This window comes from Chiroxiphia lanceolata, chromosome 2, assembly GCF_009829145.1.
Source record: "Chiroxiphia lanceolata isolate bChiLan1 chromosome 2, bChiLan1.pri, whole genome shotgun sequence".
NCBI classification, from domain to species: domain Eukaryota; kingdom Metazoa; phylum Chordata; class Aves; order Passeriformes; family Pipridae; genus Chiroxiphia; species Chiroxiphia lanceolata.
The window spans coordinates 77,206,653-77,278,741 of record NC_045638.1 but is presented as its reverse complement, the minus strand read 5'-3'; the positions used below and the strand labels follow the sequence as shown (position 1 = coordinate 77,278,741).

At 38.6% G+C, this 72,089-nt stretch overlaps 1 protein-coding gene and 2 long non-coding RNA genes across 5 annotated transcripts in view; 1 reads left to right on the top strand and 2 right to left on the bottom strand.

Annotated features, from left to right (window-relative positions):
• Nucleotides 1-15,126: 15,126 nt before the first annotated feature.
• On the bottom strand, nucleotides 15,127-34,232 carry LOC116782247. Its single transcript, XR_004355175.1, has 3 exons — nucleotides 34,072-34,232; nucleotides 32,629-32,746; nucleotides 15,127-15,222 (listed from the first exon to the last, which is right to left on the bottom strand). It is a non-coding gene; the product is annotated as an uncharacterized LOC116782247 (long non-coding RNA).
• A 10,812-nt stretch (nucleotides 34,233-45,044) lies between these two features.
• LOC116782623 lies at nucleotides 45,045-55,637 on the top strand. Of its 3 annotated transcripts, none has more exons than XR_004355276.1 (4): nucleotides 45,045-45,732; nucleotides 46,267-46,297; nucleotides 50,152-50,244; nucleotides 54,071-55,637. XR_004355276.1 is itself a non-coding variant. In XM_032679436.1 (3 exons), the coding sequence occupies exons 1-3, from the start codon at nucleotides 45,536-45,538 to the stop codon at nucleotides 54,394-54,396; spliced, it is 729 nt and encodes a 242-aa protein (XP_032535327.1). In that variant the 5' UTR covers nucleotides 45,045-45,535; the 3' UTR covers nucleotides 54,397-55,637. The 3 variants fall into 3 exon arrangements, 1 of the variants encoding a protein (XP_032535327.1); XR_004355275.1 differs by having other exon boundaries at nucleotides 50,039-50,240; XM_032679436.1 differs by lacking the exon at nucleotides 46,267-46,297 and having other exon boundaries at nucleotides 50,039-50,244.
• Nucleotides 55,638-70,748: 15,111 nt separating this feature from the next.
• Nucleotides 70,749-72,089, bottom strand: part of LOC116783381 — a 3,829-nt gene continuing 2,488 nt past the window's right edge. Inside the window, exons 2-3 of the long non-coding RNA XR_004355658.1 lie at nucleotides 71,906-72,022; nucleotides 70,749-70,940 (exon numbers count right to left, since the gene is read on the bottom strand). This is a non-coding gene — a long non-coding RNA (uncharacterized LOC116783381). The remainder of the gene's footprint in view (nucleotides 70,941-71,905; nucleotides 72,023-72,089) is intronic.

Sequence of the window (72,089 nt, the reverse complement as noted above, 5' to 3'; positions counted from 1 at the left end):
TAAGATAAGACTCCAGTCTGTCTGCTTTTCCTTAACATAAAGCAAAGCATGCACTTTTCATTACCAGCAGTACAGGACAATGGCACATTGGGGAAGTAAAAATTAAGAAGTCTTCCAATTCTGGTGGTAAAATATTTTTCTCCATTCCTCTAGCTTCCAAAATGCAACATTTCTGTATCTCTAAATAGATTTTCTTGTCATTATTATATAGGACTTTCTGTTTATTTTGTAGATCTAAAATAGCCTTCCTTCTATTTTAATCAAGGAAGTGCATGTGGTTATGTTTTAACTGGATGCCAGCTAATATTAAAGTGTCATTTAGAATTAGTCTCTGCCTGCTGGCTGTATTTCTGTGCAATCATAATAAAATCACATCTTGATGCCCCTGTTTCCCCTCTGTCTGCATATCATCAGCTGAAACTGCAAACCCGTTTTGAGAAAGAAACTGTCTCCCAATACTTAGTAAAATAGAGGCTCAGTCCCAGCTGGAGCCTCTTTGCATTACTCTTACATAAATAATGCAGGAATAATTGAATCCCAATGATGACAAACCTAATAAACCAACAGCAGCTCAAATGATGTTGTTGTTGTTGTATGTGGGAGATCACCCAGAGTCACTGTGCTGATACAAGAAAGACTTGGATGTTTGTCTGCTGATGCACTAAAGAGATGAGCAGAGACCTTGGGTGGCTCCTGTGAGTGGAGATGTCATTGCCACCTTGGCGTGTTGTGTCTCTCTGTCTGAACCAGAGGTAGGTTTCAGTTGAAAATTCCAGCTGGTTTCATGCCTTCCTGCTCCTTCATTTGAATTAATAACTCTGTAATAGAATTACAGAATATCTGTGCCAGTAATGTTTATACAACAGGCAGCGTGCCAAAGGCTTGACAATATCATAACTTAATTAAATGTGAGCATATGTATGAACAAAAAGATAATTCAGTTGTGCTTAGGGTATATGGCCTCTGTTTGCCAGGCTTTCCTGTTTAACCAACAAGTTCTTGGCCAGGATATTTTTATCTTCTGCAGGCCAAGGTCTCATGTGATGCTGGTTACATCCCAAGCCAGTTCACAAGTCCTTTATAGGCACAGCACACTCTTCCAGCACTGTCCTCCTCCTGTTCATATTCTTTTACCCCTTCCAGTTTAATTTCCTTCTATGAATGCACACCTTCTATGGGTTATGAATGAATAATGATTTATTCCCTCTATGGAGGACCGTGTCTGAGTCCGTCTTGCACTGGAGATTGTCCTTCTCTTGTCTACAAAGCCATTCTGAGCAATGGACTTCCATTGTGAATCCAGTGTGAATCTGGATATTCCACCCCCCCTTTTATAATATCCCTTTTCTCTTTCTCTATTCCTTTTTCCAACTGATACACTTTCCTCTTCTTCAATCTAAAGCGTCTTCTGTTTTTCCTGATAAATCCACATTTTACTTACCAGGTTGCTTCCTCTTTCTCTTTTCTGCTACACAGTCCTTGGATCTCACACTGCTGTGTGCTACCTATGGAGCTGGGGAAGGTGCATCCAGTTAGACCACCTCAAGCTACCCTGTGACACTGTTTTCAGGCAGAAGTACAGTCACTCAGGTTCTTGCAGACATGATGCCCACTCTTTTTGAACAGCAGAGTTACAGTGGGGTTATGTTGCTACTTTAGTTCAATAAACATATGTAATTTATCTTTCTGAGAGAGGACCTGAGATTATAATGAGATGAGGAAAGTGTATGGATTTATGCCACATGAGTCTGACTGGAATTGTTTTCCTCTTTACATGGGAACTGCATCAAGTCATCAGTGCATTTGCTTCCTCTCATGTAAAATGGTGTGATACATTTCTATTATCCAGTGGTTTGATTTGTTTAGTGCCTCAGAGCCCTTGGATTCAAGCTTTTAAAGAGATGAAAAAATTCCGAAAAATTGTTATTCCAGTTGTGTCTATGGGTTTTGGAAAGACATCAATGGATTTTGGAGGCTTTAGTAGCTTAATGTTCAAGCAGAAATCAGCATAATCCACTGTGAAGGTTCCTGAGTGCATCCACGCATACTTACCACCAGCAGAATAGAGTTTAACTATAGACTATGCCTGCATGGATACTGCTTTCTTTACCTCTGGCAGTGCGGGTAGAGCCAAAGAGCCAACTACACAGCCACTGGAAGCCCTCTGTGGTGCACTGTGGTTCTGCTGCTTCTTTGGACCTTCCAGCCTGGCATCGAGTCAATTCAGACAAAAATGTTCAAATTTGATGGAAATGGTGAAATCACACACAAGGTATTTATACCTCCTCATTGAGATGGTAGATCCTAGCCAAAAGACTGCAAAAAAACAGATACCCCACCAAAAGAGTTCAAAAAATAGGTAGCCCAACTGTGCAGCAAGTCAAGAAAGAGTACTGGTTTCCCAAGGTATATGAGAACACTCTGATTGCAACAGCAACTTTTGATGAGATCATTTCATATAAGGGGTGCATAAAGTGTAATTTTTAGTCTTAAGGTATTTAGAAGTTTTTCAGGATAGAATAATTTCTCATAGGTATCAAAATGTAGTAGATAGCTGGAGACCACACTGCTAAGCTGTAGGAATTGGATAAATGTTCATTTAATGTGACAAGTGAATAGTTTTATGTTAGTTTAATGCTTTCAAAAGATTGTTTTATATTGTAGTTGGTTATCAGTGATTTATGTTTTACAGCACAGGAACAGAAACAGTGACTAGCTTAATTATGCATAAAAAGTAAAATAATAATTTTATTATTTTCTGCATTGCATAATAAGTTGTCTATCATTTCCTCATGAGAGAATTATAAATACTTCTATATATTTGAACACATTTTCCAATAAATATAAGCTGAGACTTTGCTTCTCTTCAATCTTTGTCCATTCAACAGAATTATGAGGTCCAAGGTACTTATTATGTCATCTGTGATAGAGAATTGTGTATCTGGATATTGACCTTCTGGCAACTGACTTGTATTGGACAATGAACAAAGATGTAATCAAAGCAGCACTTAAACTTGACATAAAACTGGTTTGCTGCTTCTCTTCCACTAAATATGTAAGATCTGCATGGAAGCATAAGAAAGGAAAAAGATTGTGATTGTGGGAATAACATGAAGCAATCTAGGAAACTATTTTTGAAGTTTTAAATTACCAGCCAGTTTTGATAGATTTTAAATATTGTGGGGCAGCTTCAAAAAGATCTCAGGAACTGCCATGTCTAAAAGGCAGATGTATGAACCTGTGGAGGAAATCTACAACCCAGAAACCTTTAAATAGCATTCTCAATAGCAGAAATTTTGAGCCCACATGGAGATAAGCTGTGAAAGAAGAAGCAGTATCTTCTCATGCCTGCAGGATGGACAACAGGGCAATGTATGAGCTGAAGTTCCAGCATTATGGGTGACAAAGCCCAGCAGGCAGAGACCCTAGACTTTTTATGCCTGCAACCACTTGAGAAATAAGGGCAACAGACACAGAACATCCCAAGGTACATTGGGCACCCACTAAATCTCATTAACTGTTTTAGTTAATGGGATGATGGTTTTGAAATTCTGAATTATGTTAATTTGGTATGTTTTTAAATTATGTTTTTAAATTCTTAATGTTATGTCTGACCAAGGAAGGAAAATGTAATAAACTCTGTCTTTACTGAACTCTGGTAAGAGCTGAGCAGTGTATTATGCAGAGACCATGCTGCATGGTGGCATCTAGAGAGAAACAGACCTCAGACTCCTTGCAATGTCTCAAGGCCTCTACAGCAATGGAGGCAAAATTCAATTTTTGATGAAAGCAAAATAATGAGAATGCACTGGCTCTGCTAGAAAATACATCATTGCCACCCTTTGCTTCCCTCCCTTTATTCTGCTATATGTCTGATGTAAAGACACTACCTTCAGATCTTCTCCCCCTATTTCAGGGGTGGGGCACGGGCAGTCGCTGGGTGAGGACTGAGCTGGATATGCAGCAGCATGGCCCAGCTCTCACTGGAACTGGGGAGGTCATTAGATGGAATCACACAAAAATGGTGTCTACCCCTGCCTCTCTGGTAGCAATGACGGCTGACTTACCTACCTATGCCTGAAGGCAGCTGGAATTTGTGTGATCACTGAGCAGTGCTACAGCCAGGCAGGCAGAAACATCTGGAAAACTTGATATGCATTTGGGATCAAGAGCTTGTGTTGGCAATGATGGTGGACCATTTTTGCAAATGCCTTACTGTCCTACATTTACAGGATCAGCATCCAGGTTAGCCTGTGGTTAGTCCTACCTGAATGCAACAAAGAGAATTAGAGCAGGCAGAGAGATGTGAAACAAGCAAGAGAGTTTGCAATTGATGCATCCATGTAATTGTTCTGTAGTCACTGATTGAAAGATGGGCCAGGAAAGAGTCAGACCCATGTGTGTGAGCTGCAGTACTATAAGGGAGCAAATGAGATTTTCTCCTCTTTGGTTCCAGGCACAGTAAGTCTCCAGAAAAGATTCAGACAGCAGAGTTCACTCATCAGCTTCCTTTTTTACCCTCTCTGTGAGTTGTCTCAGCAGTTGCAAAAAGGAGAAACAATTTTAAAACTGAACCAAGGCTTATGCTTTAGTTTTGGTTTTGGACTCACACAGGCTTATCCTCTCCCTATGTCAGATATAATCATAAAAATGTTAGAGAAGCTCAAGTAGTGTTTCAGAATGCTTTCTGGAGAAAAGCCTTTCCCAGTTTCTTTTCTCTGTTCTGTATATTATATTCCATATATATGATTACTTTTTGATTTCTGGGTTTTTTCCATGATTTTATTTTGTTTAAAAAATTGCGTCGTTTCAGTTTGAGCAGAACAGTTGTCTTCCCCAGCTTTCATTAGTTCAATGTCATATATTTTATTCTTAAATTTGAAACAACTTACAGCATATGATAAAGGAATAAGAAGAACTATTTGAATAAATCAGCCTGGGCTGAACAGCCTTTAAAATGATCCTAAATGCCAATATAAGTTAACCCTTAAATTGTCTCTATAATGTAGTTATTATTTTAAATCTTGCAGGAGAACACATTTGTGGTGCTATTGCCATACAGCTTGCAAATTTTGAAGGATGTAAATGAGACTGATTTGCCCTGGATCAACAAAGGCAGGTGTACGGACAGACCTCTCTGCCACTAGAGTATGTCCAGCTCAGAGGCTCCCAGTGGAGCCTGAGTACTGAGTTCCCAGGAGTACTGAGTTCTGATTTCCCAAGGATCTGGAGCTATGCCTAGGAAGAGCAGAAGCTCTATCCACTCACTGAAGCTCTGGGTAGGTCTTTTGTGCGCTGTATTTAACTTTGTGTTTCAAATTTACTATCAAGTCAGATCTTCTGTACAAGTACAATTGTGTCGAAATCCACCAGCCTATTTCCATCAGCTCATAGAAGACCACTCACGAGCTGAGCTGTTACCTTGAGTTTGCTAAACTGTTGAGTTAGCAGTTGTAGGTGTCTGTGCCATGGCTATAAAATAATTTCCAACACTACTCATTTCACTTCCTAAAAAAATCTTTATATCTTTAGTTAAATAGTAACAGCTAAATAATGGTCAAAGCACCAGTTTAAATGCTTTATATTCTCATTGTCTCCATGCCATCATGCACCATTTAATATTCACCATTTTGTGGTGCAGTGAGACATTCTGCTTTGTTCTTGAGGGCTGTTCCCCTTGTCTCAGTGCTTGCTGTAAACCTGACAGGTTTTATTTTCTTTCTTAAATAAATAAATGCTGTGAGCCACACTGTTAGCAGGCCCAAATCAGTTTAATTCCACAGAACTTTGCAGATTAAAAGCAGTTTATAGTTTGGCCCAGTATTCTTGAAATAATGATCCCATTCAAAATCCGCACCCTGCCTGATGTTTTCAAGGCTGGCCTTGATTTGAGGGTAGAAATACAAGATGTCTATTGCAAATCTTATGATGCATAGAAAATAACTATTTAAACTAAGTGGAGCACAGCTTTTACAACTAGAAGCCATATATGAATTGTGAGAATCGCTACTATTTAAGATGTGTTTATAATGTTTATTTAAATGCAAATGAGAACATTGCTGCTCATATATATGTTTATCATTTTGTTTCACTTAGGGAAAGAGCTTTGATAAACTTTCTGAAAAGAATGCTTAAAACTTTTTAAAATAAAACTTCTATCAGTGGAAGAAACAGATGTGGGGGTGTTTTTAAGTGAAAACTGTTTGTTCAAAAAACCTGCTGAAATTTTCAGCAAACGTTTTCTGTATTAGGTATTTAGAGCAAGCCCTGTACCTTGGTATATTTCAAAATAATAAATAAAGCTAAATCAATAAATGTTCATCCAGTTTGCCCCTTTGTGCTATAAAAGAAAGGCCTCCTTCATCATATTTGTGATTCATATGCTTGCCCTACTCTCCCCTTTTGACTAACGCAATTCATCAAGCAAAGGTTGTATTTGTCATAATTCAGAAGAATATAAGTGCAATGAGATGCTGCCCCTAAAAGATACAGAGCACACGATTAAATCAAACAGAAAGCGTATGTTGCCTAGGCCTCCTCTAGAGAAGTCTGTGGGCTTTTGAGGACTCAGTTTTCATCTGGCTCAGTTCCCTTCACTGACCTACCCATCGTGGCTCCAATGCTGGTACCCAGGAGGGGGACATTGAGTAGCAGAGGACAGGGCATGTGAAGTAAGGGCAGGCTGAGATGATCTCACTCTGCAAAAGAATCAGGTCTCAGAGGTTGCTCTCACTTCTCTAGGGCACAGCAGTCTCCTCCTCACCTCCCTAGGAACACGAAAGTCTTTTCAGCTGACAATCTTCCTCGTGAGACCTTCAATTCCTCTATGCGGAACATTCTCAATCACAGCCACTCACCGTTACTTCATTTATCTTGTGCAGGTCCCCTTATGGCAAAAAGGCCCATTTTTAAAGCCCAGCTTTTATTTCATCACAAAGCAATGGTGAGATATCCCTGCCTCTTACCTCATCACTTACATCTTCTCATGTCACAAAAGGAATACTAGTGGAGAAGAGGGTTCATGTTAAAGCCACACAGTTAATGTGGGATGAGTTGGTGTCTTGCGTTCCACATGGGCAACACAAATGGCACCTGAATTCAAGAGCTGGAGATGCTCCTTACCATCTGTGTACCTGCTGAGCCCAGGAGTAGGCGGTGACCACTGTGCCCCCAGCCTGCTCTGTGGCTTATGGGAAACAACCAGCTACAAGCGAAGCTGAGGGATTAAACCCATGCTTTAACTGTTAGTCATTGTATGCCAGAACTACAAGGTACTTTTCTGGCAGTGGATTTCGGGGGTTTTTTCTTGGTGCTGAGGCACAAACTTCAGAGAGGAGGAAGGTTTTAACCATGTGCTTGAGATGTAAGTGACATGCCCTTATGTTCAGCACTGCTGAACGTGAGTGTCTTTCGCGAAGGACACATATGATTAAATAGGGTCTATTGGTTCTCAGCACTGGGGGGCCTCAGTTGGGCTTTAAATGCTATAATCTGTGGTGTCCAACATGAGAACAGTGGCTGTGACTTGCTGTCTGCTTTCCTCACAGATACAGTGGAAGGTTAATTACTTGGCCTGAGTTATTGGTATTTGGGGCTGAATGAGAACAAAAGGACTTCTTTCATACAACTTGATCAATTTTCCAAATTGATACTCCAAGTTGTGTTTTCACAGGGTTCAAGCAACATCTGGGAGTTTCTCCTGAGTATTTCCCGTTCCCCATCTATCACTCCTTACCCTAAAATCGCACACTCTCACTTGGCACTCAGCTGTCAATCAGCCTCCCAAGTTACTCTGCCATTTTCATGCAGCTCAGTTTCTAACCATCTTAACATGCAATGTGTGTTTTGAGCAAAGGCCCCTCTCATTTCTTGGAAGCACTTGTCTGCTTTTTGGTGAACGCTGATATTTTTGGTTTCAGGAGTCTCCATCCAGCCTCCTGGGTAAAAAAATTTAACAGTGACTTACCTAAATAGGGCAATGCCTTCTTTTCTGTGCAATTAACAATTAAGAGCATGTTAAATGTGTAAAAACCTTAACAACAGTAACCAGTTGGGAAAACAGTCATTTCAAAATTAATTCTAAATGAAAGTGTGTAAGTGGTTTGCAGTACATTAAAATTTATCATGTCATACTATCCATTATGAAAAAAACCCTCAAAACCAGTTTGAGAAATGGATACCATTGGTATTTTAAGATGCAATGTTATGGCTTTTGCTTTGCACAATGCTGCATTGGTGACAGCTCAGAGAATTACTTCAAGAATGCAATTTTATTTATGTCAATGACAATTGCTTTGGAAAGAGTACATTCAGTGAGAATGCCAACTTTTATCCAGCTAAACATGGATGCAGCACTAGTGCTGGTATAGGGAGTGGGTATTTATTTTGCAGTCTGTCCACAGCACAGATATTGTGCAGGCTGCAGGAATACCTCCTGCAGTGCTCCTCTGAGGTGTCTGCAACTGAGGAGTCTTCCACAGAGAAATTATAGTATTTTTTTTTGTCTTTATTTCTGTAACCTATTTTTGAAGTCTACCTAAAAATGGCAGGAAAGCAGAATAGTAAATAGAAGGCTAATAACAGAAATAGGAGACTAATAATTTCTAATATTTCCTGAAAAACTGCTTGTCTAAGTAACTAAAACCATTGTAAGTCATTATGAAACCCAATGGCCAAGTGTTGCTGTGGAGATAACATTTCCTAAAAATTTTATGTAGCGGTTTTCCATTAATTTTTAAACTATCATTATGTAACTACTTCAATTTTCAAGACTCAATGAACAGAGAGATCTCTGAAACTCGTTGCTTTTCTCTATTCAATCCTCATACAGCTAAATCTGTTGGAATAAAAACCATCTAAGAATGTATAAACTAGATAGGGGGTGATGTTTTCTTTCCAATTAAATTCCGAGGAATTTTTTAGTAAGTCACTTCAGCATTTTTAGGTGAAATTGCAGAGGTTAGTATGTGCTGTTAAGATAGAGCTTGTGAAAAAATTGTTTCTTGATAATTATTTAGAATCTGTTAGCTACAACCTGCACCATCAAAAAGGTAACAGTTTCTGTTTACAGTATGAATTTTGATTTCTATAACATTATTGACAACTTCTTACAAGCACTAAAAAAAAATAATAATTTGAGAGTGTCAGCAACTGAAGCCAAAAAGCAGGATCAAGACAATCCAGAGATTTACATGTTTCTCAGAAATAATTGCTCTTCCTTGAGCAAGCAAAGGTCACTTCAAAAAGTATGAGATGTTGCAATAAGAGAATTTTAAAAAGAAATTAAAACCAGGTGTGAAATCTTATGGAAAATAGCATAAGATGGAAACCAACTGAATTTGCTGAGTTATAAACAACTTCTCCAACTGGCAGTATGACAGATGAATGGTTGTGCCACTTGAATCAGCATGGAAATTCTGCAGCACTTTCTGCCAGATCTGAAACGGGGCAGGCTGCTAGTTAGCTCTGTGTAGCATTTCAAAATTGTAGAAAAGAAATGAAATCCCCAAAATAAATCCCCAATATGAAAAGTTGTGCACTTGGATGTGGATTTTGCCATCTGGAGAAGAACGGCTCTCAACAGCGAGATGATGCCTACAAAACAAGCCAGAGGATGTAGTCTGGCTGCTGCTTGAGTTCAGAGGCAATCTAAAAGTGAACAAGAGACCCAAGGGCAGCATCCAGGTTACAAAGTTTCTGCAACTTTTCATGAAAAAAGCTGCTTAAATTAATGAATATTGAATAAGTACCATACACATACGGAAGAAAAAGACCACCTCTCTCCAGAAACACTTACGGTCCAAGCATCGAGCCAAAAATAGAAAATGGAAAAGAGCAGAGAGGTGGAAATGATGGGGGTTTTTCTGATACATTAGCAGTTTCTGATAGGAACACCAGCACAGGAAATACATGGGCTCACTATGAAGTTTCCAAGGGGAAAAATAAGGAAAGATGAACCCTTTGTATGTTGATGGCTCTACATGCAGGGCTAGTGCCCAGTCTCCTGCTCCACAGTGCTGGCCAGCTCATCCCTTGGCTACTGAGAGGAGCCCCAGTCACTGCCTGGGAAAAGCGCTGAGGAAGTGAAATTATAAGAGATTGAAAAGTTGTGATTCATTGTGTGGGAAAGCAGGGAGAAAGGCTTGGATTTTCCCTATGGAGCTCCCTACTTAGGCAGGATAGTGTTGCAGCCACTGACATGCTTCTCTGTTTAAACCAGCACCACAAGCAGATTATTTTGATCCCAACACCATGCTCAGAGACCCAGACTATAAATTCTTTTTCATTTGTTAAGCTCTCCTTCACTTTGTCTGTCAGTTAACCTTGAGACAAATCTTACTTTCATCCCTTCCCTTCTCCAGAGTACTCCAGTGCAGTTAAAAAGAACTGAAAATGGGGAGAGGGTTTCTTTCTAACATTCACTGTCTTTAACAGTGATTTATCTCTCCTTTTCATAGTTTTTTGACTGCTCCTTTGCCAACATCATTCTCTTAGCAGCTTTTGATTCCAACTAGCATCATGACACAGAATGAGATGCTATTTGTCATTAAGGTAAAAATATCAAAATATCTGTTTGTTTGAGGGAAATAGTGCCTTTTTTTTTTTTTTTTTTTTTTTTTTTTACTATTAGATAATCACCTATAGGATGATATAACAGTTAAATACTCTTTTTTTTCACAGTTTGAAAAAACACTCCAGTCCATAGACCCTACTACCTGGTCATGAATGTGTGTGAAACACAAGGGGGTTTTGTATCTAAATCAGAGGACTTTGTGCTGCTGACTACAAATCTCTCAGACAGTTTTCACAGTCCACCTCACAGTCCATTTGTCTAGTATGACATCTGTGTGTCTATGAGGGTGTTATGTGAGACAGTGTTGAAAGTCTTGGTGAAACTGAGACAGACGACATCAACTGCTCTCTCCCCAGCTACAGAGCCTGTCTTTTCATTGCAGAAGGCTATCAGATTGGTCAACTCCATATTTGTAAATCCATGCTGAATACTCCCTATCACCACCTTGTCCTTCATGTGCCTGGAAGTGGTTTTCAGGAGGATTTGCTCCATTACCTTCCCAGAGATTAAGGTGAGTTTAATCAGACATAACAAACTGTACTGAGTTTAATCAGTCTGTAGTTCCCCAAAACCTCCTTCATGCTCTTCTTGAAGGCAAAAGTGTAATTTGCTTTCCTCCAGTCCTCAGAAACCTGTCCCAAACAGCACAGTTTCTCTGATATAGTCAAGAGTGTTCTTGAATTACACTGACCAACTCTCTCAACCCTGTGGGTGCTTCCTATAAGATTGATCCCATGAACTTATGTATGTTTAGTTTGTTAAGTGTTTCCTAACTGGATTCCTCTCTGCTAAAGGCTGGTGGTTCTTGGTCCCATGATTCCCATGATTCTCAGGATTTCCTGATGACATATTGTACCAGTAAGGTCTGAGGTGAAGTTATTGAGTACCTCAGCTTTTTCCTTGTTCTCTGGAGGTGGGCCACATTTCCTCTCACCTTTCTTTTACTCATGATGCAGCCTTAGAAGCCCTTCTTGTTTCCTTTCCCACCTCTCATCCTCATCATATTCCACTGTGTCCAGGTTACCATTGGCCACCTTTGCAGTCAGGACTCACTGCTGGCCCATGTCCTGCTCGCTGCCCAACAGGATCCCCAGAGCCTTTGCTACAGAGCAATCCTCAGCCTGTATTGTTGCAGGTATTTTTCCTTCCTACAGGCAGGACTCAGCATTCCTACTTGTTGAATCTCATGACTCATTCATCCAGCCTGACTCAGTCCCTCTGGACGGCAGCCCCTTCTTTGAGACTCCCTCCAGTTTGGCAACATCTGCAAGCACAATGAGAGTGCATTCAGTCACCTCCTCCAGCCTCTGACAAAGATGTTGAGCAGATAGGTCCCAGTGGAAACTGCTGTGGGGCTCCCCTTGGACCACTCTGTACTGCTCTGCTCTTGGAAAATCTAGTCAGTTTATTACCAAAGGCAATCAAGTTGGTCAGGCAGAGTTTATCCTCAGCAAATCTATGCCACCTGTTTCCAACCAGCTGCTTCTTGTGCTCAGAAATGCTCTATAACAAGCTTCACTCGGGGAGGAAGTTTTCAAATGAGGCTGAGTGACCTGCAATTCCCCACATTGTCCTTTTAACCTCCTTTGAAGTTGGGTGCATCCTTTGCCATTTTTTTTTTTACTAATTTACACTTTTGACTGAAGGGACAGGTTACAAGGGAAGCATATCTGCAGCATATCTGCTGTCTGCAGCAGACTTTTTTTGCATCATCTCTTTTATCTGGAGTAACACATGCTCTTCTAGGACACAAGTCTTATCAGCTTATTAAAGGTGTTTGACATACTAAGATGAACTGCTGGCTAAAGTGCCACTTGTCTCCACTAACAGTGGGATTCAGGGGAACAAGCTCCACTGTGAAGATGTGAAAGGAAATCTCAGCACTTCAGACAGTGTTTGCTCCCTTTACAACTAACTGCCTTGACACAGTCTGGCACTGAGGTGGTGAGTGTCAGCAGCATGACCTGACCTCATGAGCACTAGGCAAGTGTCACAGTGAGACCATTGGCTCCAAGCAAGTCCTATTTCTCCCATCAGCTGCAAGTGGACAGTGACTGGGATGGCAGATAGTGCTAATGCACAGGCAAGCATCATCATCAGAGGTGAGATTTCTTAACTCTTACTTTTCAAAGGATTCTATCACTTCAGAGTATCCCTCTTGATATCCATCAATGAGAAAAAAAAAAGATTGATTGTTGAAAATTTAGAGAACAAATCCAGGAGGGTTTGGTCACATAGGGAGCAAACTAAAACCTTTATTTTGATTCTCCTTTTTACCAGCAGAATATGTGATTTCTAATTGGTAGCATCTGCAGCAAATCCCAAAGACTATAAGCCTACACCAAGGATTAGCATTTGTTGCTTTTTCCCCACATGCTACTGAAAAATATGGCCCTTTATCAAAGGCACTGTACCTAAGACATTCAGCTAGAGGTTGTTTTCTGGTACTGATACCATTAGGAAATAATGTAAACCTTGTTTTTCTCCTAAAACTCTGAAGAAATAATTTAATACTTTAGAATAACAGTAAATAGCCATAGATGATGTGGAGGTCACAGACCTCTGTGTATTATTGTGGGTATTTTGTGAATTACCTATATTTCAGCTGTCTATAAATCCCCATATGGATTCTTCTCACAGCTAATATTTTCAAGAAAATCCATTTGGTTAAAGTAAGAATTAAGCCTTCCAGAAACTATATACAAATAAACAATTCCTTCTAGCAACAGTTTGCAGATGAAAGTTGCAGATGTAGGGACTGTGCAGGGAGTTTCTCCTTTTTGGAATGTCTCAGGTGTGTACTAAGGCCACACTGGTGACTGTCACTCAGCTGTATGGTTAGCCTTCCATCCATATGTCCTTTGTGAAAGGCAATATTTAATTGTCTGCTTGAGCCAGATCTGTTTCTGCAGAACTGGCTTTTCAGTCCACTTTCTTGGATAGTATGTGATGTGCTGTCTTGTCACCTTACCTTATTTTTTGAAGATTAGGATCTGAGCAAATAGTGACTTTCTGTATTAAAGGTTTTTAAATCTATTGTTTTATTGTATCTTCCATTTACTTTCAAGGCTGCTGTGAGCATTAATTAAACAATATTTGAAATGTCACTACAAAATATGATTATAGAAGCAGCTGATTTTCCTGCAAAATTAGCAGAAGGGATAAAACCCTGAACTTGAAGAAATCTGCTTTAGCAACTCTAATTTATACATTTTGAAATTTACCTTATGAAATCATAATGAACTATAGTTAATGTACTGTGTGTATCCTAACATTTTCTTAATATCTTCCACAGTTCTTAATTTTCAGGTTTCAGAACAGAAGAACTTTGGCATATTTTGCTGTGGATTTTCGAGACAGCCAGGAAATAGATCTTTCTGAACATTGAAAGCAGTCGTCGCTTCCCTGTTGGAACAGGTTCTCTCCATGTACAGAATTGTAAATACCGCTGACACAAACACAGACATTTTCAGTCTGCAACATTTGCTCAGAGAATTAGAGCAAAATCAGCTGTTCAAACTCTGGATCTGAAATTCTCTAAGTCAACTGGGCACTGACTAAAAACCATTTATAATGTGATCTGACCCTGACTAGAATATACAATGTTTAAATGGAGGGAGAATAAAAAATATACTTCCAACTGAGTTGAACTTTGCAGAAATGTGAATATTTATGCAAATATGCTGAGTCAGTGATTTTCTAACTTACAGTCCCATCTGTGATAAAGCAATGCAAAGTGTTTGTACCAGCCTCAGGGGCAAAACCTCTCAAACACCTGGTACAGTCTGGATGGTGGCATTTCAGTTGAATGGTGCCATGCAAAGTATTTTAATTTTGTCCCACAAAGAAAGGCTGCTCGTCCAGTTCCTTCTCCCACCAACATTTTCTCTGAAACTCAGTCTTTTCTTTTAACTGGAATTAAGGCCATTATTGTCTACAGCAGGGGGGGAAAAGCGTCATGTGTTTGGACTGAACTGTCATTCATTCCACCCTAAAAGATGTTCACCCTTCGATCCATCTCCTGTGGCACAGCCCATAAGGGAGCCCCTATGGCAGCACTGCAAAAATTTTGCACTTTCTTGTTTCATAACAGTGGAATTCATGTGCCAGTTGTGAGGTGCTTAGAGGAATTCTCCTTGCCTTCCTCTCCCAACTTCTCTGCTATTAGGGCCCAGCAGGCAGTAGGTAATGTAGCACACCTTCCTTCTTTGCCCTTAACAGTCTGGTGCTGTTCTTAGATGGAAGACTGAGTAGAAAGAAAATCCCAGTCCCAAGTCTTCTCTCGCTCCCTATGAACACAGATGCTTTTAAACCTCTGTAGGTGCCTTTCCTAATGCAAATACATTCACAGGTCCTTTTGAGTGTAATAGATTAAAAATGAAAAGAGAAGTTTGGAATGGAACTGCCAACCTGAATTTGTTGTTGTCAGTATGTTGCATAGCAGCCTGGATGACAGATTGCTTTTATGATCATGTTTCAGTTGAAGTTTTGTTTTACAATACAAAACATGCAGGCTTGATTTCTTAGTAAATTTTTTTCTTGCTTACCAGTTTCTGTAGCAGTATATCATCACATGCTTCCTTGGAAGGAACATTGCAACATGAAGTATTTGTTTGCAGTAGATTATCAGAAATGTGGTTCAGCCAGAGCTTAAAAAAAGAAAAAGGAGAATAAATTACAAGTCTCATGTGATACAATAACTTAACTCACTTTAGCACTTTGGTTTTATATAAGGATGGCAGGGGGATAAATTAAAACTGTGCAGGTAGTCCTGCTCTTCCTAAGGCTTGACTTCAAGTGCTTTATTCTCCTGAGATAGTTCCTTCAACCCATCTTTTTTTGTGCATAGCATATGTAAGTATTTGTATAATAGCCTGCCTCTTCATGTACAAACAGTAGCTACGGTTTTGAAAATTTCAGGTAATAGGAGGAGAAGAGGCTTTTTAAAAGCCTGACATAAAAGTAATGCAGTGCAGGAGAATGGTAAATGGAAAGAGAAGCAGCAGTATAAGAATATTGGCAGTCAAAGCCTGTAATGCATAACCTTTGGGCCAGCAGCTTGGCATGCACAGCCAGTCTGGCATTAGCATTGCCTCAAGGGAGGCCTTGGTTTGTTTGACCTTGAAAGTCTCACTCTTTGAACAAGCAGAAAATGGGATAATACTGAGGTAATACCTTCTCTCCTGAGGGACGTGCCATTTATTAGCAGTTTTTACATGTTGCTATTTTGTTTATCATGGAAAATAGCCTTAGAAAGAGCTGGTACCTCAGCTCCCTGAACACATTATGTTAAGGGACTGTGGGACCATCAAGTCAGGAGAAGCTGATCACAAAAACTAAGGAAGAGAGTATTGCATTAAAGGCACAGCTGATACTAAACTGAGCAGATCTTCTGCAAACATGCTGTAGTGAGGAGTGAGGGTAGATTGCCTCCCTGACATACCCCAGCTGCAAGAATCCTGGTGTCCTGCCCAGGCAGGTCAGCATCACTGGACTGGTCACTCCAGCTCTGCCCCAAGGCCAGAGACTCTGAAGGGTTTTCTGGTTTAATGGTTCTCTGTCAGAAAGTGCCACTTCAATGAGACTGAAGTGTATAGTCAGTTTTGACATAATTCAGCTTTGAAACAAGTTTTGGTTTGACTTTGAAAAAAACCCACTGTTTGTTTTGAAGGTGGCAAATAAAACATTTCATCTGTGATGCTTTGTTTTACCACTTTTGAATTATTTTTAATTCTATAGTGCTTTCTGGCTTCCAATTTTTTGTCTCAGTGTTGTATATATAACTAAATGAGACATGAAACAAAATCAGTGATAGCTTAAAAATAATATTTAACAGGAATTTTCACAAATTTGTCTTTAATTTTAAGGAGGAATCATAATCATCTAGAACCTGATTCATGAATGCTGTGCTTCAGATTTTCTTTTGTACATTTCAGCTTTAACTCTGATGCTTGAAATAGGAACCTCTCTTAGTACAACACCTTCACACATCTGTACAGTCAGTGCTCAGTACTCTAGGAAGCAGTGCATGGATATGCAGAAGTATATTTTTCATTGAAAATGCCAGCTGCTCGTGGGAGCAATGCAAGGCCATTCTGCTCAGCTAATATAAACTGCACTCTTAGAATATTAACTACAAATTCTTCAGAATACTGTGAACTCCAGGGAAACATATATGAAAATTAAAGGAGCAGCATATGTAATATTGTAAGTAGACATAAGGTGGGCAGGTACTCTGAAACTACAACAGCCCAGTCACCCAATAAATTTATGCAGAAATGAAAATTTTGATAATGCAGTGCAGCTGACTGGGTTAATACCACCATTAAGTGATGTTCTGAGTACATTGGTACAGTAATTTGCCATTAAGAAGCAAGCAATCTGTTTTCCTTACAGGAAAAAATTGAGTATGACAACACCAGTAAGGCACATTTAGAAAAGGCTTTTTCAAAGGAATCTGACAGCCATCCATTTTCCAATTAAAAGCTGAACCGACTGTCTGGTTTTCTTCTATTTGTTTCAAAATCCCAGAAAAAAATGTACTTGTTTTCATCACATACCCAAGTACTAGCATGTTTGGAGCATTTAAATTAACTCCGTGGATTATGAAGATTATACGAAATGGCAATCTGAAGCAATTATCCTTCCAGAACATGTGGTTAAATTTGTAATCTTCCTCTGATGATAAAGCATGTCCAAGTTCCTGCCCTACTCCAGGGTACACAGAGTCTGTCACCAGGTTCAGCGTTGCCTCAAATGGAAATCCTCCTGGCAGGGTGCTTTGCATCATGTGAGTTTTGCCATATGGGTCACTAGAGAAGAGATAAGCCAGGAAAAGTGATGTTTTAAACTGAGCCTGAAATAAAGCTTGACATGGACATAGGAAAATTCTTGTATGCTTCCAAACTGGAAAGCCACTGGCGAAAGAATTACTGAGCAGAAGTTATTGCCCTGGGACAGAAGTGTCCGAACCACAGTGGTATAGCACTTACAAGTTTATATGACAATACACAATACATCTTCCTAGACTCTTGATTATGATATAGGCAAATGACCAGGTTGTAAAATACAATTTATTCACAGTTTATTCAAATAAGAATAGGTGAACTGATGTGTTCATCTCTTCAAATGTCCAAACCATGCTAAGTTATCTTTGGCCCTTCAATCATATGAAAAATACATTTCACATATTTGAAAATTGCTACACTCCTACTCCAGACCTGCACTTTCAAGGTAAAAGAAGGCAATAAAAAGAGCTCAAAAATGCATTTTTAAAAGGATAAATCTTTTCTTCATTTAAGTAGTGCATGGAGGGCAAATGTGAAGGCAATATCTGTCACCCATTCCAGCACTGATCCATTGATCTTTGCACAATTCAAATTGTAGCCCTCCAAATTAATCAGTGAAAGTCTTTTGATGTGGAAAAGTGCAAGGCAATTTTCAAGGCAGACTTGAGGTGGATGAACCGTTCTCCAGACCTATGTTACAGTATAGAATAAAACAAAAAAATATATTTTAATATAGGATAAACTGTCAGAGAAAAGTAGTGATTTCAGCGTAAGAGCTTGTTATCTCATTACTGCTCAGTAAAAGAATAAGCATGAGAGTATATACACAGCAAAGTTTGTAAGTACTTTGTCATTGAAGTCATTCTTTAGATTTACCTACCAGTGAGCATTGCGGTGCACACAAAACTGTTCCCCTGGTTGCCTAGATTGGGAACCTGTGAAGCATGTTGCCTCTACCAGTGCTCAGCTCCCAAAGGTTTCTTTTCTCTGAAAAAAAGGACTTGGGGGTAGGGGGGGGCAATAGGAGATTATGAATCACACAGTTGGGTAGCCCCATGGTGGAATCATGGTGTGCACTCATATTCAAGAATTCAGAAGGCCATTTCCTCTCCTCTGTCTAGATTTTGCTATTAATGTATGAAGGACTAAATTAGCCAAATAACACTTGAAAATCTAGCTTAGAAGGTGCCAGGATCAATGTTTAAAACTACTTGTATCAGAAAAAAAATAATTGGAAGTATCACTAGTGAATTAAATTCATGGTTTTCAACTAGTTCTGACAGTTTTTGACAAAGTGCAGAAGAGATTTAACTTCCTATAAATCTCAAGGAGTTTCCTTTAATTTTATACACTTGCCTTCATCTTGAGCAAGCTAACTTAGTTGAAATTTTCAGTGGAGGACACCAAATGATGGAAAAGCTACCATTTTCCCAGGTGCCTTAATCACCATCTCATCTTTTCATGGTGTGTATGATTTTATTGCCCACATCAAGCTTCACTGTTCCTCTTTTGCATGTTTTCTCCACTAGACATTTGATACCTACTTTGAGATTATGGATTAAAATCATTCAGTAATGATGGGCTTTTTTCTGATCCCTGTGAGCATCTAATAGGCATGTTTATACACCACAAGCAGTTTAGGTGACCTTGTTTATCATATTCTTTCAGTCAAACATAATTTTTTTTTCTGCTTTCAAATTTCATTGTGATGTTGGTTTGGAAAAGCAATATACATTCTTTTTGCTCTAGCAGTTCAAGGTGTTTTCAAACCTTTGTATAAAGACATACTGTTTGACATAGATGTTTATTATTCATTTCTACTCTTAAAATATTTAAACTGAAATGACACTACTCAGAAATATTACATCTAGGATAATAGCTATTTCCCAGCACTGAACCAAAAAAGTTTGTAATTGGTGTTTGCATTAGAGTTACCCTCCAATTAAGTGCATGTAAAACTAGTAATAACAGAAAAAAAAGATTGGGCTTGTTTATAATTTTTTAATCAAGAGGTCTATTAACCTGTTCTATCCAAGACTTCCCAAATAAGGCTTAAACACATTCACAAAGTGTGAGTAGACATTTATACCAGCTCCAATTCAGAAGAGTACCATAACAATGTCATAAAATGTCTAACATTACTAAGAGTAGGTTTTGAAAATGCTAAAAAAATTCGATCTCCTGATGTTGAATTGTGTTCTTCAAGAGCTGGATTTCAATGCTTGGTTCCTTTTGTCAAAACTGCTCAGATTTGCCATTCCTCTGAGGAGCATACTCCCACACACTAGCAGCCTTGGGTGTCATGGTCATTTGGGTGCCAGCCAATCTTTGGATGGTGTGACTTGGATATGTCTTAAATATATTGACGAAATAACAAGCCTAAATTTCAACAGAAGAGTTTTTGGATTGAAAAGGATTTCGTGTGCAGTCAAGAGGTAAAAATGCTGGGAAATAAGCTACTAGCCATATTGTCACAGCTGCACAATAATGCAATATTGATTTTAAACTTAAGTAGTTTTGACATATAGGACAGTCATGAGGAAAACATGTCTCTGCCTAGTAGACCTAATTCAGATAAAATTGGATTCAATGCAAATCTTTGCATCAAACTGATAAAGAGTTTTGGAAGTCAAATATGCTACCCACAGCACGTGCACTAATGCTCATTTTTCAGTATTAGAACAGAAAATGCAAGAATAATAGAAATACTAATTTCTGAATGCTTTATGTACTTGAAATCATAAATCCTCTGCAGACTTTGAACAATTGTCTTGAGCATCTCTTTGTCAGAGAGCAGAAGTGGGCTGCTTCATGGGAGAAGTTGATTTGGGAGCTGAGGGTGACAGCCACATTAGCAGGGCAGTCATGTCACCACCAAGGTACAATCCCCCATGGCACTCAAATAAGAAGAGCAGAGCAAGTGCTGTGTCCATAACCAGAGTCTACCACAGCCCAGAAATTGCAAACTTTCAGAAACCTGGAAACTTTAAGAGGTCCTTACCGGCCCATGCTCACTATGCTATTAAGCAAATGCAATAAGTCAAATTATTTTCTGATATCCCTCTGTTGAACATTGAATTATTCCATTGGAGGAAGTCATCCTCGAACAGATATTACAAAAGTGAAGATCATTTTGATAACCTGTCCAGCTAGGTTTCAGTGAAGAAAAAACAACTATAAACAAATTATGTTGATGTGCTGTTTAGCAAAAGCTATACATCTCAACTTTGCAGCATGCACAGACCTGATTTTTCTCATTGGTGTTCTGATTAAAGGATTTTACAAAAACATTGCTTTGGAGCTGTCTATTCTTAGCAAGATGTTTTGGCAATACACAACAAATATCTGCAAAAAGATGGAAAGGCAACAGCATCTTAGGGCACTCTGTTCTGCCACTCACATTAGCCTCCTGCACCTTGATTAGCCACTGCCTTTTTACTCATCAATCACCCTTATAGTCAACAGATGCCTTAGTCTTCCAGCATATTTTACTTTGAATTCTGACATGAGAGGTACGGTTGAATACTGCTGAAAACTGTGCTAATGAATCCAGCAAAATGACTGTCAATAACTTTTTGGTTTTGGTCAGCGCTAACATTTAAATACCATTTAAATGTGAGTTACATCTGGTCTTTGGTGTGAAGCTAGCTCAAGTGTCAGACTTTTAGGAACATATGTAAAAAATAAATCTTGTAATGCACTTTTGTATAACAATCTGTCTCAGCCTGGGTTGCACATTCTCATATACTTCTGCAACTCAGCTTCAGAACTCTATTCATCTCATGTTATTTGTCATAGAGAGCTGATTGATATGTGGTTATGTTTCATTCTGTTTAACATATGAAAATATTTCTGTCTTAACAGTTGCTGGTGTTAAGCACATGTGTTCATCCCAGGGATGCAACTCATTAATTACTAAGAAAGATCCAGGCTATCCTTTGTCTGCCATTTGCAGTTTTTGAAATAATTCCTGTGATGTAAGAGATGGAGCACAGATAGTCTGGAGTCAGGTTGGTGACTCCAACCTCCTCATCAGGATTAAGAAAAAGATTCAGCAGTCCTACAATCTAGAGTGAAGACCCTTCAGCAGGACCAGCTGAACAAGTTACAAGCTGACCAGTTTGCAATCAGCTTGCAACCAATCTTTACAGGACTGGCCACTGTGTCTTTCAGAGGTGGAAAAAGAGATGTGAATAAAGTCAGAAAGCCCACTGTTAGGAGTGATGGCAGTTCCTCAGCATGACTAAACACACAGGGAGATGCTGATGGACTTGACAAGAGGAATGTGTTTGTTGAATGGCTGGGCTCCCTAGAAGACAGAATTCTGCAACTCTTTTTCTATAACTGTTCGTTCTTGCAAAACTTCTGAAGAAGCCACAATGATGGGCAATTCTGCTTCCATCATTACCTGTGTGACCATCATTCATGGGTTACTAATATGCTTTCTGCCTCTGATGGATCCTAATGAGACCAGGACTTATTGTATGCCCACCTCTAAGGATTCCTTTTTGGTGAATACTTCTAGTGAAAAAAGTTCCAAACTTCTTAAGTCTGAACATTTTTTGAAGTTAATACACTTGAGCTAACTTTGGGGTTTTTCTAGTTTGGAGAGAGGGAGTCTGAGGGGCAACCTCATCTTGCTTCGTAGCTTCCTGAGGAGGGGAAGTGGAGAGGGAGGTGCTGAGCTCTTCTCCTTATTATCCAGTCATAGGATGTGTGGGAATGATTCAAAGCTGCAGCAGGGGAGGTTCAGACTGGACATTAGGAAACATTTCTTTACCAAGAGGGTGATCAAACACTGGAACAGCCTTCCTGAAGAGGTTGTCAATGCCCAAGCCTGCCAATGTTTAAGAGGTTTTAAGAGACAAGTCCCTTAATGCCCTAATGCTTTAACTTTTGGTCAACCCTGAAGTGTTCAGGCAGTCTTTTATAGGTCCATTCCAACTGAAATATCCTTCCTGTCCTGTCCTGTCCTGTCCTGTCCTGTCCTGTCCTGTCCTGTCCTCTTCTCTCCTCTCCTCTTCTTGTTGGACTCTATTCAGTTGCCTGTTGGTGTTCCCTGGTGTTCCCTGGTCCACCAGCTGTGGACCTGGGTGGAGGAACCCTGTTTCCTGTTCACCGAGGTGGGGACAGCATGAACAGACACTCTGTCCTTTTCTACCTCCAAGACACACTAGGGAAAGGAAAAGGGTAGATGTGGTAAACTCTTCTGGCAATGGCAACTCCATTTTAGGGGCAATTCAGTAGCAGGGGCATGTTTACAAAGATGTGTTGTGCAGGACATGAGCAATAAAGTCATTGCTGCATCATGGTGATGGACCTACTGTTTCTTACGTGGCCACTGATTCAATGCATCTAAAATGTTTTCCAGGAATGTGATATATTCTGGGCAGGAAAGGCTGACAGGGAATTTACATTTTAAAAATTAAATTGGATAATTTTTTCTCTATAATCTAATAATTTTATATAGTTTATTAATGATAATCTGATCAAAAGGTATGACATTCACTATTGAAACTGTTCACTGTATTCCAGTCTGAATTTGATTTACTTCAAATTCAAGCCATTTTACATTGTTATGCTTTTAACTGCCAGATTAAAGAGTCCACTAATGTATTTGTGTACTCTGCTAGAAAAGCAACTAGAGAACCAATTTGAAGATCAAAGAGGATTAGACAGATACAGTTGCTTAATTCAACCATTTGAGTTTGTTTATCATTAAAACATATATTGCTTTGATTTAGACACTGCAGTTTTAATCACTGTTGATTTTCAGCTCTTAGAATTAAACTTGATCAGTATTTTCCATTATAGGAAATTATTTCTTATTTAGAATAAACTCAAGATCAGCAGTGCTATGACTAAATTTTGCAGGAAGCATCACTATGTTTCCTTTCAGAGAACAAAACAACCTCTAGGCTGTAAGAATTTTTCTTACACAGAAAAGATAATTGCTTACAAATAATGCTTCAGGGAGCCTGTGAAGACTTGTAGCACGAAGCTGCAATCTTTATACTAAAAAAATCACTTCTTATTCCTGCAGTAGCTTAATAGCAGCATGTCAGATAACATTGTCAGAGCTTATAACTGGCACTGTTACCTTTAGACCCCAATGAGCATGCCAATGAGGTAATGCATGCTCACAAAAATGAAATGATGGGGAAAAAATCCAAAACTATCAAATCAGTCTGGGTAGTTTCAGAAGTTTGGTTAGGTAATTGGATGAATTGTTATTTGTGCCCCATTCCCTACTCTTGAGTGTGTTAAAGTGCACTGCCTTTTATTGCATGGAAATGAATACTTCCCTAATTTCTGGTGGCCATAACAAGGATAGCTGACACAATCACAGAAAATATCAAAGGTCTGTGACTCGCTCCACTCCAACCCAGATGGTAAGAGGCTGAAATACAGTCTCTTGGCACTGATGGGCAAAGGGAACTCCACGGCATTTGTACCCACCCAACTATGGTTACAGAACAAGCCAGACTAAGGCACATGAAACAATCATGGTCCTACATTGGTGCAGTCTTAAAAACATCAAACATTGCAAGAGCAGTGTAAAACATAATGTAGCACAGCCCCAAATTACTTTTTTGAAAGCCTGAATGTTAAAACCACAGTTTTAACAAGTAGTTATGTCCAAGCGTAATCAAAGCCAGATTTCCCATTATGGAAGATCTCAGCACAGAGTGCTGGTTGTAAATATGGCCTCCTAAGGTAAAATTGGATAATGCCTTTTCTAATCTGCTATCACAGCTTCAGAGGCTGCTCTGACCTGCAAAAGTCAGCTGCAATGCATGTGCTTGTCCAACATGGCCATGGGGTGGTCACTGTATTGTGCTTAGATGGTCCTATGAGCAGCATGGTGCAAGCTGTTCTGCCAACTGCATGATGTCAGGTGTACCACTTAACACCTTGTTGCAGAGGCTTGTAGGCCCCTGCAAGTCTGAGGAGGGCTGACTTGAGAGGATCTGACAATACTGTCCACAGCTGCCATTTGGACTTGTAATTCAATGTTTATCATTTTCCCTGGAGCATCCTTTCCAGGACCCACATAATGATACGGGATTCTGCACTGTAGAGGCTGAGTATAGTGAGATTTAAGGGTATTTTCTCAAACTCCTCTGTGCTATATCTTCTGGTAGCATCATGTGGCAGACCTCCAAGGACTTTTGTATGGCTCTGCTGACTTTGAACCACCCAAGGATTAAATATCTTAGCCAAGGGAGTCCCTGCTGGGTCCCACAGGCTGCAGTTGCGGTAAGCTCCCTTCTGAAGTAGCTGATTTACAGCCCAGCTCCCTGGACATCTTTGCATAGAGGAGCTTCCTTCTTCTTCCTCCTCCCTGTGTCTCTGAAACTTCCTGGAGTCCTTATGAAAACAGGCTGGCAATGATCCTTGTTTTGAGAAACATGCAAAGGCTTTCACAGCAGCTTCCTTTGCAAAGGTAAAAATGAAAGAGTAATTATCAGGAAAACAAAGGCACGACTAGTGCTATATTTGGCAAGAGAAGTGATGAATAGTAAGGGCTTCTTAAGGTAATCGGTCAGAAAAAGAAGAAAAAAAGGGGATTTGATAACAAATGTCATGGAGAAGGCTGATGTTCTCAACAACTTTTTGGCCTCAGTTTTCACTGATAATTGCTCTGCCCACATCTTTCATATCCCTGAATCTCCAAAAAGAAAAAAACTAAGTGCATATTCAACTGAAGTGTAGCTCACGCAATAGAAAAGTCTTCTTGATCAGGTGGACCAGAGATGATTAAAGTTGGAAAGCAGAAGAACATAAGATTAAAATTATTTTAGTAGTAGTTTCAGCAACTTCCTACAAGAGGTTTTTCCTCCAGGCATCTAAATAGCAACAGGTATTCCCAGAAGAACCTTGCTTCTCAGCATGCATAAATCATCAAAACACGCGATGAGAAGGAAAGAAAGAAAGCAAAAAAGAAGAGGGAGCAGGTAAGGAACAAACCTCAAAACCAACTTCCTCTGCTTGAACCCCCAACCCAAAAGAATAGAAAAGACCTCAGGCAAAAGAAGCCAAGTGAGTCCTAGGAAGTTGAATAGCTATATGGGAAATCTTGTAGCAAAAGCAGTTCTACTGGTTTCAGGAGAAGTCATTTCTTCCTGCAGTGCTTCAAGAACAGAAGAAAAAGCTTTTGGTAAATGACAGTTCATCATCTGTCTCTTCAGTTTCCAGATGTGGAAAGAGTTGTCATTTTCATCTTCCCCATGAGCTCAAGGCTACTAGGAGGACGAGGAGGAGAAGGGGGAAAGTTAGGTAACACAAATAAAGGTTTCAAAACTTAAATCATCATGATGTCCCTTTGTTCCTGAAAACTTCAGACAAAGGAAGTAAGAGAAGTCTTCTAGCAACACCCTCTGTTCATAACTATATAGGTGCAAACACGCAACACAGCAGAATGGGCAAGGGAATAGCTCATCAGCAGAGTTTGCATATGGAGAGCCCTTCCTGTTGCATGGTACTGGATTTCAGCTTCACCTCAGGTTTGGTGCTATCTGCAAACTTGCTGAGGGGGACATTCGATCCTCTCCTTTTGATCATTGATAGAGATGTTAAACAGGGCAGATCTCTGTGTTATTCCCCTTGTTCTTGGCCTCCAGGTGGAGTACAACCCATTAAACACTGCTCTCTAACTATTAAAACCATCTGCTTACCCCCCTTCCAGACCCTCATGTCCCCACATACATATAAGGATATTGTGGGACACACTGCTCTCCTTTCATGCAGAAACCCAGTTACTTTATTACAGAGGCTACTAGTTCAGGTGGGTTCCATCTCTCCCTGCTTATTCTATATCCTCAAAGAAGGTCCTGTGGTTTTAAAAGCCCTGTCAACAAAACAGTCCCTGTTGACAATGGAACTGGCTGTGGAGCTGCAGAATCTGTCACCTTGTCACTATGCCCTTTCTCTTCTCTGGAAGGACCAAGGAGAAATCACCTGGAATCCCATGGTCTTGACCATCTTCCCCAGAACCATGTAGTCACTCCAAACACACTCCAGCTCTTCCTGGCCATGTTGGTGCCCATTTGGAGGAGCAGTGGGGGTTATAGTCAAAGGATTTCATGAACCTCAGCAGTCCTTCTCTCGGCCTGTACACCTTAGGGAAGCCCTTTTCCACACCTCTGGCTGGCATAGTTGTGACATTGCCTCTTTCCCATAGGAAAAATTACTGTAAAGAAGTCATCTGTATAATGATACTTCTCCCCTGGTGCAGACTAGACTAGCATTTAGTCTGCACCATTTTTCGTATTGACTGCCAGTTCTCCAAAGATACTGGAAGTATAATTTTTGGGTTGGGTTGGATTGGGTTGTTGGTTTGGTTTTTTTTTTGGGGGGGGGGGCATTTTTCCCTTTTTTTCTGAATTTTCTGAATTTTCGTTGCCTAAGTTACTGGTTTTTTCAGGTGAAATAACAAGTCCACATGATCTGGATGGCTGATCACATGGCACATATTTCAAACTTGCAACAGTACTTTACAGCTCCCATAAATTCAGTACACACCTTGAATAAATAAAAATTACAAAACCTGAAAAGAATATTCTCAGAACCGTTCAGCAAAGAGAAAAACCATCTGAATTCAAACAAAAGAATCACAACAGAAGTTCATACAGCTCTACCAGGGAGAGCACTGCATCATTTTCCCTGCTCTCTGATCTAACTCGTGTGTTGGTCTGCCAGTCTGTCTTCTAGAGTGAGCTGTGCTGCCTCGTTACCATGTCTCCAGGAATTTGCCACAGCAGGATTTCAATAAGATTACTAGGAGAAGATCCATCTTTATCCTTGAGAAAATATCTTCTGTTGTTCACCAGCTGCAAAATTTTCATCACTGAATTAGATCAACAGCAGAAGGAGATTATTTCTTGCCTATGTAAGAAATGTACTCCTGTACCCTGATTATGCTTTTAACTCATGGCAAGAAAGGTATTTTTTTCTCTTAAATGACCTTAATACTGAAACTTGCCTAGATTCTCTTTTTAGGATAGCAGTGTAGCCATCCTTAAGGGTTGAAGACCATATACCAGCTCTTTGTTCGCTCTCAAGTCAGTTGAAAAACAGTCAGACACTTCTGTAGTGCAAACTTTTCAGCAGAGGATCCTGTTTGTCAAGGTGTGAGACTGGTGTTAGTCAGGGAAAATGAACTCTCCTTCCTTTATCTGGGACTGTGAGGGCAGTTTTGTTTCTGGAACAACGTGGATCAATTGTAAGGGTTAATATCTCTCAGTTGTGCTCAGACTCCTCCTGAGACTCTGCAGGAGTGCGGACCCATTAGGGCAGAATAATCCTAAATGATTGCCACCCCTTCTTCTCAAAACTGAATAGCTCCAAAAGCATTAATTCATCTTTAAAGACTGCAAAAATCTGCCTGACCTTGGAGCAAATGCCTCTGTACTGGATGGATGGGAAAGGTAAATTTAGTCCCCAAGTCTCTTTGCAGTTCTGACTCTTTTACCTTATTGCATGTTTCTGCCTTCATTAAAGCTAATAAGCTCAAGACAGCATAAGGGCATATGAAATTTAGTATGTAATTTGTAAATAGTTGCAATCATTATTAAATATGCTGAACAAAAAGTATTTAAATGGAACTCTTACAGGTAGATCAGAGACCAACAGAGAACTGCAAACTTACACAGCCAGCTGGCCATGTTTGCCAGGAAGGAAAAACAGTAGCTGAGAAGTATTCTTCAGACAGCATCCTCATTACAAAATTCTATGTGAAGACCTCAGAGATAGATCTTTTTTGGCTGTTTTTTACCTATGTTCATTTTGGCTATGTGAGCAGGAGGAAAATCTCAAGGAACAAGGAGCCACCTCAGCACCCACTGTACAGGGGCACAGTCTTGTTTCAGGATCTTAGTCTAGTTTTACACCATTTATAGTATCACTCTGTTTATAATTCCACTGGGAATATTACAGGATGAAATAAAGAATTAACTGGGATTATTCCTGATTTATACCAGACGATGTCAGAGCAAACTCTCTAACTGCTTATTATAATGCACGCTAATTGTAATTTTTTAATACTACTTAATGCTCTGAAATCTTTGTTTGCAGGGACTGACACAGACCAAAGGTATAGGGTGCTAAGTACTTTCCATAGACAAAGTCCTTAACAAACTTCTGAAACCTCTCCAGCTTTGCCAGGGTGTCCAGCTTGTTTGGAGAAGAGTCCTTTTTTTATATTGTTTTTATTTTTGGCTGTTTGCTTTGGTAATTTCAAGTCTTCTTTAATATTAATTTATTAGTAATATTAACATTATTAATCATATCACTATTATTATATTAGCAATTTTCTTTTCAGTCTTCATGTCTGGGTTTCCTCTGCTGATCAGAAGGCATCTGTGATATGAAGTGAGGTTCTGCCCAGCATCAATACTTCCAGGTAAAAATAAAAGCTGGTGACATCTGTTCATCACTATCTGGTGTGTGCTAAACGCCTTTCTGACCTTGCTGGGCAAACACTCATTTTTATTGCGCTCCTCCTGGAGTCATTGACTGACCAATTTTGTGAGAGCAAGGCAGCATCCTGCTGTCTGTACTGTCTTCAGTTGGGTTCTCAGTGCTGTACAGCTCAGGCTGTACCCCCTTTGAAGAATAAGGATTAAGACAACTTCTAGTAGTTTGCTCTGAACATATTAGCATTTTTATTGCACAAATGAAGTGGTTATTTTGGTTTGTTTTGGTTTGGGGGTTTTTTTGCTACAGAAGGGTTTCACTAACACTGAGTCAATATAATGTACACTCATTTTTAGAATTGGATGACATAAAATGGAAGGTCTGGGTCACAGAAAGTCCTAAGAAGGGCTTGATAACAGCACTTCAAAGGGAGAAAAGTTTTCTCTTCGGAAGGGGAAAGTTTTAAAATATATACCTGACCTTTAAGTATCTTCGAACAATATTATTATGCATAATCTGTCATTCTTTACCCTTTATGCTTCCGACGGGATATTTTTTGACAGAATGTATCCCTTTTTCAGTGCAATCTACATTTTCAAAGTTCAGTGGCACATTAACATTTGCAGAAAGTTTAATCAAAGTTTGAATGCCAGAATCACTGTGGGATTAATTAATTAATATTTTGAAAGCACTTTGTAGAAGAAAAGTGCAAAAGAAAAATATGCTTTCCTATTTCTGATGAAAATTAAATTTCCATCGTGCAGATTTTCAATTTAACTTAGTGCCAAAAAGTCCCAATACAGGACTCAGTTCAGTCATGTTTTTGCATTCAGACTTGTTCAGTAGAGTGCTCAAACACATCTGTAGGCTGTCCTGAGTTAGGACTATACTAGACAAAGAGAACAGCATACAGAAATTCTCCTCCTGGACCAGTAAAGCCAACAGCAACAGAACAAGAGATATTGAACTTTCATTATGAAACTTTCATAAATGCATGGTCTTGTCACTTAGTACCCCGCTACTGATTGAAGAATGGAACCAAGTCAGCTCTGAGACTCTTTCCACACAGTCCTCCAGGACAGGACAGGCCAAGCAAGAAAACATAGGTTGGGTTTATTGGACAGCAGCAGATTCTCACTGGCGGGACCCCATAATGGAGCATGACTCCAGAAGACATTAGACTGAGTTTAGCCCCGGTACTCGGATCAGTTAAGAAATACAATCTTATTTGGTTTGGTTTGGTTTGGTTTGGTTTGATTTAGTTTTCACCCCAAAAGATTCAGCCATTAGTTAGTTTATGAATAAACTTTTCATTTGATAGTATGTTTTTCAATTCTGTTGCACAATGAGTCAGATCTGGACTAAATCAAAAGCATGGAATTAAGAATTGCAGTATCTAAATGTGAGAACCTAAAGAAAGACTGTGTCCCACATAATCACTGCAGACAGCTCTGAAAGCCTTCAGAGGGCAATTTAGACCTATTAACTAAGTAGCTACCTGTCTTTGCTGACTGTGTGGTAAATTCAACTTCCCACTGCTGCTACAGAGCCAAGGAAGCCCTCCAAAGCAGTCAGAAGCAAATGTCATCTCCAAATGAAGATACTCACCCAAGATAAGGGTGGTCCAAGATCTGAGATGTTGTTTTCTAGGAAATGGTTGTGCATTACTAGTAAAAATAAAGTCATGGTCCTGGGAACAAATTCCTTCAGGTTTACTCCTTCCTAAGTAGGTGAGCTTGCTATGGGTGCAGTCAGCCAGCCTCCTGTGTCCTGTGCTGTCACCCTGCTGCAGTAGAAGAGGAGCACAGGGCATTAAGGATGAGGTTATTATGAAAAAGGGAGGTACTGTGACAACATCCTGGGTTGAAATCAGTGCAGTGGTATGAAGTTAAGGTGTCTAAGTTCTCTGTGCTCCCTGGGAAGTCATGTGGAATTTATATAAGGGGGGGATTTGGTCACCCTAGTTCTGGATATTTTTAAGTAAATACATGCATTAACTTCATGGGTATCTCAGACACCAGGGTTAAATGAATGAGTTCTTTATGTTCCTGGAGAGCTAGCTGGTGCTATTAAATAGGATTGTGTTGGAGAGCTCCCAAAACAAGGCAATGCTTTTGGAATTTTCTAGGAAGGTACAAACTGATGTTTTGAATTTGGTGTTTGGTATGTCTGCATTACCATCCAGGCTAGTTATTGTTTATCCTGCTTCATCCCCACTATAAGTTTGATTCTTCCTTTTGGTACAACAGTAGTTCTTACTGTCTGATTAAGCTGCATGAAATAATCTTCTCTGAGGTGGAGCACGTAATTGTCTGATTCATTTTGTACTAATGAGAAGGAAATGAAGAGAAGGAGCATTGAAACACATGGCTAAAAGTTTTGATAGTGGGCGTGCCAAATGGTAGAAACGCACGGGATAATCAGTTCCATAATATCAAGTGGATAAGCACTAAATGAAACTCAAAAGCTGTTCTATTGGCCAAATAGGCATTACATGTGCTTCTGTCTCCAGAGTCAAAGAAGCTTTCTGCACGAAATAAACTAAGTTAGAGGAAAGTTAGTAAGAAAAAAATACCTGGAAGGAACAACAGTCCCATTTTTCCCTTGGCTAGTTTGGATGGGCTGATGAAAATTTCCTCTCAAAGCCCTGATGATGGCAGGGAGGGACCAACCTGCATTAGGGGAGGGGAAAAAGCCCTCAAAGTGAGGATTAACAGAACAGAAATGTATACTCTTTGTGTTTAAAGCTCTTGTCCTAAATAGTTGTCCTTTGCCTTAGGTGTCTGGTTTGTTAGCTCTATGAGAGCAGAGGACCAGCACCTACACCATAATTACTAGGGGATAATGGACAGGAGGAATCATAAGTGCCTGAGATCAGGAGAAGAGCACAGGATCCATCCCAGAGGGGTCAGAGCTGGAGGAGATACACTTGTCCTGAGTGGCTTCAGAAAGCTTTAGAAGGAAGATATTGCTGTTTCCATTTTAACTTGACTTGTGAAAAGAGCTCTTGAATCTATTGAATGAAGCATAAAAAGATGTGGTGACTGGAAACTGAAATTCAGGCTATAAATAAAGTACTTTTTTTCAGAGGGAGGGTAGCTGTTGATCACACAGGTCCCCGATATGCCTGGTGCAGTCTCCACCACTGATGCAACGGTCTGTTGGGAAGCTGTGAAGTGAATTCAGAGAAGGTCTCTCTTCTGCAGGGTGTCACACTAAACAATTTGTTCTTTTATTAGCTAGAACTTCAATTTCCATTTCCCAAAGTCTTGACAAGAGATTGTTAGTAATGCCTCCCTCAGGTCTTCTCTTTGCAATTTCCTTCCGTTGCTGTTCGCAAACCATTTGAAGAGTCGCCTGGACAATAAACTCTGTGGTGGAGGTTTTTGAATATTCCCTCAGAGGTTTTTGAATCTTTCTCTGTATAAATCTCAGTATTTTTTTTTTTATAAAATGACTGTCCTAGATTCTTAATTACCTTGGAATTCCTCAGCATTTACTTTTAAGTTCCAGGCAGTTCATAAGTGTTCAGTATTAGAGAGTGTTTCATCCTTCAATATCTGGCAACAAAAATGAGCTACTAGAGAAACTTTCAGTTTAGCTTTTGACTTTCTTTTCCTTCTCTTTAGTCACTACCTCTAAGGAACTCTTCCAGAAAATATGTTTCTTACTGCAGTAATAAAACAAGTAAAACACTGCTGCAACTTAATAGTGGCCAATAAGGAATGAGTGTTTCAATGTGTTCTTCACACTCTGGTATTGTTCTTAACCTTTAGAAAAATCAACCTACCTGCAATTATGCATAGCAAATCATATAAGCCTGAAGACCTAGACTAATGACTTGCCTACCAAGGATCTCCAAAGGGATCTGTATTCTTGCTCTCAGTCTCTGTTGCGGTACATTAAGAACTGAATTCCTTACAGCCATCAGTCCACCATTAGGTTTTCATTCATGCTGGTAATCTCCCTGAAATAGAAAATGTGAAAGTTAAAAAAAGAGGGAGAAAGAAAGACTAAATCTTTTATGACATAGTAAGTAAGCATGACTACTACAGTTTTTACCAGTGCCTCATGCATTGCATTGCATTGAAATAACCACTAAAAACTGAGTTTATCAGAAGACACTGCATAAAATTAATAAAGAAGAGACTCAAGAGCTTGTGAAGATATTCTTTCAAGAGGATGTTTGGGGAACCGAGTTTGAAATTTGTGGCTACATTTTGCATTTGCATTTATGATATAAATATATTGCCAACTTAGTGCATCTGGATTTTTTTGTCCATCAAAGCTAAATTTAAGCATTCTACTTGTTGAAATAACAGTAGCATCTTATGTGCAGTGCAAGATGCCAGAACTGGAGCCTTTTGCAGATTGCACATGCTGAACCTCACTATGACCTGTTCACACCATTGCAGTTCTGCAATACAGAGGATTACACAGGAGAAACTGCCTTAATACCCAGCCTGCCAGTGGCTAAATTCCTTTGCAAAAGGAGTTATCTGTAGTTCTATTAAAAAAACCACAAACAGTTCTAACAAAAAACATGAGTATGACAAAGATTTCCCTAGTTTAGGTCTTCAATTTTTTATTTTTTTTCATTTTTGAATATTGCATACAAAAGAATAGAAGGGAAAGAATTCATTATAAACAATATTTGAGATTGTCAGACTAAAAAATATATCATACAGGATAAGTCTATATGTTATTTGTCCGTCCTGTTGTGATTCTCCAAGCTGCAGCTAAAATGGCTGGCTTGGAGATTGTCTTGTGGATTTTGAAAGACAAAGCAGATTATCAACTCAGCAGAAAAAATCTTTTTCAAGAGAGGAAAAACACTGTGTTTGTTTAGAGTTAAGCGCAGCAGAAACATCCATCCTTACTTCTGAGACAGCTTAGATTTACTTGTGAAAGGTACATTTTGAGAAAAATAAGAACAAGCAGAATGTGAACGGACTAAATATTCAGGTATTTCTGACCAAGAAGAAAAGCTGGTTAACCTACACCTTCATCTCACTTCCTATCTGCTCTCATAGGATCAGACTGCAACCATCTTTGCAAGTTGTCAAGGACAAGCATTCTGTCAGGTTTTGATAAAATAAGAGAAGATTGAGATGAAGCCATCTGACACATAGCATATATCACTATATTTCTTCTGAGTCACATTGGACATCTTCAGATCTGCAAAAGAAGACTGTGCAAGAAGAATATTCACACCTGAAAATATGAAACAATTATTTATTGGCAAACAAACACAAAAAATATCTGGGATTCAAGGACCCTGGTGATACTCACCATTCCACAAGGCATCCCAGAGCCTTTGCTGGTAGGGCAGGAGTTGAAGGGTTGGCCTCTACAGCTGCTGGGCTCAGTCCTCAATAGCGCTGCCTTGCCATCTCTCATTGACACAAAACCTCTCAACACCGATGACCAGGCATTTCAGTACAGTGATCCAGCTGGACAAGTCCCGTGATCGAGGGAGGTTGCAGAGGGGCATACAGAGGGAGGGGTTACCTATGGAGCGTGGAATAGCAGTGAGATGGCTACAGAGCCACGGTCCTCAGCTCCTCTCCCTGTCCTTTTCTCTGGATAAATCCATATGTAGCATACCTTGCAGAGGCAACTCTGTGAACTTTACTATTACATTATTAAAATTCATGTTTTCTGGTTATGACATAACTGCAGTATTATAGCAAGCATTAAAATGTTTATTTAAATGCAACAATCCTTGCAGTATCTGGTTTCCCAAACTATGAGACCAGAAGCATACTGAACCTGAAAAACAGAGCAGGAGAAGTGTTAGAGTTATATATAACCATATCAGTTCTGATAACGGGAGGCAAACCTCCTTCTCCTCACTAGATTGGTTGTACTTTCATACTCTTCAGACATTTTATGAAGAGGTGGAGCTCTCACTTGCTCTTACTTGGGACCCAACAGTAAAAAACATAGCCTCCTACAAAGTGCTACATTCCATTACCAGAGCTTTTCCTACTGTAGCTCCCTAAGACACCATATTGTGGTAGTTGGTACATCAAATGAGGCTGCCAGAAATTAGTCTCAAATCAAAAGAGAGACTCTTCTTGCAGATGGTGTTGCAGTTGAGGGGCAGAATTCCTCACCACAAGTCATGGACGGTAAAATCTTACATGGCTTCAAGGAGAGGCTTGAGAATTTCATAGAAGAGAAATGCACCAGGAGTTGCTAATTTCATGGAAACAACTCCCAGTTCAGGAGGTGCCTGAAGGGCAGATGGTAATGGGTTGGGAGAATCATCAGAAAAATACCATATGTATTTGTTCTAATCCCATACAGTGCCCCAAGCTTTTTGACCACTACTGGAAAGCAGATGATTTGACCCACTGTAGATATTCTTATGTAAGATAAGCAAAAACATGTGTACATGTACATGTGATTAATGGCAAAGTGTGAATTGTATTGTTACATATGCTCTGCTTTTCTTTCACATGAACTTTTTAAAAATGGTGGAATAAATTAGATTGCAAAGGAAACATTTATACAAAGCATAGAATAGGAGGTGTAGACCATTAGGATGTTCAAGGTTTTGGTCTCTGTGCCTATTGTCAAGATTTGAAACGGCTTTTTCTACACCTTTTTATGCCAGACCAGCACTGCAGTCTCTCTTTGTGCTCTTATTAAAGTCAACTTCTTGTTTAATTGTAGATAAAGTTGATGCCCAATCTGATTCAGTTCAAGCAGCACAGATAAAAGCTGTCAAAAGTCTCAGATCTGGGCCTGTCATTCTGAGGCAGCTCTGATGTGGTTTTTTATTGCCCCTACCCCCTGCAACCTTCAGAGGCACAGGGAAATAGCATGCTGCTGCTTGGCTCTGCCAGTCTGGCTCCTAAAATCTGACCTTGACAGGGAGAGAAAAGGAAAACTAAAAACTATGCCAATCACCAATACTGGGATAAATTGAATCAAAAGACAAAGATGTAAGTGAATACAATGCATATGAACTTGCCAACAGAACTCAAATCTAAAAAAAGGTGGGGGCCAAAAGTTGACAAAACCCATTAAAACAGCAATTCTAAGACAGGTGCCCCTGCTGTGTATGTGGCATGTGATGAAGAGGTATATAAAAATCCTGTGAACAGTCCTCAGATGCCTGTCAAACAATGAATCTTCCCATGGTGAAAAAGAAATTGCTTAAAAATAGATTTAGGTAAAGAAAATAATGAAATGTTTGGAAATTTATTTAATGAGACAGTTTCTGAAGTACAGCACAAAACAAAGATTATATAAAGGATGTCAAGATAATAAATTGTACTCAAATTCTTCTCACACTTCTGAGTCATTTAACCTGCTGTCCTTTAGAGCTGTCACTTGAACAAAAGCAACTGAAATGAACTAATTTGGTAACTTATCTCATTTGTCTTTCTTTGGGAAGCATTCCTTTTCTCCATAAGTCTCTAACAGCAGGCTAAAAGGAGAGACAACAAGAAAGACAACTAGGTTTTTTCCATGAGCTGAAATTTTGAGAAATCTATTCCGGGCACAGTTGTTGTGTACACCACATGTATTTGATATTCCACTCATAATTTAAAGGAAAGTCATGGAAATTATTTCTCTTATGGGAGAATCCAATTTGAGAATCCAACAACACAACTACAACACAACAAGAATATAGCACAACAACGTTATGAAAGAATGCCCAAACTGGCCTGGCTACCAGAAGTCATCCAGCTGCCTTAGAATGACTCCTCCTTGAAGCATCACTGACGAATTGAGGAGCAAGTTGTTTCATCTTTGGGTGCCTCCACCCCCTGTGCACAAATAATGCAATTATTTGCTGACCTCTGACCACTGAGTCTGGAAATGTGTTGAGGCTGTCAGTACTCTCTTACTGTGTGCACAATGGCATTGAAGTCTCAGCAGGAGGCTCCTAGTGCTATGTAACACAAACAGATAATAATAATAGCTAACATGTCTAATGAGTGATTGCTTCACAGGCATAGGGAGCCTGCCAGGCTCATCCATCCCTGTGTGCCTGTCTGAATAGATGTGTACCTATTAACTCATCCATCAGGTTATCTTTCTCTTACATTCTTGAAGAATCCATGATTGTATCTCATTTTTCAGATAATTATTTGCTGTTCTTTTCTTAGCAATCGCCTGGATTAGGACAGACACTTAAAAGGAATTTAGTAGGCTTCCTTCATTACCCAGCCTGGGTACACTCATGCTTCCAGCATTCTGAAAAAGTTTAACAGATTGAGGCATGTATGAAAGTTGCATGAAGACCTGAACTTCAATGGGATTTTCAGAGCAGATGTCATTGTGTCAAACTCTCCAACAGATGAGTAGACCTGGAGCTCAACACGATAGATTTACTTCAGAATAGAACTGAAAACGGGATTGTATGTGGGACAAAGATCTAGCATCTGGACTAAGGTGCTCTGAAATGTAGTATACACTAAACCAATCAAAATGAAATTAGTGGAGATTTTAAGAACTCACAGAAATATATAGAGGATTGTTTGACAACACTATCATCCACAGAAAGGGCTAGGGAAAACTAAGCAACAATATTCTCAAATGATGTTGCCATAACTCAGTGTTTTAACATGAAACAAGAAATGTAAAGCTTTAGCTTTGGTAGTCAGGCTATTCTGAGGCATCTCCACTGTCTTTCCCTCTGTCTCTTTCTTTTTGGCATTTCTGAATGTTTCACATTTTCCATAAGGCTGTGGAGAAAAATCATTGGATTATAATTCTCAAATTATTGATTTATTATTATTTATTAATCTCTTCAGTTTAAATAGAAGCTGGCAGATTTTCTGAGCCAGGACCATAATTTTTGAATACTTAGAAACTTTCCCATGAAGCTGATCTTTTTTTATAATTTTGACAGAAACCATAGAGCTCTGGAGTACAGCTGAAGTGTACTAAACCACTCAAGTCTATTTGCACACAAACAGTTAAAACTTGCTAAGAAAAAAAAGAAAGTTAGTCAAAACAGAAAACAAGGGGAGAGCTAGTATGAACACAGATAGATTAACATACATGTCAATATATATATGGGATTCTCCCATTTTATTATTATGGACAGTAGTGCAAAATTAGATACCCAAAGCAGTAAAAAAAAAAAAAAAAAAAGTTGATTTGCTGAAAAATTAGGTAATACAAAAAAGAAAAACTATCTTTTAGGGAAGAATTAATTTCCCCTAATTTAAACCATTTAAAACTTTAACTGTTTAAACTTTAAGCATCTTGTTTCATTATAATTACCTAGTTTCCTGTTAGTTGGTGGAAAGAAACATATTACAGCCAAATTTATTTCATCTCATATATCTTGAACAATGCTTTGGGTTGATTACTTTGAGAAGCTCTGGTCTCTCTTTTCACTGTAAGGGAATTTGAACAGTCTGCCTTATACTAGGCATACATACTTTGGACAATTAATATTAGTTGAGATGAATTTCACTCTCACAGGAGGGAAATTATAGAAAAAAACCCACCAATACAGTTTTAAGAATAATGAAAATAAGAAAGACAAGTCAAAGATATAAAGTTATATAAAACCTTTTTTTTTGCAATTTTTAAATGGTATTTGAAGACTTTTAGAAAGCCTGTGTTTTAACATCCTAGTAATGTAGACAGGATTTTTCTCTGAAGAATTTCTAGAATGTCAGCTTTTCTCTCTTGCATGTGGTGAATTTAGGCATTTTTAGGTTAACTGATTCATTAAAATTTGGAAGTCCAAGTCAGGTGTTTAAGTTTGAAGGATGAATTAGATTGCACAGCTTTGAAACAAATTTTGAAGAAAAAAATGATGAAACACACAGTGATACATAAACTTAAATTATGTTAAGCAATTCTGAATTTTCTTTAAAAAATAAAATTACTTCTTAAATTAAATATAGAAGGCATTTTACATTAAGAATATCACAGTGTGACTGAAGAACAAGAGAGCTAATTGTAATGTGGGTAATATATTAGTGTAACTAACTGAAAGTAGGAGGAGAACTGCACAAAGACAAAATGAAAATGGTGTTCTCCAGAGGATAAGTCACCATAGAAAGGCAACAGTGAGGATCCTAAAAAATTACTCATAAGAGTAATTTATTAATATTTTCATTAATTTTCTTAGCGCAAAACCAAGTCTGTGATGACAAAACTTTCTTCTAGCATGACTTTGTCAATAAGTAGTCAGGTCAGGAAGAACAGCATGATGTTGGGGACTGCAGTGGTGAAAATGGGATTAAATTTAATGGTGTATAAAATGGAAGACTGTGTGCTTAAGGACTCATAAGAAGATTTCTGCAGTAATAAGGAATTCATCAGCTGAAGCTGAATGAGGCATAGAAATGGTGTTATGTGAGCACAGGTATCTTCTGAGATACCACAGAGAAGTGGGGGAAAAAAAAGTAAAGGTATTCCTAAGACATTCTGGGAGAAGTACTTCCAGCAGAGGCTACTCGCCTATTTTACCTGCATGGCAGACTGAAGTTCAATGCAGGTAAAAAAAATGTTGACAGCTTTTCTGAGAAATATTAATGGGTTTTGTGGCTTTTGTGAGACTTCTGGTATTCTGGAAATGCCTGTGTTCACCCCTTGGCAGTGCTGAAGGAAGATGTGGCGTATGCTACGGGATGAACACATATTTAAACCAAAGCACAGTATTACAGGGAGGAAAAAAAGCCAAAAAAAGCCCACATGGATATATACTGAGCAGGAATGCATTTAGACTCAAAATAATAAAAGTTAAAAAAAATCCTTATCATTATTACACACAATTAATGAGACTTTCAACAGAAGTCATCTAACTAGTTTCAAGGTAGAGCTCAATTGCTTTCTGAGAAAGATAATGCAATGATGATATAATCCAAGCAAGGGACTGAACTCACTGAACTTACTTCCAGTTGTCTGTCGCAAACACATGCACTGCTTACAGAAAATAGTGCAGAACGACCAGTTTAGGAGTAACAGGCTGTTTTCCAGAACATTTTATTACGAGATTTTTAAAGATTCTATGAGAAAAAGAAGAGTGTCTTTATTTCCATCTGTGGAGGAATAAAATGAGGCATACACAGATAAAATGTCTTTCCTTAGTCACCCACCAGGTATAGAAGATAGAATAAGTTTCTTTAATTCCTGTATAGATGCAGTACAGTGACTTTCTACAGCTGAAAATTAGTGTGAAAGGAGATGTTTGGGTTTTTTTATTAAAAATAGCTATTTGTAAGCAACAAGCTTATAATTAGAAACAGGTACATACCATGGCAATTTTCCTTTTGGAGATTAATATAAAAGAGTAGGGCTGTTTCCTAAGAAATTGTGCATTTTTACATTTGGGTATGCCTCCAGGTGTGAAACAGTGTTATTTGGAAAGCAATAAATTAACAGATCTCTATGTTCCTCAATTCAAATAGGAAAGTGCAATCTTGCAGCTAACTTGCTTTCAAACTTGAGTTAATTCTTAGTGTGGTCCTGCCCATGGGCAAACCAAGTAACTCTGTGTCTTGCTCTGAGCTGACTCCCATCTGATACCTGGGTTATCTGCCCTGGATACTCCCAAATATGAAGGTCTAGAGAATGGGGCCATATGTAAACACTGCCTTAAGATCATCCCAGACCATAATGACTCTTCTTTTGTTCACCTGACTTTGGCTTTTTTTTGCAGGATAAATTCAAATTATTCAAACAATCTGTTCTAATACTGATTTTTCAAAAGTTTGTTTTAGCGTGCTAGATTGACAGTGAAAAATGGAAACACTAGTCACAAGATGAACAGATGATATTTACTCTGAATTTGTTGTGTAGACGTGCTGTCTGTTCAGATTAGCTGGATTGTAATTGCCTCTAATTCAGTTTCATCTATGTTTTCAAAATTGTATTCATTCTGATAGACTATTCCATCATTTTCAGTGACAGACTTACGTAAAAGTATTTCTCTTCAACCAAACAAATTGAACTTTGTGATAAATTACTTTATTGCTTTTTCAACAAGAAGATGTCAAGTATAAAGGAGATTATCCAGTAGGGTATATATGTATTAGGTACTGCTCAGTGGCTCTCACACTTGATAAATTTGCAGATTTAGAAAATAATACATTTTACTGAATATAAGCAAAATGTTTCCAAATATAACAAAGCATTGATCTGCAGCCTGAAGTGTTTAAATTATTTTTACAGCTCTGAGATATGAAATATAAAGTGTGCATATAATTGATACAGGAAGATTGGATTAGATCAGAAAAAAATCTTGTCTTTTTAACTGCATTAATTCTTTGATATGAATAAACCAAGTGAATTAATAATGAAGTAATTTCAATACTGTTGTTGCTTTATCCTTCAACAGTTTTATCTGGACAATTGCTGGATTTTCAGGTACATTAATTTTCCATTTATTTGGCTTTAAACCCTTCACAGTCTCTGAGGAATGTCACCTAGCTGGCAAAAGAATAAAAAAAAAAATCAAAAATAATGTTTAACATATCAAATATCCTAGAATTCCTCAGGCACCTGGATTGCTAACCTTAACTTCAGCCTATAGTAAATTTCCAGAATAAAGTGAATGTAGCCCTGGAAAGCATACAAGGCCCTGGAAAACCTAGCAAAGAAATAAATTCAGTTCCCTGTCCTATCTACAGGAGAAAATTACTGTCCTGGTTGCAAGCTTTGCCTGACGTGAGGGTTAGAAATGAAGAATGTAGCAGTCCTGATAGGTATTAGCTTACTGGATATTAATTGTGCCCTATGGATAGAAAGAGGGGTTTTTCTCTGTGTTATATTGTGTTCTAGAGTGGGGAATGATTCCCTATGTTTCTGGACATATTGTGTTACGATGAGCACTGTGGTTATTTCTGAGCAATTTCGTGCTACAGGAAGCTAGAGGACTAAGGATGTTGAATAACTTTTAGAGGCAAGAAGGGATAGGTAACACCATTTACGTGGCACTCCATGATCTTTTACAGTGATGCAGTACTCGTACCGGGAACTTAATCGTTCTGGGTTAGGGCTAAGGAAAGTCCAGGCGAGTAGCAGACTGGGGGCCTCAAACTGAGCGTCTGACAGGAAAAGGCCTGCGTCATTCTTTCTCTTTCAATGTTATATGACCTCTTCCAATGCCCATGGTACTCTGGCTTCAGAGCATATCAGAGTAGCGTCAGGCAGTTATCACTGAGAAGTCTCATCTAGGGAGCTAATACATTGCCTCTCCCATCGTTGATTGACTGGAAAGACAAGAACCAAGGCTGTTGTAAGAGACCATGGAATACCAGCTAAAAAGAACAATTCCTTGCCTGAAAAGCTGAATAATATTTTTAAGCCACTGGTCTCTTAGCCCATGATCTTAAATGTATTGCACTTTTGTGACATTCTATCCAGATTTTGTGTCAGTTTTTTGCTTGTTTTCCCTTTAACATTAGCTTAAATGTTTGATTGCATCTAAACTGCATCGTATCTATTATTTATACAAGAACAAAGGCAGTAATTTTGTTTTCAAAATTTGATCAGAAACAGTAAATTTCATAGGGAATTTTCAACCAAAATTAAAACATATTTGAATGCAAAATAAACACACACAATCAATTATGTACTTAAGGAATATGCAAGTATCTTGGATTTTATATTCAAATGCTGTCACAATGCTGAGCCCTTCTTATAAATATACAATGATAATTGTGCCTGTGAACATCTTGCATTTCACCAGTATTCCAAAATGGAAAATATCAGCACTCAGGAAAACTGTTATGAATTTATAACTCTGCCTATAAAACTTCAAGTCTGTGAACAAATAAATGGAGCTTGTATTCAGAATCCATAATTTTGCCAAAAGATTTTTCTTGGAAAGCAGATTTTTACACATTTTCACCAGGTACCTTCAAGCAGAGAATGAGGCTTCTTATTTCTTTGACCCTAAAAAATTGTAGCTTTCCACTTGGCTTCACAGCCCCATCAAAATTCACAAATAATCTTTATGTAGCTACTTATTTTTAAAAGGTGTACCTGGTAGTGATTTACAGTTCATCCCACAGTCAGCAGGCAGCAGTCCCTGACCAGTGGTATTCCTGTATCTGTTCCAGGATACAGGAGGACCCTAGTACCAAGGAGCATCCTAAAATTAACCTTTAGAATTCATATTATTATCTGGATTATTATTTCATATTTCTATAAATAGCTATTAGTCCAAAGCCAAACCTACATAAACCCAATAAGAAGGATAACAAAATCTTTTCATTCCTAAGTGCTATATTTAATTATAAATGTAGTGGGAAGTTTTTTGACTAGCATACTGGATTTCTGTGTCTGTCATATTTTAGCTAGATTGTTTCAAATCCAGTATTAGAGCCAAATGGTCTTCCTCTGTATGTTTGAGAAAGCTCTTAGACTTCTTTTACATGAGGACAAAGGGTGTTTTAGACTGCTTACTTGCCTGTATGATCCTGGGCTTTGTCAAGCTGTCTCAGAAAAGACAGCTCTTCTGTAAGAAGTAAAAAAAGGGTGTTTTCCCCAGCACAAGTCTGGTGTTCACTGAAGACAATAAAGCCCTCTCTGTGCAGCCTTAGGATCATACGGAAGCACCTATTTCTTACCTCCACCTCCTTCACCCTGGTAGGGAAGGTTAATTAACCACCAAGATGTGGCTCTGCCCGCAGTTCTTCAAGAAGGTTGTGTTGAAGTCTGGCCAGCAGATCTCACTGTCTTGGGCACTGGGGTGTACTCTGCATCTGCTGCTGTGCCAAGTAACTTCTGTGTCATCACAGGCTAGTACAGGTTTGCATTGTTCCACCTTTACTGAAAAAGAGCCAGACAAAACCGGCTTATATCTTCATAAAACTGGCATAATGGAGTAGCTAAGCAGGCTGGTTAACTCTCAGGCTAGTTAACTCTTGTGTGACCAAACAACTCTTTACTAATAAGTATTCCAGACGAAGGAACTTCATGGCATAGTAATAACAGTAAATGAAGATATCTGAAAGAAGCAATGGTACCAAGTGCAGTTTACTCCAAAAGATGAAATGAGCAGTATGGTCTCCACAAGGACGTACTTCCAGGGGATTGTGAGCAGCACTGGGACCCATGCAGGGAGTGAGCAGCAAAATCACCCTTGGTTGGAGTAACCAGCTCAGAAAGGTATGCCAGCAAATAGAGGTCACATCTCAACAGCATGGACTCAGGTATATGAAATGAGACGTTCAATTTTGACATTTTGGTCATAGAAACAATTTAAGTGAACATGCTCAAAATGTTTGAGCATGAAATGTTGGAAGAAAGTAGAGGAAAGAGGTAACAAATGAGATCTTCTGGCTGGGGTGGTTGTGCCTGTTGTGAGGACAGAAATTACCACACAGCACCTCTAGATAAAATGCTGAGAGGACTCCAGAACAGGACTGTGGTACAGACAGTGTTGAAGGGGTGCATCAGGTCAATTGTGTTCTACCAGAGTCAGTGCTGGAATACTGTGCTTGTAGCCAATAAAAGTCACTATCCTCTCTCACTATTTACCTCACAAAGTGAAAAAGAGCAATAAAAAGCAACTATCAATTTTTCTGTCTCTGAAGATTGCCTCTGGTGGAGCAATTCTAGGGCTTTACCTAGATGTCTAAAGATGATCTGACTGAAATTAAGGTTGAAGTAGTTTTCTAGCAACAGGATAAATAGAGAGTATAAATAAAAAATCTCATTTGTGTGCACGAAAAGGAATGTTACATATTTTCACTTTCTTCACTGTAGAACTTGTAATTTTAAAGACTTAATTTTTTTAAATTATCTTAAAATTTATTATTTTTATATTTTTTTTATTTTTACATTTTCCAAGTAAGTTATATATCATTCATATATTCACCTAAACTTAATTGGTGGGGAAAGGTAAACTTTTCATGAAAATAATGGAAAGCTTTTCACTAGGCAATAGCATTTCTGTTGTTTTTAACAGATTTGAAATTAAGCTTATTATACTTTAATTCATATAACAATAAAAATATTTATTGTTTGTTCAACTTTAACATAATACTGAGTGTCTCAAGGTTGGTTGATTTTTTTTTTCCTTTTTTGAGACCATCCTGCAGTCAAGTATTATTTTCCTGAAAGCCAGTTTCTTTAAATTTCACCATACTTTCTATCACATCTAGGAACATTTCGATGTATTCTCCTAAGCAGCTTTGTTCAGATGAATCAACAGTTGCTATTAGACCCCACATTCACAGAGGCTATGTTGCTGTGGTTTTGGGTACCCTCATTGCCAAGGAATTTGGACTGGATGATCTTCAAAGGTCCCTTCCAACTCAAACCATTTTATGATTCAGTGATAATGTTGATTCATCTGAAATATCTACTGTTCTGGCTAGAAGAGTCACATAAAATCATGTTGCTCAGTTATTTTCTGCTACTCCAGATCTAAACAATGAAGCTGCCTCCAAATAGTTCTAGTATTCCTAAGGGCAGGCCAATGATTTTGACTTTAGTGCTGAGGTTTTTTTAAAAAGACTAAGGCTTTAAGTATTCTCACAACTAGAAATGCTTTTGAATGTGCTCATGAAGGAAAGGAACACAAGGCCCCAGATACTTCTTAGGACAATATTTGAGACCATAATGTGTGTCTGCTAAACTACCTGCCTTCAGTATCAGATCTCAACAACAGAAACAGGAGATCTATATATCTCACTAACAGAAACAGGAGTGCATGCAAAGGCAGATGGTGCATCTTTAAAACACTCAGACAGTGCTCCCAGTGAAGTCATTCCAACACGTGCTCAGATATGGAACATTAAAACACCACTGGCAGATCCAGATGTATTTTATCTTGGCCTTGAAGGTTCTTTTCCTTCACATCCCTAAGCAACTACAATGTTTTGAGAGCTCCAAAACTGAGGAAATAGAGAGATTAACCAAGGTTTTTTTACTTCTCTGCCTTCCCAGATATGCCAGGCTGGGTATATGCCCATGTGTGAGAGGCTACCAGCACCCACGTATCCATGAGGGTCTGAGGTGAGTGGCACAGGCATTGGTTGGTGCTCTCTGCTGTGAGACAATCTGCACAACAGTGAAAATACTGAGTTGTGGCTCCTCAAACACCACCTCACATGCCCTGTTCCTGTTCCTGCGCAGAGAAGGTAGCCATTTCTTTAAGAGAAGAAGTTAAGAACACTCTTATGAACTTCATTGAATATCTCACAAGCCATGAATGACCTGCAATTTTCCTACGGAAATCATTAACTTTTTCAACACACCTGTCTGAGAAAGAACAATTTAGAAATAAACTGATCTTTTATTTCTATGTTTCGAAATGATGAATTTGACTAAAAAGGGTTTGAAATCTTTTTGGCACTCAAACATCAGCAAATTTTTTAGAAAAAAAACCAATTTTTGTAAACCTTCCCAGTCAATGACTCATGATAAAATTCACATTGCTTTTTAATCTTATTTATTTTTATACTATCCTCTTTTCAGTTATCTTTAGGCTTACTTTTGCTCTTTTTTATTAAGTCCATTTTCATAACAAATGTTATTTCATCTTTATAGGCAAGGTTTTATGATATCCTGACTCTTACTGGTGTGTAAATAGTATGGTTATGTCACTGTTCAATTAATTATTTTTACTTCATATTGAAGTAATGAATGAAAATTTGGAGCACAAACAAGAGGGAATCAATGTGGGGAAAGAATGCCACCAGAAAAATGTTTAGTCACCATGAGACCCTGGAGTATTTTTCATGAAGTATGATTATACAAATGCAAGGCAATGAAATGGGGTTGGTTTGTACCAAAAAAAGATACTACCAGAATCATGATCAAGATGGGATCACTTCCTGAGGCACTCCCCAATGGGAAGAAAAAGTGACAAGACATGCTAAAAATGTGAAATGTTATGTGAAATGGAGTTATTCTCTCATAGACCATTACTCAAGAAACATTAAAACTGTTTCCTTGTACAGATCTTTCATTGTTTAGGTAACAAAGTGCAGGAGTATTCTAATAGCAAAAGCCTGATATAGCCATTAATAGTGATTAGGGAGAGGTGGTACTCTTAGGGTCCTGTAATCTGAGGTGAAAATGTCATCAGTTACAGTGTAAAGCAGCCTTGAAAGAACTTTGATATTTGGCCTAATGATCATGGCTGATAAAAATTCTGGTTTGTGAAAGTCATTGCTGAATATAAGCGTGAATGTACTGTTCAGAAATGTTATCATAACACAGTCTTAGCAACCGTCTTGTTTTAAGCTGTACAATCAGAAAGACATTTTTCTTTTATATGAATTTCAGGTCATTTAAGTACCTCAAAAAACCTCATTCCTAAACTGTGAAATGTATGTAATCCATTGTCTTGTATAGTTTCATCTTTATCTGAGTTTCAAACTCTGCAAAGCTCCAAAATTCCTGGTAGTAAAGAGTTTTCTTAGTGAGTGACAAGAGTGAAAACTTCCATTTTTTTTTAAATCATCACCATGTTAGTTAAACAAACATTTTCTCAGCATTTTCTGAATATGAGCTCCTACAACGTCTTTCTTCGTTGGGCCATGTACTTTCATAGATTTCCACCAAAATCAGAGGGGTTCAGTTAGTGCAGTGATCTGAGCTGGTATCATACACTGCAGATTCAACACCTTGCTCAGGCAATGTTACTGCTGATCTTGTTCTTGCTACCACAGTTTTTCAAAGCAAGCAATGAATGAAATTGTTCAACAGAGGCTAAAGATGAAAAAAAAGAAGGTCTAATTAGACACATTTTCACAGGATAATGTGAACATTGCAAGTTCATTTGGGAAATGTCATAATATAGGATTATTAAAAAAATAAGACCTCTGGTTTAGGAAGTCCCAAAGCTTCAGATTGCTCAAATCTGGATGCCAACACTAGCTTTGCTTTTGCTATTTCTGTTCTGTGAGCTGTTGCTGGAGCAGGAGACTTGCTTAGATGCATCTTTGGTTTGAGCCAATACAAATGTCCTAATGTATTTACATCTTCTTCTTCCTAGAATGGGCATGGTAGAGATACAGAGCACTAGTCAAAAAATAAAAATAAAGTTCTGTTTTTCAAGACTTTGTCATCCAAGACAAGGGACAGATGGAAAGAGGCAGGTGGAATTCCTGACCAAAATTCCCATTACTTTCCATTCCCAGTGTTCTGTTACTCAAAATAATAAAAAACTCCAAATAAATTCCTTTTCCTCTGTATCACCACTGTGTATTTCTGAAGGCCTGAAGGAAGACCCTTTCAAAGCCTTGCATGCTTTGGTGCATATTCTGTGTTATGTGGGCTCAAAAAAACTTGGTGTGACAGCTGCCAGCGTGGGAACCAGGGACAAAGCTGTGTCTCTAATAAAGAATGCGACTTAATGCACTAATAAAGAATCTTGAGAGAATTAAAAATTAAGAAATCCAAAGCAACAGAAGAGGAAACAGATGATATAACAATCAAAACCAAAAAAAAGAAAGGTGAGAAGAAAGGGTTAATGTGTCAAAGTCTTCATTGGACTAAGGGATTGTTCCTGCCCTTACCCTCTTTCTTTCCCAGAGTGGCTTGTGATGAGATTTACATGTCCCCTCCAATGAGCTCTCTGTGTGTCACATGGAGATTAGATTACCCCTTCACTCAGCAACCTCATCCAGGCAGCTGCCATGGCCCACTACCCATAAAAAAAAGCCCTATTTTCACTCTTGCTAGTGATATTTCCCACACTGGAGAGTAGCAGAGAAAGTGAGCAGTAAAAAACTACTTGGAGTGTCTCTTTGCAGACAGTGGGCTGTGTACAATGGTACATGGGCATGAGAGTCTCCTCTGTTACCTTCCTGGGCTCAGGAGAGCTAAAAGATGTGGGAGAGCAATTCAGAAATATCCTCACCTTCAGTAATCAAGGATCCCACTCCCACAACCACAGAGGAAACTCTGCAGGGAGTTGCTGTACTTGCCATCTGCATGCTCCACATGCAGCTTTCAAACCTCTGCCACCTCCTCCTCAAGTCCGCAGTAGGTTTGCTAGACTTAACTCTGTGTACAAAGTGTACTTCTTTTTCTGGTTCCTCTTCCAAATATCTTCACTAGTGGGATAAGAATCATCTCATTCTAACTTGCTCTTTGCAAAATTGAAATGCTATTTTAACTGTATTTTATTCATACTGAAATAAAGTTTATGTTTTTTCAAAAGGAAAAATACATCAGCTCTAGCCACCTACTGAGCTGCCATATTTCGTGCCTAGAGGATTCATCAAGCACCTGGTGATTTTTCAGAAAGACAAGGAAACCTACTTGTATTTTCATTAATTTTGAGTGAAAAAAATCCCAACCATAAACAGTTGAAAATCTGAGTCCCAAGAAAGAAAAAAAAAACTATGAGAGAGTTTTAAAAATCCATGTTTCTTTAAGATGCTGGTTTTAGACTCCTAAAGAAATTTTTAAGACTAATTCCAAACATTTCACCTCACTCTAAAGTCAAGACATTGCAAATTATTACATCACCTTAGTAAATTCACAGATGCTTTTGTTTGTGTTGTTAATGTTACTACTTAACCAGATTCATGTGAACTTCCAGGAAGCAGGTTTACACCTACTTCACTTATCAAGAGGAAAGAAACTGAATAAAACCCATCTTGCTTTACCTCATTCCTTCAGGTTTACAGCCAGGATATTATGCAGCTTTGTGGTCTCCAAGCTGTAGTGAAATTCAGAGCTAAAACCCACCAGCTATATCCAAGGAGATTTTTGGGAGCATCTTCAGCTCCTGTGGGAGCTGTTCTATCCCATTAAGCAGGATGCTTCAGCAGAGCTTCCATTCTCACCTCAAAGCTGTCCAAGTCTTCATACTTCAGTACCTGTTACAGGGGGTTTTTGTGCATGTAAAGATGTGTAATATCTACAGGCATATTGTTAGCTCATTTTTGCTTCAGTATTTCCTACAAGTTAAGCTTCACATTATTACTCACTAACTCATCAGTAAACTGATGCCTGATCAATTTACTGCTGGGGGGTAGGCTAGGTAATTTGTGAGAAAAATGGAGTCGCTCCTTTTTTAAATGACTTCAAGTAATTAATGCCCACTGGAGTATCCACTGCATCTCTAGGTAGTGGTTCTGGTGGTAAGTAATCCTCCTTGTTAAAGATGTATATCTCATTTCTCCTCTAAATGCATTTGCTACAGTACCTAGCTATTTGAATGCGTTATGTTTATATGGACAAGACTAAAACCCTCACAACTCTTTGTCCCCTTTTGCCCATTAAGATATTAGGAGATAGGCCATAGTCACTGTTTCTTTTCCTTGCTTGATAACTAATGATCTTCAGTTGCTCTCTAATGCAGCTCAATGTCAAAAAGTCAAGGCAGCAGAAATGGCTCTGAGTTGCCAGGAGTCGTTTTCCCCTCAGGCCAAGGAAGGGAACAGGTCCATCATGTGTTATCTAATGGCTGTGCAGGTCTGTTCATTACACCAGGGAGATCAGTACTGCAGTGCTGCCCTCGGTTCTGGAGTCCCCTATCTGGAAAGGATGGGATGGATCACAAAGTGAGTAAGTGCTTGGGATTCTAAAGATATACCTGCAGTATTACATTTTCACATATTATGATCTTAAATTATAAGAAGGGTAAGAAATTATTTTATTGTGGTATAGTAGGAAAAGTATTAAGGAAAAAGTTAATTGATAGTGGTGTTAACTTTTTTCCTTTTCCCCGATGTGCAAAGAAATAACAAGAACTGGCATCTTAGAGTTGAAGTCATACACATTCAACCTTGAAATCAGATGTAATTTCCTAGTAATGAAGTTAATTTCCAGTTGGAGAGATTACATAGAGAAGAGATACATATTCCATTGCATTGGAGTCTTTTAAATGAGATTAGATGTCTTGAAAAGAATACAAAATTCTTTCATTTGGCTTCCAGGAAAAAAAAAACATGCATAGATAAAGGAAACTAGATAAGGTATTTAGAACAACAGTTTCTGGTCTCAGAGTTGATAAGTACAAATAAATCATTCCATTCCACTTACAATTTTTTTAAGAGGATGGCAGAAACACAGCAAAGGCTGTGACACTGGAAGCAACATCCGAAAGGCTGCCAAGCAGTGTGGAAGAAGCAGTGCTTGCACCTATTAAGCTTTCTTTAATTTATCCCTAGTTCAGATTTCAGTGATGTTGGATATAGCTGTATAACAAAAACTGGTTTTGACTTCAGTGCTTGTGATACCATATTAGGCTGAACTACTTTTTAAAGACAAATACTGTAATCCTTTACAATTTGTTTTCCTTGCTATAACTTCAGATGATACACTTAAATTACTTTAATTGCTCAGCTGTGAATTCACAAACTTTATTATGTCAAATTTTTCATTTAAAATTTATGACTGTTTTAGAAAAATTACTGCATTCTTGATGCCTGTCTTTTACCTGACATTGCTGGTACATATTCTCAATTTTGTAAGGCTTTTTTTGTCTGGATTGGTTTATTTTTCTCAATTACATCTTATTGTGGGCATTCAGTAAGAGCAGACTGTGAAAATTTTGGTACCAGGTCTGGGTTTACTTTCAAATAAATTAGTTATAGAATGAACTGTGCAGTAGTGCTGTCCTCTGTACTTAGAACTGATCTATGAAAGCGGTGAAGTCAAATTTAATTGCTGTTTATGAAGAAAACTGATCTGTTGTGCTCTTTCAGGGGTCTGAATTCCAGGGCCTTATTAGTAGTCAGTTTGTTTGCCCATGTGCCACAGAACTGTAATATCTCTTTTACAAGTCCATTTTCCTCCTCAGCTAGTGTCAGACATGGAAGTCTCCAGTCCTTCTTGCTTCTCAGTGATCCCTAAATAGCAATGCACTGTATAAGAAAAAACAATTTTGTGTCTCAGTTACCTAAATTTCATTGCAAGCTGTCTGAAAGGCTTTTAATTTCCTTCCTTCATTCTTCTTGCTGAAAAGCATACTGTGGTAATATACTGTGTCCATTCTACAAGTTAAAGTTTCCTGCCGCTCCGTTTCTTTTGCCCCTTGAAAATCAGCCATACCATCTTTGGCAGAATCATCTGTCTGTAAAGTAAAACATTTACAGCGAGCCCTCAATTTTCAAAATACTGTGCAGCCTTTTATCCACATCATATCCATTAAAATCAATTCCTGCATCAAAAAACATGCTCTTATTGTTAGGAAACCTTTCTCATTGAGTGATTGTTCTGGATACACCAGCTTGCTATGCTGAATCTGCTATTTGATGTATAAAAATCCCCTGTAAATGGTAATGCACTCACTGAATATGTTATTTTCCTCTCTACTTTCTGTCAATACAAAGTGTCTCTTATTTAGCTTCCTCTATGCCTTTTAAGATTCCTGCTAGTATGATATTATTTTATTTCTTACGCATTATAAATACCTATACTATATAATATATGAATTATATAATATTCTACATATTTATTAAAAATATATGATGGGAGAAATCACACACATGCACTCAGATATATATATATATATATCACATAAAAAAGCGGAAGGCTAACTCTACTTTCCTGTGACCACTTAAGGGCTGTGAGTGCTCAGTGCACTAGGAGATGTTTGGAGAAACCTTGATGTTTAGTGCCTTCTGTGTCAGCACTGAAATTTAACCACTTAAATGCCAGATCCTGCACCTATGACAGAGTAACACCTGGTACAAGTACAAAATGGGAGAGGAGTGGTTGGAGAGCAGCCCTACAGAGAGAGATCTGAGGGTGCTGGTCAGCAGCAGCTCAGTGAGCCCTGGCAGGCAGGAGGGCAAACACCGTTCCTGGGCTGCATCAGACATAGTATCAGCAGCCAGGCAAAGGAGGGGACTGTCCCACTGTATTCAGCATTAGTGTAGCCTCATGTCAAGTACCATGTGCAGTATAAGCAAATTAAAGGTTATAATGAAGGCCAAGAGCATTGAGTCTTATTTTCTGACATAGCATAACCTATGACAGAAAACTGCCATTTAGATAGCATACCTATACTAGAAACTGACATTCTGAATGCAGTTATAATATTTAAGTGAAATTCACACTTTTTCCCAGATGTATCTGCAACCAAGGTATACAAATACCCCGATTTTTCTTTTTATTGACAAAAGCAGAAAAAAAATATAATTATTTATTCTGAAAAGAAGTAGTTGAAATTAAAGGCAAGGACAAAGAACTATTTCTTAGCTTTGGTAAAGGTATCAAATGGTATGCTTTTTCTGCGAGGAAAAATGTCCTTTATAAAAGTATTAAAGGGTCTTAAGACGCAGACAGCAGAAGCATCACTGATGTTCAGACAGACATCTCAGCAGAAATAGTTGCAAGAGACTGACTTACTGTAACAAGAAAGACAACCTTCTGTCTTGAAGCTGTATTTTCAAGGTCAGCCTTTTATTAATGTTCAAAAATTCAAGCACCTTGATGAAGTCCCCCCTTCCTTCCAAATCATGACACTATTTAAAAGATATTCTATGACATAAGACCAGCTGCCTTAGGGCATATTAGCTATATGTCCCCCTCCCCTGCCCCGTGATGTTTTGTGCATGGTTTGCCACAATTTCCTCCCATCCCTTCATCTGTGTTTCTTATTGTTCTTTCAAAGGCAGCATGGAGGAGACTGAAAATGATTTAAACTTCATCCCTCTCCTCCTCCTCCTCACACATCTTCCTTTATATACACTGGTGTGTAGATGAAGGTTACAGCCATTGTTTGCAAGACAGGAATTTACAGACTGACTGTAAGAAAGCCCCCCCTTCACCTGCATCCACACTGATACTCATTGGCCACAGCCTGAAACTAAGAAAACATTAGAAGTGTAAATACTGAAAGGAATGTCTGCTTTTTGTGTTTTGCCAGGCATAGATTCAAAGCAAAATGAATGTACACTTCTGAAAGAACAATTGCTGAAATCAACAGTGAGAACTGAGAATCTGATTGACTTCAGTGAACCCTCAGTAATGCCCTTTCTGCTTAAAGATCTGCTATAAAAATAAGATCTCCTCAAATGCATAAAAATAAGGTACTTGCATTGTATTGACTTAAAGTTGCCTCAGAAATATTTCCTTTTGAATCTCAGTTCTGATTATAATTACACTATACTTTCACACTGCATTTATTTCTGGTATAGCAGCATTGCCATGACAACCCCAAATTATGTCAATATATATGCATGTTTGAGCTAATTCTTTATGAAAGAATTAAAAAGAGAAAAACTGAATCAGGAGCAGGGCTAGAGAGCACTACCTGTGTCACACACACTGTAGGAAATCTGTACAAATTCTAGAGCATTTTTCACTAGAGTTGCAATAAAAGACACAAAATTTTATTTCTTTGTATTTTTTTTTTTAATTCCATCTTTCTTGGTTCATTTAGCTACAATCCTAGAAGAGAGCTTGGCTGAAGTCAGCTGTATTACAACAGGTCTGGATTTCACTCATGGGGAACATAGCTTTTCCTTTACACTGAACAATCAAATTTGCCAAGCTTGTCTCTGGCAGCCAGACTTGATCAAGTGCAGTTGCTGCAGTACAGAAAGAAACAGTCTGAACTCAGCATTTATGGCTGTGCAGAGATCCAGAGACTGTCACAAGGAGGAGCCCCCCTTCACCATTTTGTTCGTCTCCCTCCCCTCAGCCAGCAAGTGGCTAATTCTGTCCCCAGAGTTGTCTACAATTCTCCACTGTAAACATCAAGAATGATAGACCATCCCTATCTCTTTGTGCTGACTATATGAAATTTTATGGACTATCGATGCTCTTAAGAGCACTCTGGAAATGGAATAGTATCATCATTCAACTCCTTGCAGGACCAGTTGTGAGAACAGTTTTGAGCAAAACTGGATGAAGCAGTAGTTTTAGTCTTAGTTTAGGTTTCTGGGGGCTATGCAGCAGTCTTGTAGACATTCATGACTCTTCACAGAATAGAGGAAAAAATATAGATGATGATGACGATTAATAATAATAAACTAATAATAATCATATAGTCAAAATATTAAAAAGGTTGCTTTTATTTCTCTGTGAAAATTAAAATGTTGACCTTTCCTTTAGTCTGATTTTGTAAAAACCAGCTTTATTTGATTCAATAAAGTGACTAAACAGTAAGTAGAGGATGGTAACTGTACACTAAAGTGGGAGGAAAAATCAAATGTCAGATAAGAATTGCCTGAGCAATGTAAGACCATCTTTTAAGTCATGGAAGGAGTCAAAGTAAGGTTGCCAAGGAAACCCTAACTTTGCTTTTCCTACGTTGGTTTTGTTTTTTTTTTTTTTTTTAATTATGAACTTAGCCTCCTCATTGTGCCAAAATTAATGGGAATTTTGAGTCCTAGCAATTAATCTGTGGATTTTGTCTTTCTTCTTTGTCTCTGTTCATTTGTCATATGATATATTAGAATCTGAACATACCTTTCTGAACATCATTTATGCTATGTACAGGGAAAATGATAAGGTTAAAGAAAAAAGACCTCTCAACAGTCATTTAAGGAAAGAGAGGCCCATAAAAAATGGAAGCACGGTGGCCTGTCTGTATGGCTTTGAATAACACCCTTCCCGAGATAAAACCATATTGACTGGACTGATTCTAGATAGCTGGCTTTGCAGCACCATCTGCATGCTGTGGCAATCTATGATTCTAATTATTTGGAATTGTTATTCAGTCTGATAAATTGTATGAAGGATTTTGTTTTCCATCAAGTCATTCTTCATTCAGCACTGATAGCATCATAATTAAGTAGCAGTTGCTGACTCTGAATGTGGATAATTCATAGGAATTATTTCTAATAAACAAACAACATAAAATGTATCAAAAACCATCCTTAAAACATAATCTCTTGCTCTGTGTACTGGATCTATTCCCTCTGATACAACCTAATCAGACAAAAAGCAGAGGAGGTATTTGCACATTTCAGCTTTCCTGTTCTGTGAGCTTTGTTAGGAAGTGTTAAACGTATTAAGCTGAGATGCCTGCTCTTTATTAACAAAGAAATTACATGCTGTAGGAACACATGGAATGAAGATAACCAGGACACTGGGAAACACAAATGTGTTGGGGTCATACACTAGCAGTATTTATTAAGTAATCAATTTATCATGAACTGCATCATACACTGAAAGTCAGTGTTCACTTTGTGATTGAAGTATTTACAATAGTAAGAAGTATTTACAGTAGTAAGATTATTCAATGCCAGCTGCACAGGGGACCATTAATTCCATTCAGTTTCAAAGGGCACAATACACTAAATAACTGGGAAGTCCAGAACTGGCCAGTTGCCATCATTAAGGTTGTAGGCACAAGGAGTTTAAAAGTATAAAAGACCTTCTACATGCATTGTATCATAATAATTTCACACAGCTTTCAAGGGTCATTTAATGATCCTTCATTATGAGGTAAATATTGGTGTTTTGTACGAACCTCAACAGACAGGCACTATGAGATGGTGGAAAAGAATCCTTCTTTTTCTATGAACTGTGGAATTGGATGGTAAATTTTTTCTGGAAGTGGTTTGTTTAAATAAAAGTGCAATTTAAGAGCAATATGTGCAAAATTGTCTTTTATGAACTTTATAGAGATAGTGGATTTAGTGAATTTTTCAATCTTGAATACTTTCTGGCTTCAAAATTCTATCACTCACTAAGGAAAAGACAATATGCCTATGAAGCTTGTATAGTCTAGGCTCCCGTAGCCTTTTAGCCTATGTAACGCTTCTAAAGATTGCATTAAGTATTCAAGTCAGTAGCACATAAGCATAGGCTGCTTCTGTCCTTGATTTGATCTACAAGGCAGTTCAGGCCAGTGAGTTGTATCCATATTTGTCATATTTACATATATTCAGTTAATTCCACTGGAGAAAATGTTGACTGTATTTAGCCCTTCTATTTAAATTCAATCGAACTGAATAATACTGGATATTATGTGGCTATATGGGTTCATACTGTCAGGCTATTAAATATAATGCATTGGATTATTAAACAGCTACAGCAAAGTGATTTGTAGCTTACCATTGCAAATTGTGTGCAATTTTTCTTCCTACAGTTTATTAAAGGAGAGCAACTCCTTTCTTTATGTAAGTGTGCATCTTATTTTTCTGGTATTTTTGGACCTGGTGCTTATCTTCTCCCCTCCTCTGTTCTTAAAAACATAAAAAATGGGGGGGAGCTAGAGAAAAGAAGAGAAAATGTTTAGCTTCTTTCTTCTTTGTGTCTTTTCCTTCATGCAGGTAGTTTGGGACTTTAAACTACAAACTGTCATTGACTAACCTTCATCTCATTAAGCAGGTTCTCAAAGGATTGCTTTGTTTTGCAGAACACATTCCATTTTCCACCTTCATTAGCAAACTGCTAAATATTTTACTTTGTCACAAGACTAGAATGTATAAACGGATGCATCTTCCTTTCTTTCTGACTCTGTCTCTTCAAAACATGTTCTGATAATCCTCAAAGAAAACCTAGATGGATTTCATCAATTTACTACTGTCAGTTGGCAGAGAGGTAAGATACAGAGTAAGAAAAAGAGAAAAGGAATTTTTTTAAAGGAAGAGGTTGTATGGGTATAAATATTGCATTTAGGGGGGAAAAAGCAAACCACAGTGGCAGTTCACCATGGCTATAGTAGTGTTGGAGGTCTGCAAGTGTTTCTCTGAAGCATCATGCAGAAGGTTCCTCTTCCCACCCCGTGGGCTGTTGAACATACTACCTTGCAATGTTCCACCTTTCCTTGCAATACATAACACGTCCTGACAATTTTCAGTATTGCAGGCAAACAGATTTACTAGACTTACTTTACATACGAAATGAGATAATGAATTAAAACCCCAAACCATTTTCCATTTTAAAGTTAAGGGGAGTGTTTTCATTTATTTCAGCAGAATATAGATCAGGCTTTTTCTTTCAGACTAAAAAAGCTTTCTTCTCATTGAAAGACAAGATTTACCGTATAGAATGTGACTAATGCCAAAGTCTGTGTCTGCTGGAGGGGTTTCTGTATCTGTCAGAGCATAGTATTTGACTGAAAGGTAGGTGGGCCTGGTGGGCCTGGGTTGATGGTCTATTCCACCTCCCATTTACAGGCAGGACCCACTACCCACTCCTAGTCAGGTGGCACTGGGAAAAGTGCAGCATGTAAACACAGAATGGTTGAGTAAAATAAAATAACAAGAAAAATATCTTGTTTACATTGTGCCATAGGCCTCCAAATTTTGAGACTTGAGAGACAGCTAAAGGAATGTGGAAAATAAGGACAGTGTTTATGCGTTTTTAATACTTTTTTAATACCCTGAGTTCCTCCTAGCCTTATGTCCTTCAAATGCACGTCACTCACATTGTATGTCCAACTGCACATTGCCCTGCATTTTCAATTATTGTCCATCACCATCCATAAGTGACATTCCTGACAGAACTGAGAGAAACAAAGTTCACTCTTTATCCCTCTCTTCAAGCTTAACTAGCAGGTTTCTTAAGTTTCTTCTGGACATCTGAGAAACAGAGGTAGTTTCTGCACTTGCAACCTGGGCAGCTTGACTTGACAAAGGGGCATAGGATATTATTACTCTGTAGGGGCTGGAAGGCATTACTATGGGTCCCAAGCACAAACACAGTTAAACCACAGAAGATGAGGAGAATGAGCCATGTGAAGTAAATGTTTCCTTTTATTCCTTTATTAAGCAAGCTCTTGGGAAATTCTTTTTGATTGCTTGAGGCTGCCACTTGATTCAAGAAAGCCCACTGAGCCTTTTATTATCAGGTTCATTTTAACCAGCATTTTGCTTCAACAGTGCTCCAAATGCTTTATTATCTATTTTTATTAAGCATTACAATGAGAAGGTAAAACTGATTACGCCTCTCCCATGCACTGCAGATTGGCTTGGGCTCGTGCATTGTAATGAGCTCATTCTGCCGGCCTCCCACAGTGGCCACAGCTTTGCCAGTGAGTGGAGCAGGGGTTATAAACTTTTTGTTTTATTTTAGGTTGATTTGCGTTGTTACTGAAAGCTGGAGCGACGATTGTTATAAAAAGGAGACAGGAACTCAGGAGATTAATACGCAAGTAGAAGTAAAGTTTAGTAAGCCTTAGATTACCATCCTAACAACATTCTTAGCAGGGGATTGGACACATTACTACTCAGGAATTTAAAAACGGTGGGATAAACTCTTCACTGATAGTCTTAGCACCTGTGGCCTCCAGGATAAAACATGCTTTTACTGCAGGGAGAACCTGCTCCACAGTCACATCATGTCCCCTTATTCTACCATTTTCAAAGCAGTGAAAGAAAAAAAACCAAAAAGCTTTTAATGAATGTGTTCCATAGTTGGAATAGTTTTCTGAAGGGTTTTGACAAGTTTTATCTTCAAATCATGTATCATTTTTTGCTCCTCATTGTTGATCTGCAAATCTTCAAACTAAGAGATTTAGGGATTTCCTAGCTGTAGCCCAGTCATATTCAGCAGGGAGCTGGCCTTCCCAGGCTGCAGAAAAAAGGATCACAGGTCTGTCTACAAAGGCCTTACCCATGTGTCTGTGCACTACAGACTGTAATGCAGTTCAGAGGAGGGGAAATTTGTTAAAATCTTCGTGAACAGGGAAATATCTTCTGTGAATGCAGAAAGAATGCACACGACTATGACACAGGCTGCACTGCTCGCTGTACTAGCAGTAGATGTCAAACTTTCTTCATCCCTCTTTTTGTAGAAATAAAAATGCTGTTTTCATGACTACAAGATTGTAATTTTTCGAAGCAGTCAAAAGAGGGTTTTTACTTTGGCTTCTGCATTTTCTGTAGCTGATAATACAGTTCATTTTTTCAGCTAAACTCTCATATATGCTTCGTAATTTTAGAAAAACATCTTTACAAAAGCCTTTTGATCAGAATAGAGTTAATGAAGTGATATCTTGTCACCATAGTGTTCATTGTTCTTCAGTGTATTGTGGATGGATCAAATTTTTGTAATAAATCATAATATCAGTTTACCGGGTTCATGCTTCATTTACATATATTCTTTGAAACTTTGCCTCTTAAAAGATTTAAGGGCAAAACTATTTTGAAAGTCTGAGGTAGATACACAGCTTTTAGACCACACATTTTTTTATCAGTGTCTTAATAGATATGGCATGCCTGATAGGCCTTCATGTTAAACCTGTGCCTTTGTATCAATCAGAGTCTATTTTCTTCCCTTCTGTCCTTTGCTTTAGCTCATACCATTATTTTCATCTGCTGAGTGATATCAATGTTTCAGTGCTGTATACTCAGATCAGTATTTATCATCTCCAATTGGGTATATCTTCTTTCCATAGAATACAATTGCTCCCATTTGATCATGGCATCTCATTTAGTTTTGTATATTCAATTTATCACATGCCATTTGCTTTTAATCACATTTTGTGCTCCAGTCTAATACATTCTGAGTTTGTTTGGCTGCTCTTTGAGAGCTAATTTTGAACACATTTTGTTTCAAAACATTGTATGCTATACAATGTCTTTAATGTCTTAAAAAAACTCAATATAAAGCAATGTATTTTAAAAGCCAGGCTCTTAACTTCCCTTCAGCTACGCCTCCTCCAGCCTGGTCTCAGTGAATATACCTACTGAAATTAATATGCAATATGAGGTAAAAGGCTAGACAAATGTCTCATATTCTGATACCAGGTATTTTCCTATTGTATTTTAGTAAGGAACAGTAGGAGCCTGTGTGTCTGACTGAATGGCTCTCATCTGTATTGGGGAGGGATAACGCTACTGGGAACATAATGAGACCTGGTCAATAGTAGGGGAACAATTACTGCTCCTGTTGGCTTCTGCTCACACCATTGTGACACTGTCTTCTCACCTGTGAGCAGTACAGGAAAGAAAAAACAAAATTTCTGTGTGCAATGCGTAGTTTGTTGCTGTTAACACATTAACACATAAGCTAAACTACTCTTCTCATTGTTTCTTCTGTAATGAGGGTTGGGATTCAACTGCCCACAGGCGACCTTTGGTTAATCTAGAGTTATTTTGGTCTTTCCTATCACAGAAATTAGTAATAGAGATGCAGTTGCCCAAATACCTGGGGCCATCCCGTGAAGTCACTCAGCAATCTCTGCTTCATCAGATACCCCTAACAGGACAGTCCTTGCTGCCATGGGAGCCATGCTTTAGAAGGAACTCAAGGTATGGTAGCTTACACTTTTATTCGAATAAGTCTAGCACTGGAAAGCTCCAAATTGGTTCAACTTGCTGATGCATACTAAAGTGCTTTTCCTAAAAACTTTGGGCATCTGCTGTTCTTGGTGGAAGGACCTAGACTAGGATATGTGCTGCACAGAATGCATATTTTTCCAAAGTTAGGTTTCTAGAGAAAAAATGTTTTTTGAAAGATAAAATTCTATAATAATTTCAGGCAAAAAGCTGCAACAAAAATTTTTCTGAATTATGAAGTGTCACCTGAGACGCAACAGATCTGCAGAACTGAGAAGAGGAAAAATGAGTATGAATAACAGGAAAATATGATCTATCAAACTATGGAAAATGTTAGTCCTGGTACTTCCATTAGGGAAATCAGTTTGACAAATAATCGTTAGAACTATACCGTATAGATCAATCTTTCTCTGGCCTTGGGGGATGTGGTAAACCCCAGACCATGGGTACTGCTAGGGCTCTATAAGCAAGCTCTGTTTTCAATTCTCTTTTATTGTTTTCCTGTATTTCTAAACTAATATAATGGATGTGGGGAGAGCTGAATACTGATGGGGTTTGGTATTTCTGGTACTTCTTTCAACCTTTTGCGTTTTGTCGACATTTTATATTGAGGTGGGAAACAGCAATATTATTTTATGTTAGCATGGTGCTTTCTAAACTGAAGCATGTTGCGAGCTCTTCATAGGCATGCACCACAATTCCCTCCCTCTGAGGGAGATGCAGCAGCCTCTAGCACTGATGTGGGAAGCCACACACAAAGCTTCTACTCTGATATGCTGCAGAGCGACAGGAGGTGGAAAAAACCTTGCCTGCAACAGTAGGATAGTTCAAAAGTATTGTTACAGTCTTGGAACAATACTGGCCGGGTTCCATCACCTCAAAGTTTAAAGGGACATTTATGTATGAATGTCTTCAGTCCTTAAGATACACCCTTTACTGCAGTACATGATAATCCATTTCTTTATTCTGTAGCTCAGCTGTCTACATGGACAGCTTATATATAATTTAGGAGGGTTTTTTTAAAACTTAATTTATTGAAAGACCAATTGAGACAATACGTCATAACAAGAACCTTGCAGGAAGCTCTGATCTTTCCTCTACAATATTGGTGGTGTTAAAGGGGAAGGAAAGCATCTGGATGAAAAATGGCCTTTCCCACAGAGCTCAAAAACAATTATGATAAACACCACATAGGTACTGGATTTTGTAAATATTTGTTGACACAGCAACATTTACATAGGGTAAGATTTCAGTGAAAGGGCCCCATTAGGGCCTTATCGAGCTGTAGAGTAGGGTGGGTAGTCATGCTGGAGGAAAGAGGGAGTCTGAAAAGCCAAAGGAAACATGAGGGTCTTTCAGTATGGTAAAGATCAGGTAGGATGGATACCCCCTCTAGTGGATTTAGTATTTTACTATAGGGGAGAGGAAATCTGTCTTATAAGGGCACTACGCAGAGATAACAGGAATGCTTTGTGCATTATGAAGGGAAAAAAGTGTGAGAGAAAGAAGTAGTTCTAGGACATAGCTGAGTAACAGAAAAATGGAAAACATATTGTGGATGAATTGTTTTCTCTTTGGTTACAAAAGAATGAAAAATAACCTCCCAAGCCCTTGACTATGTCTCTTCTGTAACTCAGCCGTTGTCCTGAAATGTTTATCAGCACATGAATGAAATAATTTGGAAACAACTGGGAAATACTTGGTCTCTTGCAAGATTAGAAAGATTGACAGAAGCCCTGAATGTCACTTCTTTGTTGTGTTGTTGAGAGAGCTGTCAATAAGTCACCTCTCCAGCAGTTTCCCCTCCTCTCATGCTGAAAGGATAACTGCATTAAATATCCTACTGCTGCCTCTGTAGAAATCCCATATTAGCCAGATTCTCTCTGGGAAATCTTACATCCAAAGGAATCATCCTGCATCTACTTTCTCTAATGTGTTTGCTAAGGTGCTGGAGGACATAGGGATATTATTACATGCAGGCAAAGGCTAAACCAGGCACTGGACAGGTCAGTCTGTGGAAACCTAGCAGTCATAAACTTTTCCTACAGTTTTCCCAAAAGACAAGGAAGCAGCAGTCAACAGCTGAGAACAAAATACCTCAGACTTTAACTCATCCCTAAGTACTTGCCTTATCCTCTAGCTTCATCCTTGTCAGTCTCCATTTGGATCTCACCTTTCTTCCCCAGCTCTTTCTGGCTTTCAGTCCCATCATTCTAATTATCACAGAACCTCTGTCCAACCAGTTACTCCTTCTAGTAACAGTTTTCTGATGCCTTTATCCATCCACCTTTAATATCCTCTTGTCAACTCTTAAGTTTCTAAACCAAAATTCAGTTACCAGGTTGTCTGTTCTTGTGAGTATATCCTACTTCTTCCTCCATTTCCCCAATGCCCGTTTTTTACTTAGGCAATCCCCATGTAAGTCTTCCCCACACCACAAACCCATTTTTCTTACCTAGCACCACTTCTCCTGTGGATATTGATAAGCTCTGTGCTGCATTTATGCAAAATTTCTGAAGAGTTTAGCAACCAGCTCTAGGTAGCATCAACTGAGTAGATACCTATTGTAGGTTTTGAAAACTGCAAAGTGTGGCCCAATGTGAGTTGATATTGGCTGCACAAAATGAATCACTTAGGTGAATAAGGCACGGCAACTTTGAAGCACAGAGTGAGAAACAATTTCAAAGCAAAGCTTACCTGAGTTGTTTTAGCAGAGCCTGGAACTATATTACTCCCACCCCTAGCCCCCAAAGTGTACTTCTGAAGAGTTCAGGTAAACTTCAATGACAGACAGAAGCTTCCTTCAAAATTTCAGTTCCAGTAGCTGCAGAGCTGCAGAACTCTTACGTACTAGAAAATCTAGCAAGGAAATGATGTGAAGAGTTGCAGGCATTGAAGTAGTATCTCTGAAAAGTAACTGCTATTCCAGGCTGCTTAATCTTACACGACAGGAAAATATGAACACTCCTCCTGATATTTGTAAGTTTTGACATTAAGTTGTGCAGTATCACAGAAAACATCATGCTAGTCACTTCCACTTCAAACAGTCTGGAAAATCTGTTTAGTGTGTTTTTGAATAAAATGTGGGCTGTGAGACTAAGGTCAGGTGCTGGTCCGTAGAACTCTATTCTTTTCTATGTTAAAAAAAATGTTTTATGTTAAGAACTTTGTAAGAAATGAAGAAGTTTGATGCCTCTTTGTAATCTAAAAAATGTTTACTGTTGTACTGGTTTATTGATCTTGCATTTTGGCAAATACATTTTGTTTTGCAGTGTGTTTTTATGATATTTTTACTGTATTTAGCCTGTCATTTTGATTGATTCCACATGACCAATCACTTGTGGGCTGTTAAGTGTTTTTTCTTCTTTATTTTACTTAAGAATGAGTTTATTACTGTAAGACAGATGAAACAGTTCAGGAGAAAGAAGTAAAGAGTGAGTTTGAAAACTGAACTGGTTTAAAGGCCAGCATCCCTCATCCTTCCCATCTCCCAGGTAGGGTAAGCAGGAAGCAGCAGAAGGGATCAGCATGTTGCCCATGGAGGCAGTGGTGGAGCTCCTTTGGCACCAAGTATTTTCTCAAAGCTCAGTAAGGCCCCTATCTTATGGTTCTAGATCAGTGATTTTGCCTGTTCTCACTCCTTTTCTGCTTCCCCAGTCACATGTGAACTTGCCAGCTCCCAGCAACTACAGTAATCAAAGACCATTTCCCATGGGTATTAAACCAAAACTCACATTCTAAGTTTTAATGGATGTTATTTTTGAAAACTTCCAAATTGTGAGTTAAGTTAAAACATTTCTTTGGCTTTGAAGGACTCCACAATGATCATCCACTGCCAAGGCTGAGCTCTGTTGGCCACTGCTCTCCCTGTTCATAGCAGAAAGGATCGGAAGTTGAAGACTGGTGCTCTCAGAAGCTGCCAAGAAAGAAGGATCTGTAAGGTATTGTGCAGAAATGCCAAGGGCAGCAATCTGCAGTTATTATCTTAACAACAGGCTCTGTTATCCAATTATCCTTCAGCTCAAAGGGGAATTAATTTCTCCAGTTTTTAAGGTTTCTCTCACAGGCAGAACAAAACATGAATTATATCTGTCTGGACTCGCACACAATGAGCCACATTGCCCCAAATTAATGACAAAATACCATTAGGTTGCCAATTAGAAGAAAATATTTTTGTGTGGTTACTGTGACCCTCTTCAGACAATCCTGTCAGATGCCGGTGTCTAACTCCTCAATAACCAGGAGTCCCAAAGAACAGATCCAAGGCAGATATCCCTCACCAGACCACCCCCTCTCAGTCAGATTCTAAGGAGACTGAAACCTGGGTTAGCTGCTGTTCCCAGTCTGGCTTGGCTCACAGGTTCAGACACAGGGCTCTGCTGGCACTCCTCTCCTGATTGCCTCCACAAGTGCCCTGCTAACCTGGATCTTCCTTTGGCCTTTTTGTCAAACTGATGCTTAACGCAGGGTCCAACAAGGCAGAGTTGAGTGAATCCAGCTCTAACTCTTTTCCAGTCATCTTCTATGTGAATTACAGACCAGTATTCTGCATCCTCTACTGAACTTCAGAGAATTGAGTCCCTGGTAAAGCAGAGAAGAGTGAGAAAAGGGATTTTGTTCATGGAATGAAGCTCCTGTAGAAGGACTGGAGTGAGCAGGTTTTGAGGAAAAGAAACAGAAATGTCCTCTACAGCCTACCTAACAGCAAAATCTTCCTTTTCTAAAAATAAGTTTGCTCTCTCCTGAGGGATGCTTTTTCTACACTGGATATTCAGTCATGCTTCTGTGCTAACAATGACTTCCAAACACACTTTCTGAGGCATCAGAATAACCTCTTTTTATGGCTGTAGAAGAGTGGTTGTTTAATGGATTCTCTTTAGACACTCAAGAGAGCAGACATCTGCTGCATGCTAAAAGATGTCTTACAGATGCTGGGGATGGACAGAGAAGAACAAGTCCCAGGGAAGATACTCAAAGAGAAACCTGTCACAAACTCATAGGTATGGTTGTCACTGTGTCTTACCATTTTCAGGTGGAAGAAATTTCCTCCCTAGACAATGAAAGGTCCAGAAACAGAAGTGGTCATACTGCTGATGCTCTGCTACATGTAGCTGCAGATACCATTTAGAGTTTTTGTGTCAAATTAATCTTCAGTGGCATGTAAGAATTTCAGATACTGGCAGGCAAAGTCTGTAAACAACTTGTCTAATAATTCACAGCAGAAATGCTGCTTTCTGGAGGAGCAACCATGGCCCTACTAAGGGATCTTTGAAGAACTTTTTTATTTCTCGAAATTTTTCTCAATAGAAACTCAGTTCAGAGTCAAAGGAATGTTTCTTTGACTTTCCACAAAAGATCAGGATGTGTTTGTTGTCTCTCTCCAGTGCAGTATAAGTAATTTTATCTCTATTTATTCCCTATTATTCTCTGTTGCGTGGGGGAGGTAGAGAGATGCACAAATTTCTTTGGAGTTCTTGAAATACTTCCCAAAACTCCACGAAAAAACTGAACAGGAGTGTCAGCCTGCTATTACTCTGTATATTGAAACATCATTCAGTCTATCAATGTATGAAGACATATATATATTTATAAGATATGTATAAACTACCTTCTAATTTCTTCTCCCAAATCCATTGTTTTTACTCTCTCTACTTAATGATAATGAGTTTCTATTCAAGACAGCTGGAGCAGGAAGCTTAGAAAATTCTAGTTGCATTTTGAAAACAAAGTATGTGTGGAAAAAAACCAAACCAAATGAACCAAAATGCCAGGTCCTCCCAAAAACCAAACATCTTAAGCTTAAGTATGTTTTATAAATTGTCTGTCTTTTTTTTTATTCTCAGAAAAAATTCTTTAAGTATAAAACTGAGTTGATGTCTTCTACTGCCTTTCTAGTTATCTACCCAGCCATGGGGTTACTCCACCATTGCTCTAACCAGATGAAAATATTCTCTGCAGCCACCTGCTTGTGCTTTATTGAGTGTACTATGTCTAAGGAAGGACCACAGCACCTAGAGTTAGAAAATGCAGGACATAGTTACATCCTTCTTCCCTGTGGTCAGTTTTCTTACCCTTATCCAGGGGAAAAAGTCGAGTCTCATGATTTCGTTAATTCGACCTCGGTCATTTTAAATAGTTCGATCTCTATTGACTGAATCATGGCTTATTGCCACTACCAAACAGTGTGCTGAGTAAGGATCACCAAAAGCCAGTAGAGAAGAGTCTTTTTCCTAAGGTACATAAATGAACCCCAAATGGGTTTCTCATAACTCCCGCAAGCTGCCAGAGCAGCAGTACAAGAGGAAGACCTTCACATAGCCCTATGCACTTGCTTTGTGCAGCAAAGCCACATCAACTCTATGCCATGGTAGACTCAGGTGAAATTGCTTCCATGCCCATGATGGGTATCCTTCATGGTGTTGAGAACCTCCAGCTCCATTAGGCTTCAGTACTCAGTACAACCTGCCTTTAAGATGGGTTGAGTTTCAGTAGCATGAGTGGGGATGGCGCTGTGTGTAATTTTCCGTTGTTAATAATGCCTCCTTTTACATATGCTTATGCTCTGGAACAAACACCACAGAGCACAGCTATCCTTTTTACATTTTCAATAAAGAATTCAGATAATATCAACTTTCTTCCCATCACATAAGTTTCTCTAAGTTTTTAATAAGGAACTTAGATAAAACCCTTCCCTGTCAAAAATCCCACTTTGTCTAAATCAGCAGCTGAAATATCGTGATCATAAAGTAACTTCTACAGCTTCATATGGTGATGCATCCCTCACCACCACATCCCATACCTCCCCCCTCCTGACCACACTATGGTCTCAGGAATGCTCATTAGGCCTCAGCTTTGATTAATTAATGGCACCTGGGCAGTTACCTCCCTTTGAACTTATTAGAAACTGTGCTCCCAGAACTTCTGGGGTTTAATGAGCTCATTTTCTAATAAGTAGCCTTGAGACTTTATTTTTCTGTCTGAAGAACAGATTGAGTGACATAATAATTTTGTTACTGAACTTTTTGAGGAAAATTCCAGTTTCAGACTGTGGCCAGGATGGAAATTTACTGATAACTAAAGCCCAGCATCTTAAGACTCTGCAAACAATCACGCTAAGTGAAGCTCTTTGAGCTCTTCTGGGGTGTCATACTGGGAATGAGACAACTCTTGGAGCTCAGCAAATCTCCAGTTTGCTGTATTAGGAGGACTGTTGCTGAAAGCTGATGATGAAGCCTGGGCCAAAACCTCCACTTCTTGAAGCTCACCCCTTTGCCCATTGAAAAGATGCAAAGGCTTCTGTATTTCAAGTATTTCAATGAACTTGAGGAAAATTTTTCATAGGTATACCTTTGCAAATACTTCTTTATGTCTCTTTATGTCTTTACTTCTTATGCATATTATGAATGTCGCCTTTTTAGATTCATAATAAATTTTATAATTAAATATTAGAACTTAAGTTGAACTTATGGTTAAGTTAGACTTCTGGCTAAATTACTGTTATGCTTATGGAAAATTCTATTGAATAATTTTTTAAGTGTTAGTCTATTGATTAAGTAGTGTTATTATGGTGTTGACTGGATATTGTTATGATTAAGTGTTGTTAATTCCTTTAGACTTAAACCATTGTTCCAGTCTGCGACTAAGTTTAGCAAGGAGGTCTGTTCTGAACCTTGTGACTCAATGGGAGAGTCTCCCTTACTCTTTTCTCTCCTTACCCTTTTTAGTGCCTGGTCTCCTCATAAAGCATGCAAACTAAAATCAGATTAAAAGCTCTCTACAATCATTTATCTATATAGCAAGTAATAGAATTAACATTGTCATTGAACTGCATTGTGCTTCTGCAAATTTATATTAAACCTGTTTTTGCTGATAACTCACCAGTGATTTTTTTAAGCAACCGAAACCACTTATTCACAACATCTCGCTCCCAGAATGTCATGTTATATAGTCTTTACAAGGCTAAACAAGAACCCTGTAGAGTAGAGGCTTTTGGAGGCATGGATGTGAACAAATTTGCACAGGGGTTTGTATATTGCTCCTACTGGTTGGTCAGTAAGCATTGCCATGTTTGAAGCCAACCCTGACTTGCCAAGTCTTCTTTCAGTGAGCAAAACCCAGAGTCTTCCCTTAGATCTCAGTCTTATTGTCATAACGAATTCTTGAAGTGGGCCAATCAATGCCCAAGGGAGTGCTCCAGGAAACAAATTTTCTTCCAAGATGTTTCGAGAAAGAGGGGAGCATGTGCTGTGTTTCTCCTCCTTACTAAACATGGCACACAGTCACCTCTCTGAGACTCTTCGGGCTGGTGTGGAGAAGAACAAAGCATGGAAATAGCTTATGACCACTTTGCTCATCAGTCTGGTCCCCATAAATTTCACATATGTCTATTTATATGATCTGTTTTTCATTTTTATGTGTTTTCTATCTTTTCAACCTTTTACCCATCCACACCATCCCTGTCCACACAATGCTGGCTTTCAGCCGGGTTATAATCTGTAACGTTCAGCCCATGGAAGACTTCATTAATGGAAAACCCAGTCTAGAATAACCACTGCAGCATATTTTTCTCTTCTCTGCTTCTCTGAAGTTGTGAGCAGAATAACATGACAATCTTCAGGTAAGAGGAGAAAATTCATAGTAGAGTTGCCCCAAAGCACTTGGCTATTTTTGCTCCCTCTTCATCTCCTGTGGAAACTGTTGGTTATTGACTCTTTCCTGGCCTTATGCACAGAAGCCCATGTCAGGAGAAGTGGAAGCAGAGCCATGCCTGCCTCCTAGATAGCCTTGATTTAGCATCCCATGTATTCAAAAACATGGGAGAAATAATCAAATATTCTTGATGGGACAGAAGATCTAGTAAATTTTGGAACTTGTGGAGGCTTTGCAAATAAGGTCTGACAGAACACCAAAAATGATATGAATTTTCAAATCTGGCAACATCAAAGAACTCCCTGAATACATGGATTGTATTTATGTCAGAATTTATAAACCTTGTCCAAGAAGATGACAACACCTTCAGTCCTGAGTTCTTACCTGAAAGCCAGCTATAAAATGATTTGTGAACTTTTTTGGGTTAATTTTGTTTTCAAAACTGATTGTGTTTTCACGCAAGTAGAAGCTGCTGGTATCCTCATGCTATTTGACAGTTTCAGCTTTCTTCTTTGCTGGTAAAAAATAAACCTTTTCAAGGTAACAGATGCAAGTTTAGAACAAGTGTAGCCAGAAGGTGAATAAAATGTTTCATTATTTATATACTCTTTGGGCTTATCAAGCTGGAAAGTGGCATCATTGAGCTTCAGTTTTTCCACAAGATTTTTACTCAATCTCTGCATATTTCTGTTCCATCCTCTTTGCACTGAAGCTATGAAAACTGCATCAAAAATTACACCACCTTTGAAAATAATTTTATGGGATTATTTCATCCTTGTACAGGGTCCATTTCAGAGTTTAGTAGAAATGCTGGCTTTGAAACAGGAAGGAGAAATAGTTGTTTTTCTGAAAATGTCTTTATTTTACCCCAGAGGACAGTGCTTTGAGAAATGAGAAACTTTTAGGACTATTTAAGATAGCAAAAAGTCTTCTTATCCTTTCAAATTCTGCAGGCAGAAAAGGTATTTTTGTTGTTGTTATTCCTTTGGAGAATAGAAACACGGAAAATGAAGAGTAAACATCCAGATTCTCTATATTGTAGGTAAAAATGAAATCTTCAATCCATTCATCAAAGAGCTTTGAGTCCAAATTTCAAGGAAATCAGCCCTGCTCCATAGCAATTATCCTGAAAGTGACACAGTGACATTTTTCTTCTAGCATTTATGATCATCCATTAGCATGTAATACATACAGTATGGGGCTAGATTTGCATATCATCAGGCAGTACAACCGGAAGCATGACATCTGCCATGCTGTTACATTTGTCTGTGCTTTCAGATGTTCAGAGGCTATCTTGTCTTTTGAGGTCCTAGTCATGGACTAAATATGGGAGTATTCTTTCATGGTCATTGTCTAAATGTTTTAAGACAAGCATGAATGTGTGCATCTTCTGGACCAAACATCAGTTCTTACACACTTTGTGCCCTAAAAAAAAAAAGTCATAGCAGTCATTCATGGGGCCTGTAGTGCAAGACTAAAAAGCTAAGATTAAGCTTAAAATAAACAATTAAAATCCATTGCACATTAATTTCTTACTCTTATACTGGGTACTAAAGTTCTGAGATGTTCTGCCAAACTCTGTGACCACTTAATAATGAGAATGCAGCAAGTATTGCACCAAAGAATTCTCTAAGAATTGGTACAAAATCCAAATGACATCTGATTTTTTTTTCTTATGAAAAGAAGAGGATTAAGACAGTTTCCACTTCCAATTCTGCTCTCAAGTCAGATTGCCACTAAAAATCTCATGAGATTTAATAACAGTTCCACTGCGACAGTAGTTGCTCTCACAGTGTGGTGTTATGAGACCTGCTCACTAAATAGTTTTGCTGTTGACAAATCCAAACTTTAACTGTAATTTTCCAGAATTCACCTCATCTCTTCATGAAAGAGTAATATCAGTAAGATATCCAATCATTGCACCTGTTCTTATACTTCTTTCTTTCCCATCCCAGTCACATTGCTTTTCTCTTCTATAGAAGACTGGAGTGTGATTGTTACTCAACCCTGTAGACTTTTATTCAGTACTTCCTGACAAGAGGGATCTCTTTTATGTTTCCATATTAGAACTGACATTAAAAAAGAAATTAGAAAGAAAACAACTATTTGCAGCTGTTTTCCTTGCCTAGTTTTCCTGAAACCTCAACAAGCTGAGGTGTTCTTGATGGTGAGTAAAAAGATCAGTTAATAGTTTATTTAGGACTTTTCTTTATAAAGAATATTCTTCAGGAGTAGCATAACTTCAATGGTTTGGACTTATCTCCTCTGGTCACCCAAAATACAGCCATCAGACCCAATACATTTTTTGAGATTTTCAAAAACAGAGAGGCTGAGGTGGGAAGGGACCTCTGGACATCATCTAGCCCAACCCTCTGCCCAAGCATGGTCACCTTCTGTAGGTTGTTCTGGCCTGTGCTCTTGCATGTTTCCAGTATTTCCAAGGAGTAGGTCTGTGATTTTCTCCATAATTTATAGTAAGTGACAGGAATCTCCATAGGGAGATTTCTCTAAGTGGGACACAAATCCAACTGAAAGACTAGGAAGAGGAGATCCTGCATCTTGACGAGATACCCT

Coding starts and splice junctions, on each gene's coding strand:
- LOC116782623 (XM_032679436.1), top strand. CDS start 45,536: ATGTATTTTATCTTGGCCTTGAAGGTTCTTTTCCTTCACATCCCTAAG. Junction 45,733..50,038: donor CGTATCCATGAGGGTCTGAG/GTGAGTGGCACA, acceptor TCTCTAATGCAG/CTCAATGTCAAAAAGTCAAG. Junction 50,245..54,070: donor TGGGATGGATCACAAAGTGA/GTAAGTGCTTGG, acceptor TGGTTCATTTAG/CTACAATCCTAGAAGAGAGC.